At 45.9% G+C, this 56338-nt stretch overlaps 1 protein-coding gene across 1 annotated transcript; it reads right to left on the bottom strand.

Annotated features, from left to right (window-relative positions):
- Positions 1–244: 244 nt before the first annotated feature.
- Positions 245–33276, bottom strand: LOC144262483 (interferon-induced very large GTPase 1-like). The gene is made up of 3 exons (XM_077812299.1): positions 33232–33276; positions 18537–18622; positions 245–5784 (listed from the first exon to the last, which is right to left on the bottom strand). Exon 3 carries the CDS (start codon positions 5780–5782, stop codon positions 374–376), a length of 5409 nt encoding a protein of 1802 aa, XP_077668425.1. The 5' UTR covers positions 5783–5784; positions 18537–18622; positions 33232–33276; the 3' UTR covers positions 245–373.
- Between the last annotated feature and the right edge of the window lie 23062 nt (positions 33277–56338).

Consider the following 56338-nt stretch of genomic DNA (forward strand, 5'->3'; position numbering starts at 1 on the left):
GAAAATCTCCATATCAGCATTAAAATTGGGCTCCTCAACACAAGGGGCAGCAGGGGACACCTCAGTAACCCATTCATTCCACATCCTGATAAAGCTATCTCTAAGTTCCCTTTCACTCAATTCCTTATCTCTGAAATGTCGGGCCAACTCCTTGCTTTTTCTAAGCAAGTCTTCTTTATAAGTTGATTTCCTTTGGTCAAAACTACTTTGACAATTCTTTAGATTGATAAGTTCTTGACCCTTTTGACACAGTTTGTCAATCAGTTCTTGTCTGAAAAAGTTCATTTTTGTTTTAATATTTTTTTCCCATTGAATCAGTATGTTACAGTCCTTGTCTTCCCTAAAATACCTTTCAAGGTCCTTTTCAGTGGCATCATATTTTTCTTGAACTTTTTTTTCCAAGATCTACTTTATCTATTTTGGAGATTCTCCCATTCTGAATTTGGATGTTCAGCTTGTTCTGCAGATTAAGCACGAAACTTCTCAGTTCCCAGGTCCATTTGTTATAGTTGTTTTCCAGTCTGCTGTATACAACAATCTCCTGTGTATTTTTAAAGCTGAATACAAAATTCTCATTTAACAAAGCCTCCCACAGGTCCTGAGTGCGTGTTTTTAATTCTGACAGTTTTAGAAACCTATGTTCAGATTTTTCTTTGGCAGCCATGAGAATTTCCCTCTTTAGTTCCTGCACTCTTTGGCTGTAACTGGGGTTTGGAGCTGCCATCGGTGGGTCTCCTTCCCAGAGATGAGGAAAGTAATGAATGTGGGTGTTCACATCAAATTGGATAACGTCATTAAAGCAGGTAACATAATTGGACTCTTGCTGGGCTGCAGTAACTGCCATTTCATCTAATTTTTCCTGAAGGCGTCTTCGTCCTTCCATATTCTTTTCATTTGCAGTTATGTCTCCAACATTTTGATGCACAAACAAACAGCTTGGGGAGAGATTTACTTGTTTCATCCTCAGAAATGCCTGGACAGCGATCTGTAGGATATCTTGCATTTCAGAAGGGTTCTCTCCAAAAATATTGATCAAAGTTGTGTTGCCAAGACCAATGACAAAAGTGGCTAGCTCGTTATCATGGCTGAGTGCTGATCTGTTTTCTAGCTGTATTGCCCGCAGCCCTTCAGTGTCAATAACCACCATAAAGTCAAACTTCAGCTCTTTTCTGAGCTCATCATCCACCTTAACTAGTTGCATAAATGCTCCCCTCGTGCACCTCCCTGCACTGACATTAAACTGAAGTCCAAACATGGCATTTAGCAGTGTTGATTTTCCAGTGCTCTGGATGCCAAGTACAGAAAGAACAAACACCTTTTGGTCTCCTAATTTCTCAATTAACTTGTCAAAGATGGCTCCAACCCACTTCAATGGCACATAAGAAGTGTCACCATCCAGCAGCTCGATAGGATACCCTTCAACCATCAAATCAGCTACAATTTTTGGTAGTTCATGATAGCATTTATCCTGTTCAGGGTGTGCATCCAAAGCTTCATAAATCTGACCCACCTCTCTCAAAAGATGCTCGAGACCAAAAGTCGATTCATTTATTTTATGTGATAATTTTTCTAATTGTTTTTGCGAGTCATTATTTTTTCCCCTTTGGTTTTGTGACCATAAATCAGGGTATTTCTGGTGAAGCTCTGGAAGATGATCAGCAGGCAGATCAGCTATAAATACTTTCAGCCACTGTAAAAAGTACATTTTGGTTTTGTGGGAAGGTGAAGTCAGAGCTGAAAGCACAGACTTCATTAATTCATTCAGGGGGAATGCTCTCTGTAACTGATCCTGTCGCAGCACATGCTTTTCTGATTTTATTTGGCTTAGGCGTTGTTCAATGCCCATGTTCTGATTGTCCTGCAAACGGGTACGTTCTTTATCCTTTTTACACCACTTGTGCCACAACTCTCCTTGGAGAGGTAATAATTTGTCCTTAATATCTAAAATATTTGTCTGTTTCAGAACACCCATTACTTTTTGTGCCAGTTCTTTGCCTTCCATGCACTCTCTTTTGTCTTCGTCAACATGGAATCCATGCTTTTGAGCAATGTCTGCACATTTACCAAGACTACAAGGAATATTTGAAGTTTCTACAGCACATTTAATTGCAGTGGTCAGTTCCTCCATTAATTTTGCCTCATTCTGGTTCTTAACAGCTATTTTTACTCGCTTTTCATACTTATTAACTGTTATTCTCTCTTTGTCAATACAGAGAAAGATGATAGGTTTGGAGGATTTTAGAAGGTCTTGTAAAACCTTTGTGCCCGTTTCATTCCGATCAGTATCTGACAAGAGCACCACATTGACAGAAGCTATTTCCTGTAAAAATTTGATTTGTTGCTTATGTTCTCTTGCATCTCCGTGAAGATTAGTGAAGGCAATGCAATTGTCAAAACTATCATCATCTCTACCTGGACAATACCAGGCGATTTCTACAACACCTTCCATCAAGAGGCAGTTTTTACTACTGCTTTTACAGTGACGATGGAAAAAAATATTATGCCTTTGCTTACTCAACAGTGTATTTAAGAGCTGAGATTTAGAAAAAGAAGATGCACCAAATCTTATGAAGGACACCACTGGTAGATCTGCTTGATAAATCAATTTATCTGTACATTTCCTAATCCCAGTCCTGTTTTGAAGTTTCTTGTAACTCTGCCATTTCTTGTTAACTTGGGCAAAGGACCAAAGAGGGAATTCTATTTGTGAAGTGCAGGGATCTGGCACCAAAAGTGGAAGTGCAAATTGACATAAAGAAAGCTTTGTTGAAATATATTGCCTCATGAAATCATCTGCACAGTGAAAAATTGCCATCTGTATGTCCATGGGATGCACCTGATCCTCATTACTTTCAGCAGATTCATCAGATTCCTGCTCATCGTCATTAAAAATGTCATCTACATTATCTGTGGGTTCATTCACATCATCGCTGGTGGTCAGTGTATTGGCTATACCTTGTTTTGTTTTACAGTCATCGTTGCAAATCAAATATCTTACCCGATAGTCCATCATCAACAGCTTATCCAAAAAATAAAATGGCAGCTCACTTTCATTGCGGGGGTGCCTGGCATGTAAAGATGTTTCATGAATTTTCTGGATGTCTGCCATCCCCATTGTATTTGGATAGTAATTTTCAAGTTTAAGTCGCTGAATTAATTTTAGAAACCCTGAGTTTTGGGGAAATCCATATGTCTTAGTGTCTCTGGATTGCACTTCTTTGGATGTTGACATTGGTGAATTTACCTGCTTGATTTCTTGAAAAACATTTCCTAGATCTTTCTTTATATACTCCTTCAGCTGATCATCATTTGTGGCTTCAAAATTTCCATTTACAAGGGAATTCAAGTCTCTTTCCAGTGCCTTCCAGTCAGTGAGTGCCCTGTGCTTTGTAAGGACAAAAGTAACTTTCTGTGACAGCGAGTTGCCCATGTGATCTTTAATAAAAGTCAAACATTTCTTCTTCTCTTCAGGGGCTATAACTTTATATTTAGCTGCTACTGTCAGACATGTCAACAACAGGAAAGCCTGAGCTCTGGAAACATCCTGACCCCTAAGAGTCCAATATCTCTCATGTACCCTTTGCATTTCCTTTAACATGAAGTTAATTTCTGAGCACCCGAGGAGATTCTGAAAAGTGTGACTGTCCACATGATATCCTGCGCTGGCTGCGACTGAGAGTAATAACAGCTCAGGCTCTGTCTCAGCTCCCTGTCTCAGAGCCTGAAGTAATGAATGGAAGGATAAACTGAGAATCAGAGTAGCTTTTCTTTGTGCTTCATGCTCTGCTGCTGGAGAATTCATCGAGGCAGCGGTAGCTTCCCTGATGTCACTTTCCATTTGTTGTAAAACTTTAATGAAATCTGTAAGATCTAAGCTGCAGATCTGTCCTGCTTGTTCTTCTGCTGACTGGAAAATCCATTGCATAATGAAAGAAGATTTGGGGAAGTTCTTAACTGAATAGATATAAGGACCCAGAAGGCAGTGCAGCAAAGATTTGATGTACTTCTCATTTGGGGCAGATAAATCTTTGCACAGAGAAACTGTTTTTTCCAGGAAATCTTGAAGCACCTTATCTGATAGGCAAATGTTGATCCATACATTAGGGCTTCTTGTTTTTTCATTCAGCTTCTGTTTGAAGTTCATCAGTGTCACCAGCTGTTCTTCATCCCCAGTGACTTCCCAGGACTTCATGTCCTCTAAGAATGATCTGGCCTCATCCATTGCACTGGCTAACTCCTCCCCAACCAATGTACTTGCACTTAGCTTTGTTAGGGCTTCATAGGCCCTTGTGAGGCTGCTCCTCATTTGATAAACATCTTTAAAATCTTGTCTGTGATTGGACAGGATTATGTCCCACACTGGAATCAGCTGAGAGCCTCTGTCAATAACAGACCAGGTTTTGTTACTGGCCAGTAGCCCAGATTTCCATGCTGTGAATGAATCCACTCCAGGTGGGCCGCCTGTCTGGGTCACAAACAGCTGAATCTCTGTTTGCATTTGTTTTCTATCTGTGCCCTGAAATGAGGCTTCAGAACCTGATTTTGATGCAGTAACACCAGGTGCAACGCCCCAACTGAAGCCTCTACAGCTGCCCCCAACATAATTGCTGAGTTCATCAGATGTTCGTTTCTTCATCTCGTCCAGCTGCTCTGCCCGGAATCCCTCAGAAGACACTTTCCACCAGAATATCCCACCCAAGTGAAGGGGGCCCTGGTTTACATGAGACCCGAATCGGTTGAAGAATCTCCCGCCCCTGCTCTTCAGCATGTTGAGCTTTTCCGGCTCTGGGGTGTGACTCAAAAGCTGCTCGATCTCTTTTAACTCTTGCAGCGCTGCACTGGAAAGTCGAAGCTGATCCTTTGGGAAGTGGCATGAGGCCAGTGGGATGTAGCGGTACTTGGTGGTACAAATGTAGGTGTGTTCAGAGCGGGACCTGTGGTTTTTTTTGGATTCTTCAGATTTGCCATAATCAGAGCTGGTTTCAGCACTAAACCCCCAAAATCCACCTTTGGCTGCGGTGCTAATGTTGAAGCCTAGCTTCTCCATGGCCTTTGTGAATGTGGATTCTGCTTCAGCAGATGAAAACTCCTTCTTCTCAGACAATGGCCCTTGCTCTGGACCAAGGAGCTCAAACCCTTCTGGGATGTCTATGAGCTGCTCTCGCTTCTCCACCATCTCTACAAGCTTGTTGGTTTTGTAAATGCCCTGCAGGGCCAGCCCTCCTGATGCCCGTCTCAAAACTTTCTTGTCAGGGAGATTCTCACTCTGGGACACCGTCTCCTCTGGGAGGTCTAACTGTTTGTGCACATTCTCTATCACTTCCTTCAAAGGCTTCTCAGATGGTGCCCAATACTCTGGGGCTATGTCCATAACTCCCTGCAGCTCCTCCTCTTTCTTTCTTACAGCTTCCTCAGGGCGGCTCCTGCCTTTCTCCTGCATTTCTATTAGCTCCTTCCGCGCCGACTTAGCCCGCTCCTGCCTCTTCTTTAGCATCTCCAAGCGCTGCTCCTGCAGCTGTGTCATTGTTGCCTTGCTGTCTGTCTTAAGTAGTTCTTGGAGGGCCTGCTTTTCCCATGTGTGCTGTACGTCGCATTCTAACTTTCGGAAATCTTCATATCGCAGGTGTTTCAAGGCTTGGATAGAGGTAACTCCAAGTTTTTTGTGCAGTTTAGGCAGCCAGTACTCTGCACTCAGACCCGCTGCTTCCAGTCTCTTGGCTAGTTCATCCTTGGCAGCATCTCCCTGCCCTGAATTCTTGGGTTTTTCCTTTCCCGTAGACATGGCTGTGAAATGGAGTAGAAAAATAATATCACACTCCAATGAAGATGGCCCTCCCTTCCTCCCTCCGCCAGCTTCACTCCCGGCCTTATATAATATACAATGGGCTACACCAGTGGTATTCACAGTTATGTGATTCGGGAGCCACATTTGCAACCACCATTAACCAAAAGAGCCACATGACTTCTGTATGCCCTGCGCACCACCCCACCAAACACACGCATACAATAATATTAAATATATAACTATAAATATAACCAAATTTTCAAATACATTTTCAATAAAATGAAAACTAAGTTCAGCTAACTTATTTATTGCATGAGGGGTTCAGAATGCAGGAAGGGGCTCTAGGCTGGGGCAGAGGGTTGTGGTGTGGGAGGAGTGAGGGCTCCAACTGGGAGGGCTCTTGGGGATGAGGGTTTTGGGGTGCAGAAGGGGGCTCCAGGCTGAGGCCAAGGGGTTTGGAGTGCGGGAGGGGGCTCAGGGCTGGGGCAGGAGGTTGGGGTGCAGGGTCTGGGCAGGAGTTAGGGTGCAGGATGGGGCTCAGGGCTGGGGCAGGGGCTTGGGATGCAGCATGCTTACCTTGGGCAGCTCTCGTTTGGTGACGCAGCAGGGCTGAGACAGGCTCCCTGCCTGCTCTGGCCCCCCGCCATTCCTGGAAGCAGTCGGCGCATGGGGGGGGGGGCAGGTGGCTCCACGCACTGCCCTTGCCTTCAAGCACCACCCCCGCAGTTCCCATTGGCCGCAATTCCCAGCCGATGGGCTCTGCGGGGGCAGTGCCAACAAGCGAGGACAGTGCGCAGATGGAGCATCGGAGCTTCCCCTGATTGCCGTGCAGCTCCAGGCCAGCGGGAGGGTCGGCGGGGAACTAGGGTGACCAGATGTCCCAATTTTATAGGGACAGTCCCAATTCTTGGGTCTTTTTCTAATATAGGCTCCTATTACCCCCCACCCCATCCCAATTTTTCACACTTGCTATCTAGTCACCCTAGGAGAAACAGCAGCACGCGGATCCACCTCCCACGCCCTGCCAGCTGGATTAATGCAGGGACTTTAGTGGCTGTAGTCCTGGGTTAAGGGGGCCCCTGCAAAAAGATCTAGACTTTTGGCAGCCCGGAGAGCTTTTTGCTGGTCCCCCTTAGCCCAGGGCCCTGGCCTGCAGCCCCTAAAGCCCCTGCATTAATCCGGCCCTGCTCCCTCCAGGAGTGCCACGAACCAGCTGTTCGCAGTGCTCTCAGAGGGAGCCTTGAAGAGCCGCAGGCTATGCTTCAAATAGCCACATGTGGCTCGCAAGCCGCGGACTGAGTATCACTGAGCTACTCTGTGACACTTTGCCACAGCCAGGGTGGATAAAAAATTATGACTTAAAAATAAAATAAAAATAAGGATTTTTTTGTGTTTAATTTAAATATATTTTTCTTTTTAAAAATAAACCTACTTGAAACTATATTTGAAAGTATTACAATATATGTTAAGGCCTAAACTTACTGCAATATATTAAACAGAGTTTTAAATTAAATTATGTTAAACAGTACATTCGCTGCCTACAATGGCTGCAAATCATTATCTAAGCACCTGGAACCAGAGTTTGTTGAAGGGCTAAAGCAGCTTTTGACAGCGGTAGCTTCTTCTGCAGGTGCAGAAAATCATAGAATCAAGTTCTGTTTCTATCAAGGCTCAAAAGCAGGACCAAATCCTGCCTCTCTCCTCCTTGTCTCCTACCCCACTGCTGCCTTACTTCAGCAGGACACAGCCCTCAGGACCTCTCAGCAGGCACTGAATATCTTATAGGGTTGGGTCCACAATTGTTAAGGATTACATAAATTAGACTAGCACAAGCAAGCTCACCAGGTACACAAGTACAAACTGCTCCTAGGAGAAAATGGCTGCTTTAAAATGACATGGGTACCTAGCTGCCCCAAGCATGGATGGTGCGAGGAGCCTTCCCTCCCCGCTGGCTCCTGCAGGAAGGAGCCAGTCACAACTGCAGTCCTTGCACTCACTTGAAAATAATGACTGCACATGGAGCTAGCAATGCTCACAGCAGTAGGGGGTGGGGAGGGTAAGGGCCGTGGGCCCACACCTGCCAGCAAGACTCCTCAGCCATGAAGGAGAGCCCACACTGAACTCTCTAACAGAGCAGAGGAGCTGGGTTCCCACTGCCCAAGGAGGCGCTCTGGGAGGTGTTTCACAATGCCTCCCAGGGTTCCTACCGAGGTGACTTTGCTGTGCTTCACCCTCCAGCTCAGGCCAGTGCAATCACCAGACACTCCTTGGAAGCTTGAAATCTGCTTTGTTAACAAGATTTTATTTCCAGTGCACAGGCATTGTTCTGTTATAGAGCTGCTCATCAGCGCTGATCTACTGCCATCCAGGGCCAGATTTCCTAAATTTTTTAAAAAGGAAACTGAAAAACCAGAAGTTTCATCATGTGGCATCATACTGACAACCACAACATGATCAGCAGGGTTGAAACTTTAGATCCACCACACAGAATTCTGCCACTTGAGGTAAGTCTAAGCGAACCGGGTCAAACCTGGAGTTGCAGCTAGCAAGAGATGTTAAGAGTAACAAGAAGGGTTTCTTCAGGTATGATAGCAACAAGATGAAAGTCAAAGAAAGTGTGGTCCCCTTACTGAAAGAGGGAGGAACCTAGTGACAGAGGATGTGGAAAAAGCTAATGTACTCAATGCTTTTTTTGCCTCTGTCTTCACGAACAAGGTCAGCTTCCAAACTACTGCACTGGGCAGCACAGCATGGGGAGGAGGTGACCAGCCCTCTGTGGAGAAAGAAGTGGTTCGGGACTATTTAGAAAAGCTGGATGAGCACAAGTCCATGGGGCCGATGTGCTGCTTCCGAGAGCGCTAAAGGAGTTGGCAGATGTGATTGCAGAGCCATTGGCCATTATCTTTGAAAACTCATGGTGAATGGGAGAGGTCCTGGATGATTGGGAAAAGGCAAATATAGTGCCCATGTTTAAAAAAGGGAAGAAGGAGAATCCGGGGAACTACAGACCGGTCAACCTCACCTCAGTTCCTGGAAAAATCATGGAGCAGGTCCTCAAGGAATCAATTCTGAACCTCTTAGAGGAGAGGAAAGTGATCAGGAACAGTCAGCATGGATTCACCAAGGGCAAGTCATGCCTGACTAATCTAATTACCTTCTATGACGAGATAACTGGCTCTGTAGATGAGGGGAAAGCAGTGGACGTGTTGTTCCTTAACTTTAGCAAAGCTTTTGACACGGTCTCCCACAGTATTCTTGCCAGCAAGTTAAAGAAGTATGGGCAGGATGAATGGACTATAAGGTGGATAGAAAGTTGGCTAGATTGTCAGGTTCAATGGGTAGTGATCAATGGCTCCATGACTAGTTGGCAGCCGGTATCAAGTGGAGTGCCCCAAGGGTTGGTCCTGGGGCCAGTTTTGTTCAATATCTTCATTAATGATCTGGAGGAGGGTGTGGATTGCACCCTTCGCAAGTTTGCAGATGACACTAAATTGGGAGGAGAGGTAGATATGTTGGAGGGTAGGGGTAGGATACAGAGGGCCCTAGACAAATTAGAGGATTGGGCCAAAAGAAATCTGATGAGGTTCAACAAGGACAAGTGCAGAGTCCTGCACTTAGGACTGAAGAATCCCATGCACCGCTACAGACTAGGGACCAAATGGCTCGGCAGCAGTTCTGCAGAAAAGGACCTAGGGGTGACAGTGGACGAGAAGCTGGATATGAGTCAACAGTGTGCCGTTGTTGCCAAGAAGGCCAATGGCATTTGGGGCTGTATAAGTAGGGGCATTGCCAGCAGATCGAGGGACGTGATCGTTCCCCTCTATTCGACATTGGTGAGGCTGCATCTGGAGTACTGTGTCCAGTTTTGGGTCCCACACTACAAGAAGGACGTGGAAAAATTGGAAAGAGTCCATCGGAGGGCAACAAAAAGGATTAGAGGACTGGAACACATGACTTCTGAGGAGAGGCTGAGGGATCTGGGATTGTTTAGTCTGCGGAAGAGAAGAATGAGGGGGGATTTGATAGCTGCTTTCAACTACCTGAAAGGGGGTTCCAAAGAGGATGGATCTAGACTGTTCTCAGTGGTAGCAGATGACAGAACAAGGAGTAATGGTCTCAAGTTGCAGTGGGGGCGGTTTAGGTTGGATATTAGGAAAAACTTTTTCACTAGGAGGGTGGTGAAACACTGGAATGGGTTACCTAGGCAGGTGGTGGAATCTCCTTCCTTAGATATTTTTAAGCTCAGGTTTGACAAAGCCCTGGCTGGGATGATTGAGTTGGGGATTGGTCCTACTTTGAGCAGGGGGTGGGACTAGATGACCTCCTGAGGTCCCTTCCAACCCTGATATTCTATGATTCTAATCAACACTCTCAACTGATCCCCTTATATGTCCCTGTACTCACCGGGATGGGTTAAGCAGCACTTTCAAGCTCTCACCCTTATGTGCCCCTGGTCTCAATAGACTGGGCTGAGCAGCACTTTCAGCTGCCGTCCCCTTATCATAGAATCATATTTGGGGTCGGGAAGGAATTTTCCTCCAGGGCAGATTGGAAGAGGCCGTGGAGGTTTTTTGCCTTCCTCTGTAGCATGGGTCACTTGCTGTAGGGTTCTCTGCTCCTTGAAGTCTTTAAACCACAATTTGAGGACTTCAATAGCTCAGACATAGGTGAGAGGATTTTTGCAGGAGTGGTTGGGTGAGATTCTGTGGCCTGCATTGTGCAGGAGGTCAGACTAGATGATCATAATGGTCCCTTCTGACCTTAGTATCTATGAATCTATGAACTGAGTAACTGATAGCAGTAGCAGGTTGTTACCCAGTCTCATTGCCCACCAAGTCCTAGTCTCACCCCTCCAGATTCCTGAACTTGGGCCTGTCACCAACATCGCCCCCTTACATTGATCCGTCCCACTCTGGTCCTGCAGCTCCCACCCCCCTTTCCCTCCTGATCTGATCTTAAACCCAGCCCCCACCCAACATTTATCCCCCAACCTGCTTCTGAACCCAGCTCTCCCCATATGCCCCCCCCTCAACATCCTCTTGAACCTGGAGCCTCCCCCTATTTATCCCCTGACCTGATCATAAACCCAGCCCCACCCCAAAAACATTTCATTCCCCAACCTGCTCCTGAACTTAGGGTCCCCACAGCTCTGCCAACCTTCCTCTGTACCTGCCCCCTCAATTTATCCCCCAGTCTGCTCCTGACGTAGATGCCCCCCCCCCATATTTGTCTCCCCTGAGCTGCTCCTTAACCTGGACTCCCCCTCAGCCCTGCTGACCCACCCCGACCCCAGGCCTCCATCCTCAGCCTTGACAGCTGGCTTGTGGACACAAGACACTCCCCACCCCACCCCAAACCGTAGCTCTTTCAGCTACTGCTTGTTCTCCGCATTTAGCCCTGCCAGTCCCGCACCAAGATCTCCGGCACCTCACCCTTAGCCCTTGCAACCTGTCCCTGGTACCCCTTCCTGACATTTTAATCTCCCCAGACTGCTCCTGAACCCACCCCCCATCTGTTCCTGAACACTGCCTACCCCACACCCTACCCGCCTGCCAAGCATCTGCCTCCTTAACACCACCACTCCTGCTCCTGGGCCCAGGCCTGGCTTTGCTCCACTGAGCTCATGTGAGCACTGATTTCTACACTGAATTTGAACAGCTATTTTCTCACACCTGAACTGCAGAGGAAAGGCCCCGGGCTCCCTGCTTCGCCTCCCTGAACCCAGCAGAGAGCTCTGTAATGGATCAGCAAAGCAGAGGACAACAGCTCCCATCAGTGCCCTCCCCACGGCACATCCCCTTATTCCTGGCCAGGGAGGGGAAAGGTCCTAGCCTGGGAATTGTCCAGGCTCTCTTTGGAAGTGGCGGCTGCATGGTGAGCCAGAGACTGCAGAGAAACCAAAGCAGCAGCCACATGGCAAGCAGGGAGCTGGAGAGAAGCTGAATTCAGAGTGGAAGCCCAAGGACTCATATACCGAGCCACGTGTGGGATGGGCTGTGTGTGCTGGACATCACAGCTGGGTGCAGGGCTCTGTGGGACTTATGGGACAACAGTAAAGTTGCCAATTTTCTAATTCCAGAAAACTGAACACCCTTGACCCACCCTCTCCCCGGCCCCTTCCCAGAGGCCCTGCCCCCTGTCCCGTCCCTTCCGGAGGCCCTGACCTTGTTCACTCCATCCCTTCTCCCTCCTTCGCTCACCCTCGCTCATTTTCACTGCAAGGCCCAAACAGGCAACAGGAGAAGGCCAGGAGCTGCAACAGTCTGACTGTGGGAGATGCACACACCTGCCTACACACAGACTCTTTTTCCATGTGTAACCCACACACCTCCTGGCTGTGGGGTTCTGTCCCATCTAGTGGCACTGAGACCACTTAGAGAGAGAGAGAAAGAGAGCAAAGGAGTCTGCTCTACAGCCTCAGATAACAGCCTTTTAACTCGTGCAGTAGAGGCTCCGTGCGCTAGGCTCCAGAGGTCCCAGGTTTGATGCCACCCCCCGCCGTCTGTTGGTGTTACACATACACTTTGTCGGGGCCCTAGGAGGCAGGTGGTGCAGAAGTCACACAGGGCCCTGAGATGGGCAGTCTTGTGTCAGGGCTGGCCTTAGGGAAAATGGCACCCTGGGCGAACTTGCATTTTGGTGCCCCTGGCCCCCATGGGCGTGGCATGCCCTCACCCCAAGTGCCTCCCCACCCTCCCTTCACCCCTAACCCCTGCACTGTGCCCCCTTTGTCCCTAACCCCTGGCCCCTCCTGCACGCTAACTCCTACATTGTTCCCCCTTCACCCCAAATCCCTACACTCCCCTCCTGTGCCCCTAATCCCTGCACCCCCTTCACTCCCACCCCTGCACCTCCCTCGTGCGCCCTTAATCCCTGCGCTGTGCCCTCTTCACCCCAACCCCTACCCCCCTTCTGTGCCCCTAACCTCGGCATCCCCTTCCTGAACCCATATGGGGAAACTGACCTGCGTGCAGTGATGGAGCAGTTGGCATGGCTGCTCCCCTGACCCATCCCCGCGCACCCCTAAGGGGCTGTGAGGCGGGGGGAGGGGGCAAGGAGTGAGGTCATGGCTCCCTACATCCAGGTCATTTTCCCTGCTTGGGCTGCGTCAGGAGAGGGCAGGAGAGCAGCAGCTCCGGACACTGACCTCGCAACTCTGTCTCTTTAAGGAAGCGCTCAGGGTCGGTCAGGGGCCTGAGGGCTCATTCAGACACAAGCAGCTGCAATGCCAGCAGCTCCTTGCCCAGCACAGATTCCTCCTGTCCTGTCACCCCAGCTCAGTGGAAATCAGGCACACGGGCAGGGGGAAGGGGACACCCTTGTTGCCAAGAAGGCCAACGGCATATTGGGCTGTATTAGTAGGAGCGTTGCCAGCAGATGGAGGGAAGTGATTATTCCCCTCTATTCAGCACTGATGAGGCCACACTTGGAGCATTGCGTCCAGTTTTGGTCCCCCCACCACAGAAGGAATGTGGACAAATTGGAGAGAGTCCAGGGGAGGGCAACAAAAATGGTTAGGGGTCTGGGGCACATGACTTTGAGGAGAGGCTGAGGGAGCCGGGGTTATTTAGTCTGCAGAAGAGAAGAGTGAGGTGGGATTTGATAGCAGCCTTCAACTATGCGAGGGGGGTTCCAAAGAGGATGGATCTAGACTGTTCTCAGTGGTGGCAGACGACAGAACAAGGAGCAATGGTCTCAAGTTGCAGTGGGGGAGGTCTAGGTTGGATATTGGGAAACACTATTTCACTAGGAGGGTGGTGAAGCACTGGAATGGGTTCCCTAGGGAGGTGGTGGAATCTCCATCCTTAGAGGTTTTTAAGGCCTGGCTTGACAAAGCCCTGGCTGGGATGATTTAGTTGGGGTTGGTCCTGCTTTGAGTAGGGGATTGGACGAGATGACCTCCTGAGGTCTCTTCCAACCCTGATATTCTATGATTCTAATTCTCACTAAAATGCTTAGGTAAGAGGAAGTGAATTGGCACCTGGGCAAAAGAGCCAAAGGGAAGACTAGAAACTTTCAAAATTGAGAAAAAATTTCTCTTCTTTGTGAGGGTTGTGGTTCTCTCTCAGCTGGAGAGACAGAGAGCAGCAGGCATGCTGTAAAGCTTTGGCCAAGTATGAAAAATCATCACCATTTATACCTAGAAATTACTTATTTGGAACTACAGATATGTAAGTAGAACAGGAAATGTTTAGTTAGACACGATCAGGTTTATCTCTTTATTCTGGGCTTGTGAATTCCTCTGTGCTAAACACAGGAGCTTTTGTTTTCTTTGTAACCTTTAAGCTGGACCCCAAGGGAGGGGTGGCAAAGCCGAGGGGCCTCAGGGGAACTTCCAAGTGAGTTTTCCTGATTCTCAAGAGGCATTTTTTTCACGTGGGTGGTGGCAGCACTACGACCAAGGCCAGGGGGATCTGTAACCTTGGGAATTTAATACAAGCCTGGAGTGGCAAGGTATTTTTAAAGTCTTTTGAGGGCCCCCACCTTCTGCACTCAAAGTGCCAGAGTGGGAAATCAGCCTTGAGAGATGGCTACTTTTAAATCTGTTAGTGAATGTCCAGGGGGATTGAAGTGTTCTCCTACTGGTTTTTGTATGTTACCATTCCTGATGTCTGATTTTTGTCCATTTATTCTTTTACGTAGAGACTGTCCGGTTTGGCCAAGGTACATGGCAGAGGGGCATTGCTGGCACATGATGGCGTAGATCACATTAGAAGATGTGCAGGTGAATGAGCCCCTGATGGTGTGGTTGGGTCCTCTGATGGTGTCACGAGAGTAGCTATAGGGACAGAGTTGGCAATGGGGTTTGTTCTAGGGATTGGTTCCTGGGTTAGTGTTTCTGTGGTGTGGCGTGTGGTTGCTGGTGAGTATTTGCTTCAGGTTGGGGGGCTGTCTGTAGGCAAGGACTGGCCTGTCTCCCAAGGCCTGTGAGAGTGAGGGATAGGTTGTAGATCATTGAGGATGCATTGGAGAGGTTTTAGTTGGGGGCTGAAGGTGACGGCCAGTGGCGTTCTGTTATTTTCCTTTTTGGGCCTGTCCTGTAGTAGGTGACTTCTGGGTACCCATCTCGCTCTGTCAGTCTGTTTCCTCACTTCCCTAGATGTGTATTATAGTTTTAAGAATGCTTGATAAAGATCTCATAGGTGTTTGTCTCTGACTGGAGCTGATTGGAGCAAATGCGGTTGTAGATACTCACCAGCGACTACACCCCACACGACAGAAACACTAACCCAGGAACCAATTCCTGCAACAAACCCCATTGCCAACTCTGTCCCTATATCTACTTTAGCGACATCACCGGACTCCTCATTGCTCTCAGTTTCAAATACGGTGTAAGCCTGCCACAGCCTATTCTTAAAGGGATAGCTCCCATTAACCAAATACACATTATAAAAAATTAACTGTGAAACAAATATTAACACAGCATCCACCTCACATCGAGATACGTTGTTTTGGAATGTATAGTCACTACTACATTTACTCCAGGATCCTTACGGTTCCATAGTTGGGGTGAGCTCAGATTTGCCCTTAAAGTAGGGGTTCACCCTCTTTGCTATGTATGAAACATACAGTGTATGCCCTCCAAAGATATGCTACTTTTTGAGTTCAGAATAAATTTCTCTGAACATTTACAGCTAAATCTATTAATGTGTTCATGAGTTAAAATTCATTTTAAAATGTTTTTAACAAATTTAGCACAACTGCCAGAACAGGTATTTTGTCCCAAATTATCTTAAAAACAGAATAGTGCAGATCTTTCAAATTGACCATCTAGTTAAAAATAATTTGTGCATTGGTTACATCTGAAGGTTTTTTTTAGGATTAATGGTCATTTATTGCCACCATTCTTCACAGCAAAATTTTTCCTTTCAGCCATGGTTGAAGAAAGGGGTAATTCATCATGGAACTTTCAAAATGGCTGCCATCTCTTGTTTGCAATGGGACTGAAGCACTCTTGTTTGCAATGGGACTGAAGCCAAAAAGTTCTCAATCGTTTCTTGTAGGTTATGTTTTCTAGACTCTTAATCATTTTTGTTGCTCTGCTCTGGACTTTCTCCAATTTGTCCACATCTTTCCTGATATGTGGTGCTCAGACCTGCCATGAATACTCCAGTTGAGGCCTTGTCAATGAACCCCATCTTTCAGGTGGAATCGACAGCAACAAGGTTTGATCTCTATAGGGGGAGTTAAGCTCTGGAATAGGCTTGCAAGGGAGGTTGTGGTGTCGCTATCATTGGAAGCTTTTAAAAACAAGTTGGACAAACACCTGTCAGGGATGGTCTAGATTTACTTGGTCCTGACACAGCGCGTGGGGCTGAACTTGAGGACGTTGAGGTCCCTTCCAGCCTGACATTTCTATGATTAGCAGGGTTTGAACTGACAGTCTTCAGATTCACATTAAAAACCACTTCTACTTCAGTGATAGTGGTAACCAGCAGGGGGGAAATATGCTGTCACAATGTGGTCCAGCCCACACAGGGAGATATACAGGGGTAACCAGAGAGTGGTTCAAGTAGTGGGGAGAGAGTAGTGGAATGCTGGGTATCAGGATTCTTGGTCTCCATTCCTGGCTCTGGGAGCAGATTGTGAGCTAGTGGTTACAGACAGCAAATCCAGCTGTAGCCAAGCCCCTGTTTGAATCGGCTGTGGGGACTGAAGACCCGAGTAGTAAAATCACGAGCCTCTGCTGCTTCCGCTAACGAACCAGACCTCCCAACCTGGAAGTAGTAGCAAAGTCATAAACTTCAGTATGTGGGCTAGCTGCTAGAATATGACACCGGGTCACACGCTGTTAGTGTCAGGCATCTAAGGGTTATTTAGTATTTCACGCTTTGGGTATCTGAATGTTTCTATAAATTTCAACATCTTTTTAAATAAGGACTAGAGAATGTGACGGTGGGCTGTGGTACTGGCGGCCAGAACCAAGATAGTCAGAAAAGACCCCGGGTCCTTTCTCAGTAATGAAGCAGCAGCTAACAGAGCTGCAGGGGAAGAATGCAAAATCAAAAAGACAATGCACCTCTGGAGCCATATAAGCCCCCTTAATAGGGGGTTTACAGAAACTCTGTCAGCACAAGCAAACAGTGCCGCTTCACGGGAAAACTGATCTGGCTAACACGATTGTACGGCAAAAAAGGGGCAAAGGCTGCAATATGGAAGAAATGTGTATTCCCACGGAACATGCAGTGTGTACCATTAAAAGAGGTAAAAGAAGTAAACAAGACATGCTATTTAATTATAATTCTACAGAGGCTCCAAAGAGGAGTCAGAGTGGATTTGTGTTTTCTTTTTCAGATGTCCGTATGCTTTGAAAGAAACCAGCTCAGAACCAAGGAAGATCAGTGAATATAAGAAATGGAGACTAACTATTGAAAATCCTATCCAAAAGTTCGGTGCAACTGGGATATAAAATCTATATGGTGGTGTTTTGTAAACGGGAATAGAATAATTGTATTAAAACTAAGCAATTGTATAAAAACCCTCTGAAATGCCCTAAACTGGAAACCAATTGAAATAATCCGTTCAATCTACACAAGCAAAGGGATCTCATCTTTGAATTTCACTCCTCACAGTACTGTAGTTCCTGTGAAACAGGGGTCTAAAGGAAATGTGAGACACTAGAAAAAAATGTAATCATGTGCCCCTTTTTAAAAAACTCAAAGCAAACCTCAAATGATATTTTCCTCAGCACCTGGTATAGAGAAATCAAGCAGTGCACAAATGACAACGAACATTTACAAGGTGATACTCTAAATCAAAAGACATAATGCCATAGACCTTGTTCACCCAAGTTAGAATTGCAGTCCTGACATCATCTTACCAATGGCAGGGCTCAGAAGTGCTGATGGAGACAGACTGTAACGGGGTGGTGAGGAAATGGGCACCTTTTTCTTGCAGTGAAATGCTTGTGGGGGAGGGGAAGTAGTTATCCGTGCCCTGCCTCTCCTACAAATACCGCCATCCCTCAACATTCCCCCCAGGGCCGCACCACCAAGCTAAGTGGGTGAGCTCCTGTTCCCTCCACTGCATGCCAACTGGGGAAGGAACCCAGCACTCCTCTTCTTCCCCATGCTTCTGGGTAGCTCCTCTGCCATGCCTGACCTAAACCTGTTTGGCTGTAGCAGGCACAAGGTGTTTTATCCTGTAGGACTCATGTGCTCTGGTCCCACAGTGTTCTGTAGCCTCTGTAAGGGCAGAGTGTTAATGTGTGTGTTACTGGCACATTAAGACACCTCTCAGGGTTAAGGTGACAGCATTACAGCGGTAGCATTCACCTTCATTTTGTATTTCCTGGAGTTCAGAGGTTTAATTTTAGCCACTCTTCACATACTGGATGGGCACAAGGCAGCACTAGACAACCTGAGCTCTGTGTTAGCAAAGAGTTGGGCAGTTAATTGGTTTATGAAGCTTTGGATTTTCAAGGCCGTTTGCAGAGAAAAGCCCTAAAAAGTTACTTTTAAAAAAATTAAAGTGGAGATTCTCCTTTTGAGAGAATCAGGAACGTCTGCTCTTCCTGCCTTATAACACAGGAACAAGGGGACAATCAATGAATTTAAAAGATGGAGAAATTTACAGCTGAAAAGGGAATATTTTTTCACACAGTGTTAATTCAAATGTGGAACTTGCTACCACGGGAAATCATTGGGGCCAAGAATTTAACAAGCTTCAAAAATCAACTGGACAAGTTCATAGAAAAATATTCAGAGTTATCATAATTCATAACAAAGTTTGGAAGGAATATAAAGCTTACCTTGATAAGGAGAGAGATGAAGCTCAGGATATGTAACACTTCTGTGGTCGGTACTGCGACATACGGGACCGGAACTTGGCCGCTTACTGTTAAGATTGAAAAGAAGTGGGACACTGTTCAGATGAAGTGTCTCTGATTTTATTTGTGAGTCACATCCTTCCTTAGCTCCCCCAAATAACATTCTTGTTCTGGGCTTCAGCCTGCCCCTGGCTGAGATGGGTCTCCTCTTCATCTAGGGACCCCAGCAGGAACTTTCTACTCAGCGGGGTTCCCCAGCTCTGGCCAGTTCTGTCCCCAACTCCCTTCACCTCCGGCTCTGCACCAGCTCTCCCACCCAGCAGCTCCCAACTACTGCTCTCTTGGGGCGCAGGCAGCTCTCTGCAGGGAACTCCCACCAGTGCCCTGCTGCAGCTTCCTGATCTGCCCTCAACTGCTGCCAGGTGTCTTCTGTCATGTCCCATCAGGAGGCAACTAACTAGTCAGGTGACCTAGACCCATTCCCTTTTAAAGGGGCCAGTCACCCTGGGACAGGGTCCTACAGACAACAGCCCCCTTCGGTGCCCAACCCTGAATTATCCTGAGAGCAGCAGGTCTGTCCTGTGTACCGAATGAGGCAGGAGTCCTGCTGGAAAACAGTACGTGATCACGTAAAAGCAGACTGTGTCATAAAGCAAAAGAGGCTGAATTTAGGCTGCAACCTTAATTCTGGCATTTCCTAACTTTTCAGTGGTTGACTCTGCAACCTTAATACTGTTCTTTTAGCAGAGGCTTTCTATCTGTAATCTCCTACTCAATTGAAAAACAGCAATTCTATCATGTGGAATCATAGTGGCATCTACATGGTTCATCAGCAGGGTTGGAACCTTTAGATCCATCGAACAGACCCCTGCCCATGAGCGAACTGAAAACGGAGAGCAACAGCAGGTCCTCACCTACTCTGTGGGCCAGCCCTAGAAGGGAACAAAACACACATTTCACCAGTGGGTTCCCCAGGTTATTTGCTGACAGCAGAGCAGTGGTGAGTCTCAGGAATCATGGGTTCCAGTCCAGGCTCTGGAGGGGCGTGTGTCTACAGAATCAGATTCTTCTTCCATCCCCCCACAAGCTTGACCCCTTTTGTCCTGTCCCCTCCAGCCTGTACTTGTCCCGGTTCTGTCTCTTCACCAACCCTGGCTCCTTGTGCCATTCTCCTCACCTACCCAGTCCCAGTCTCCATGCCTCACATTTGTCATCCTAGTCTCTTTGCCCAGCCAGTCCTCGTGTTCTCATCCTCATTCTTGGCTGCTCAGCCAATTGGTTTCTCTCCTTCAAATCCCCCATTCTTCTGTTGTTCCCCCCTTCCATCATTCCTTCCCCGACACTGGCTTCCAGTTACAGTCTCCTCATCCGGTCTCATTCTGCCCCCTTCTCTGTGGATCCTTGTTCCAGTTTCCTACCTCCCCAGCTCACGTCCCAACCTCATTGCCCAGCTATTACTCGTTCACTGTCCACATCCTGGCTCCTCTTCAGATCTGTCTCCATTCCTCCTCTGGTTCTCTATCCCCCTCCTCTTGACCAGCCGGTCCCAGTCCCTCCTACTCCCCCAGCTCTCAGTCCCTGTCTCCCAGCCCATTTAGTCCTAGTCTACTCCACAACAGGAGTTTCATTCTCCTTGGCTATCCAGTCCCAGTCTCCCCATTCCACCCAACTCCCAGTCCCCAGTTCTCTGCAGCCTTCAGTCCCAGTCCCCATCACTCAAGCTCATTTCTCAACCTACTCCCCCCACATCCCTGTTCCAGTTTTTGTCTTGTCTACATTTGATTCAGGCCACTTCCTCCTCCAGCCTGCCTTTGCACCAGCTGGGGAGCCTTGAGACCCCAGGAGAAAGAGGCCCCTTGCACTCAGTTTCTGTGCCCAGCCCTGGCCGAACCTGGAGGATCCAGGAGCAGCAATTTCAGGAAAACTCCTGCTTGGCCCCTGCAGCCCCAGGCTGGGTCATGCTTAGTGCAGATGGTATCTGGGGATAATTTAACTGCAAAGCTCCAGCGAGTCTCTACGGAGAACTAAGATTTTTCAAAGGCTTCTGACTTGACCAAATTTGGGAGAAATTTCACAGGGGTGGCAAGAAGCGCATCATTGATGCCAGGCTGGACCCCCTGACACAATTCAAGTTCTTACTCCCAAGCCTGGGGCCACGAGAGCTTCTCAAGGAAAAAGCTGGACAGTGTTTTAACAAGGGCAACACAAAGTATTTTCCCCAAACCTGTTCTTGGCAGTGGTGAAGTGCTTTCGCTGAAACTTTCCAAACCTGAACCCAGCACTGACACCAGCGTGGAAAGTTTCAGCCCAAACTGTGAAAGTTTAGCAAAGTGAAAAGCAACGGACAACAGGGCTCTTTCAATGGAAATGTTAGGCACCTTAGCTATAGGCATCCCACCTGTGCTATCTGTAAGACTAGATTGTATCGTCTAATCTCCTTAGTCCTACCAGCAGGCTCTTGAGTATGGTCTCCCCGTCCCCTTGGAATCTGCCTTCCTCTTCTAACACCAGAGTCTTCCCACCATTAGCATCCTGACCTACAACCTGCTGCTGGACCCAAATGTCCCCTCAAATGTCTGCCTGATCTGATCTGATGTTCTCAAAATCCAAAACAGAACCGTACCTCTCCAAAGTTTTCCAGCTCTCTGCGTTGCTCTGTCCTTGTTCCACTCTTTTGTCACTCACAGAGCAGTGACTCTGCAAGGCTGTTTATACAGCAAAGGCTCAGCTTTGGTAGTTAACCAATAACTCGCCCCTGATTTCCTGTAAATCACAATATGAACAGAAAGGGTAATAAATACCATCACTGGCTGGGCAAAGTTCTGACTGAGGTGTCAGGTACCATAACGCCCTATAGAAGTAAGACAAAACTCAGACTGGCTGGGATGTGGCAGTATGGGATAGACTCTTAGTGGGATTTTCCTGGTTAAAATCAAAGGGGAAAAGTTAGTAATTTAGGCCCAGGTCCACAACCGTATTTAGGCTCTTAACTTCCATTGGTTTAGGAGCCTAAATCCCATTGAGGGTCTGGGCCTTGCCATCTAAAGAAGACATTTTTTATAATGTTTTGTAACAGGGAAACCCGATTGATTGGCAATGGAAATATTCTATTGCTTCTTGCTTCTTTTCGTGCTGCTCCCTAGGCACTGAGCAACCTCCCAATCCTGGTCAGAGAATATAAATGTAAGCTTTCTACAACAATTCATCTAACAGGAGAAGGATAAAAAACTGTCAATTCAACCCTCAAAGTGCTGTAACTTCCCTGAAGGAAATGTCAGACACAAGAAAAAACGTAGCCATGTGGAGTTTTTTAAAAATGGCCCTAGCAAAGCTCAAATGATATTTCCCTCCCAAGCTGCTAATAAAATTAACAATTGCATTTAAAAATGATGTTTTAACCCAAAAGACACATAATGTCAGACCTAATAATGAGCCGTGATCATTATTTATTATTTATTATTGTCATAGTACCTAGGAGCCCAGGACCAGAACCCATGGTGCTGGGTGCTGTACAAATAACTCTGTATCTTTCGCAGGGGTCCTGGCTCTGCAATAGTGCCCCAATTTCCACCCCTTCCGGGGTCCGTAAGAATCATTTTTGGATGTGTGCATTTATGGCACTGTCAGCCAGTTTTTGTGACAATTTTTTTTAATCTATTTAATTTGTTCTTATGAGAATTTCATATTTTAGAGGAGAAAGTTCTGTTGTGCATTTACTACTAATCCAGACTGTTGCACAATTTGTTGATTCTTCGGCCCAGCTGTACACCCAATGAGAGAGCAGCATATTCAGCTGCTGCCTCTGATAGCTGTATGCAGCAGCAGGGGGTGTCAGAGAGATTCCTCTGCCTGCAGACATTTGGTGGTGTGTGGGGATGTGCAGGGTGTGGGGACCTGGAGGGGGTGCAGAGACAGGGATCGGTAGGGGTTACAGATTTCCTCCAACCCCTGCACTCAGAGCTGCTTTGTGCTTTACCCTCCAGTTAGTTCTTAGCCTCCCCTTCCCACCTGATCCCAGAAGTTCACACCTCCCATTCCCAAAGCCTCTTTTACCTTCCCCTCCCCAGACCTGGTTGGGAATTGTTCCCTGCATTCCCCTGCCCTGGGGCCCTTCTCCTTCTACAGCCTATATACACTAAGACTATGGAAGAGCTATCTCTCCTAATGAAAATGGAACAATTCCTAGAGGGTGTCCCTGAAGAGATACAAAGATACATCCTAGATGGGAAGCCCAAAACCCTAACGGAGAGAGATCGGAGCTAGGTGGGTGGAAGTGACGGAGAGGACCAGAACTAGCAGCAGGTTGGGGGGATACCAGAAGGGATGCCCAGAGATGGCATACCACCACTGGGGGCAACTCAAGGGCCTACCTCGCGGGCAGGAGCCCTCTCCACCACAAGGGAAACCCCAGATGCTCTCTCATCCCACAACTCCATTCTCCAGCAACCTACTTCACTCTAGCGACAAGCCAGCTGGGCGATGTTCTAAATGTAACAAGGTGGGGCATGTGAAGGCCAACTGCTTCAAGACCACCAGCAGAGTGCAGTTCATTGCACCAAGGTCTCAGGCCCAGATGCCCCTCAGATACCCCCAGAGCGAAGGGAGATCATGACTGTGGGCAGGAAGAAGGTTATCCCATGGAGAGACACTGGAGCACAGGTGTCAGCTATCCGTCGGTCCTAGTGGACCCCAAACTCATGAACCCAGAGGTCCAAGTAACAGTTCAATCCTTCAAGGTGGATTCTTTTGACCTGCCCAAAGGCGCCGACTCCATGGGTGCTCCGGGGCTCAGCACCCACCAGCAGACCTGCCAATCAGCTCCCCCCCCCCAGCACCTCCCACCTGCCGCAAAGGGGAGACATGGGGCGGGAAGGGGCAGGGGTGGGGATTTGGGGGAAGGCGTGGATTGAGGACAGGGCCTGGAGTGGAGCAGAGCGGAGGTCGAGCGTCCCCCTGGCAAATCAGAAAGTCGGCACCTCAGCCTAATCTGATTGGTAATGATGTATTTTTGAGTTGTGGTGCACCCTAACCCACTGCCCTACCCCGGAGCCTGGTCACCTCAGGTGTAGCTTTATGAAATGCCCAAAAAAAGAACCCTCAGTGACAAGCCCACATTCGAACGGAGGGTTTGGATCCCAGAGAGCTGGATGAAGTGTCACCCAGAACTGGACGAGATGTTCTGGATAAGCTGGGTGCAAAAGTTCTCGGAGGGAATCCCCAACTCTAACTAAACCCCACCCAAAGAATTAAAAAGAAATGGGGCACGAATGACATTTGCAGCCCTTCACTGTGCTGGTACGTTCTGCCCTGTTCCCACAGGGCTGGTCTTGTTAGCTCCTCGGGGCAGGGATGGTCTTCTACTCTTTTGTTCAATGGCTGGCACACTAGGTTCCTTTTCTCAGCTGGCCCTCAGGCCAGGGGACCAGCTAGACACTTTCACAAGGCTCTTTGCTCTTTGTGAGGGGAGCTGCTGTGGCAAGAGATGCTGACCTCCTGCTCTGCCCAACTGCTTTCGTGGGGTAAAGGGATTTGGGAACGTGCTCAGCCCTGTCCTGCTAGGCACAAGAATGAAAAAATCATGAGAGAGATCCCAAAAATTCATGTGATGGGTCCAAAAATCATGACTGTTTAAAAAGATCAGCTGGTGGGGTTTTCTTTGTTGTGGTTTTTGGCCTGTCTTCTGACTTTTGAACTTCCCCTGTCCACTCCGAAAGTGTGGGTGACAATTCGTCCTGCCGACTGCTGTAAATTGAAAGCAATTTTGTCCCCTGCCGAAGAAGGTGTTGCTAGCAGACCCACCTGAGATCTTGGCCCCATTGTGGTAGGCACGGTACAAACACATAGTAAGAGATTGACCCTACCCTACCCTGAAGAGCTACAGTCCAGTGCAAAGAATAGCAATGGGTTTGTGAATGGCAGCTGGACCTGGGACTCACCAAACTTATGTATAAGGGCTATCAAACATCCATTAAGTGGAAGCCCTTTATAATTCCTGCTGAGCTGAGCTGGATTCAGACTGACAGCCTCCATAACCATTAATGTGACACCTGTGAGAATGGGACTTGCTTTCTGGAAAGAGAAGTTTAGTAAATGAAGTTCTGACCATGTTGATGCTCAGACAAGCAGGATTTTCTCCCACTCTCTGATAGGGTGACCAGACAGCAAGTGAAAAATCGGGATGGGGTGTGGGGGGTAATAGGAGCCTATATAAGAAAAAGACCCAAAAATTGGGACTGTCCCTATAGTATCGGGACATCTGGTCACCGTACTCTCTGAACACATCAGCAAAATCTTCACATGTTGCTCTCACTTTCAAATATGGTGTAAACCTGCCACACCCTGTTCTTAAAGGGAAAACTTCCATTAACCAAACGCAAATTATAAAAAATTAACTGTGAAACAATACGAACACTACATCCACCCTCACTTCCAGATGCATTGTTTTGCGGTACAGAGGCACCACTTACAATTACTCCAGGATTTTTACAGTTTCATAGTTAGGGCTGAGTTCAGATTTGCACTTAAAGCAGGGATTCCTTCACTTGGTTATGTATGAAACATACAGTGTGTGCTCTCCAAAGCTATGCCTGAACTTGTTGAGTTCAGAATGAATTTTTCTGAAAATGTACAAGTAAATTGAATAACGTGTTCATGAGTTAAAATTCATTCTCAAATGGTTTTTTAAATAAATTTAGCACAGGTGCCGGAACATTTATTTTGTCCCAAATGATCTTCTTAACAGAATAGTGCAGACCTTTCAAACTGACAATATAGTTAAAAATCATTTGAGCATTAATTACATCTGAAGGTTTGGGGGTGGGGGGCGGGTTAAGGATTAATGGTCTTTTTTTTTTTAACCATTCTTCACAGTAAAGTTTTCCCCTTCAGCCGTGGTTGAAGAATGATGATGTACTACAGATAGTTCCATGGCAAACTGACCCCTTTCAAAATGGCCGCCATCTCTTATTCTCAGAGGAACGGAAGCCAAGCAGTTCTCAGAGAACATAGTCGTGTTGACAGCATATGTGGCCAGGTCACCATCTTCCTGAGAACAGTTTGGCATTCAGTCTCATTCACTCTCAGACGCTTTGGTTTCATGTTTAATTTTCACATCGGAAATTTTAATCTGGGAATTTCCTTGTTTTTTAAAAATCATGTAACAATTTAACAGAAAGAACATTATAGCGATGTTTTAATGATCCCCAAAGAAGCATTACAGATCCAGAAAATTCAGAGGTAAGGTTAAACTTAAAAGAAATCCAAACATGTCAAGCCATGGAAATGCACAGTTACCACACGCACAGGCTCCCTCTCGAGCGAAGGTACAGAGTACCGAGCAGTAATTTAGGTTTAAATATTTTACAGACTTATTGTAATTATCCCCAAACCTAATATACTAAACATGCATAATTAAAATACAACTTAAAAGGAACCCAAACTTATTGCAGTAAGGACATGCACAGTGAGGGCACCCAACAAGGTCCCTTCTGTCCTTTAGTGACACCATGAAATAACCGTGTGGCTGCAATTCAGGTATTTCCATGTGTGTGGGCCCAGACGAGATAAAACTGATTGGTAAAGACTTTTTTTTTCATTATTTTTCTCTCCATGTGTCCCTACAAGGCAAATATAAGGTGATTTGGGCATTTCCATAACCCAATTTGTTTGGATTTCTTTTGGATTTTCCTGGGTTTATAATGGGGATAATTATAACATCCCTGTACTGTACACTCAACCTTAAATCCCCTTTAATGGAGTCCCGTGGCACTTTAGAGACTAACAAATTTATTTGGGCATAAGCTTTCGTGGGCTAGAACCAACTTTGTCAGATGTGGATTCCAGGATTCATGGTAATTTTGGCCATTTTTCATAACTGAAAATTTATCTGTTGGCAGAGGCTGAAGCATAAAAGTGTCTCTGGAGAAAGTCATGAAGAACTGACCGCTTTCTATCAAAGCCCTGAGACGAAGTATAGCAACAAACACTAAAAGCTTAGCCCAAGCTACTTCCTGATAAACCTGGTCCCAGGACTTTCCCAGCCATACATCCTGTTCCCCTCCACTCCCCCCTCACTGGGTCTCAGAGCCCAGACTGCAGCTCAAGTGGGAATGTCTACTCTGCTATTTTTAGTCCCATGTGCAAGCCAGGGCAAAATGGCTGCCATCTCTTGTTGTCCTCAGTGGAACTGAGGTTACTGGTTGCACAAATTTAAGATGCCCTCTTTTAAAATGATCAACACCATCCACTGTTTCCAAGGGTCATGAAGCCAAGTTTGCCCTCAGAGAAGATGGTAGCTTCCTATGCTGTGAAGAGGAATGAGGCTCAGGTGAATGGCAGCAGTGGCTTTCTTTGCTTAGGAAAGCCTGTGGCCTCAGTCTAATTAAGAACTGGTGGCCGATATTTTGAAAGAGGGCAGTTCTTTGTGGAATGAAGATTATTCCCCAGCCCCTGCTGAAGGAGAAAATGTCACTTATGAAATATAATAGCAAAAAATGACCATGAATCTAAAATAAAATCTTCAGCAATAACATACATAATATTTCAGTAAGTTTTAACTACATGGGAAGTTTAAAGAATCAATATTATTTGGTTACTGAGAACATTAGGGACAAATGTGTCTGCCATACCGTGGTAACGTCTTTAAAGGACTCACTTTAAAATTTACTTTAATTGAGATTAATTGTTTTACTTGCATATGCTCATAAAAGTCATTCTATGCTCAGAGTCAACGCTATGAGTTTGGGGCGTATATGATGTATTTTTTCATACATTAAAAAAGGATGAATCCCTGCTTTAAGTGCAAAACTCACTTCAATTCTGGAGCTGCAACCGATGCCCCCAGAAGAAGCAGGAGTTCTCAACTCCCGTGTGCCTAACTATTGTCAGTTAAAATTCAGGATCATTTGGAATCCCAAAGAAGGGGGAAAACTCTTTATGCATTTAATTTTAATAGCGCAAAAGTGGCCTATTTCTGAGATGTTATCAAAGTGTGTGTGACATTTGGAGTTTGTGGAGACTGTGACTGATTTTGTCACAGGATCCCAACAGAATGGTAGGAAAATAGTAAAATTTTAAGAAGGAGAATTTTAAAATGTTTCCTCTGTACCCATTTGTCAATGTTTTTCTAAAAATATTACATGGAAAATTAATTTGGTCTATGAAGAATCACAGGGCCAAGTTTGGAGACAGAATTCAATCATTTAAGTGTGAACCAGACAGATTTTCATGCAAATCCCAACACAGCCCTAACCGTGGAGACACTACTGATGTCCCCGTTGCTGTCATTTGTATTTCAGTGGTCGGGGCAGCTGGTCCTTAGGGAACAATGGGGCTAAGTCCCACCAATATCAGCTCAGGGGTACAGTGTGGTTGGGGTACCCCCTGCTGCCACTGGGGAGCGCCTGGTGGACTCTGGAGCTGTTCCAGCCTCTGGAGCAGCGGCGTCCAATAGAAATTCGATGCTAGCCACCCTTGTGGTTTTGAATTTTTCTTATTAGCCACATTATAAAAAAGCCACATGCATTAGCCACAATTCAATAGCCTATTAGCCACATGTGGCTAGTGGCGAACGGACTGGACACTGCTGCTCTGGAGGCTGCAGGACACCTCTGTGAATGAAGAACCAGGCACAGAAAAAGGAATTCAAGCTTCTGTGGGGCTATTTCAGATCACAGACCCACTCCTCCCCGGTTCCTGCTTTCCCAGAGCCAGCAGAAGTAGGGGGTTTCTGAGCTTGGTGGTGGTGGGTGTCAGGTGGGCAGAGGAAGAGTTCTGCACTTGGGGGTTGGTTTTCTATGCCTGGAGGGTGGGTGGGTTGTAGTTTGTCTGGAAGAGTTGGGTGTGAGATGGCTCAGAGCTGAGGGGTGGGTGTGAACTGTGGTGAGATTGGGTAGCCAAAGAGGGACTCTCAGCCTGTGCCAGACGGTTCTTGCCAGACAGGATGCTATCAAACTAAGTTTCCTTTTACATCTTCTAGGCATTTCCCTTTCTCTGGAGGTGATAGGCATTATCAGGACAGGACTGTATTCCTAACAGCCCAATAGCACCTTCTTTCAACGTGACTAGGATGTGACCGGTCGCTTCCCAGCTTATGGCTGCCTCTCTTGCTTAGCCAGAGATCTCAGCCTAAAGAACAGGGCCTCCAACTGTCACAGTAAGAGAAGGCCCTTACACCGGCAGACAGTGATTTTGATTCTTTATTTTATACCTCTAGAACTAGCCAAGTTCTAAGAATACACCTACATTCTTAGAGGCTGGGTCTTTACAGACAGGCCTGAATATCTATATCCTAACACTCCACCCCTTTTTTTTCTTTTTCTTTTGGGATCCTCCTGCCCAGGTATCCCTGGAGAAGCAGAGGACATATGGCGACACACTTCCTGATAGGGCCAGGCATCAAGGGGGAAGGTGTCGATATTCCATTTGTCCCACTGCCCCGTGTGTAGTATAGTGCCCTGCACCTTCTCTCGTACGGGCATACCACACCTATTCCAATTAGTGTTCCAGACTTCCCATTAGAGTGGGCCCGAGAAGGTTGGGTCCGGGTTGTCTAGTACACTGCAGGGTTTGGAGGGCTTATTACTTATAGGTTGTCTCCATATGCAACGTAACACAAGTACAGTTAACAATACAAAATCCACAGCAACACCGAGTCCTGACCACTGCAGTATGGTCCAATATCCAAGACACCCCCAAAACACTGCCTCTCCTCCTTCGATGGGTCATGATCTGATGTGTCCAGTTGCTGGCAGTTGCAACAAGCTGCCCCTGCAGGTTTTGCTGGCTTTTGTCCTTATCATAAGTCCATTGAATGTTCACAGAGAAATGGGATATTGTCCAAACTAGCTTGACCACTTGGTATGGAATCAGGCAATAGGCCCTGGTTTGATTATTCACAGCAATAAGATTCACAGATCCATTTGTGCACCAAAGTCCAGATAGCAGCATATAGATGGGTGTAGTTTGGTTATGGGCTGGTGTAATTGTGCCCCCAGTAATATGTACATTCCCAGCAAAATACCTTATACACAATACACCCAATTGTCCACCCTTGCATAGGCCATTGATCCTGCTCCTCCATAGTCATAGGAGAAGGAAAAATCAGTCCCCGGAAAAATCATGGAGCAGGTCCTCAAGGAATCAATCCTGAAGCACTTACATGAGAGGAAAGTGATCAGGAACAGTCAACATGGATTCACCAAGGGAAGGTCATGCCTGACTAATCTAATCGCCTTCTATGATGAGATTACTGGTTCTGTGGATGAAGGGAAAGCAGTGGATGTATTGTTTCTTGACTTTAGCAAAGCTTTTGACACGGTCTCCCACAGTATTCTTGTCAGCAAGTTAAAGAAGTATGGGCTGGATGAATGCATTATAAGGTGAGTAGAAAGTTGGCTAGATTGTCGGGCTCAATGGGTAGTGATCAATGGCTCCATGTCTAGTTGGCAGCCGGTGTCAAGTGGAGTGCCTCTGGGGTTGGTCCTGGGGCCGGTTTTGTTCAATATCTTCATCAATGATCTGGAGGATGGTGTGGATTGCACTCTCAGCAAATTTGCGGATGATACTAAACTAGGAGGAGTGGTAGATACGCTGGAGGGCAGGGATAGGATACAGAGGGACCTAGACAAATTGGAGGATTGGGCCAAAAGAAATCTGATGAGGTTCAGTAAGGATAAGTGCAGAGTCCTGCACTTAGGACAGAAGAACCCAATGCACAGCTACAGACTAGGGACCGAATGGCTAGGCAGCAGTTCTGCGGAAAAGGACCTAGGGGTGACAGTGTACGAGAAGCTGGATATGAGTCAACAGTGTGCCCTTGTTGCCAAGAAGGCCAATGGCATTTTCAGATGTATAAGTAGGGGCATAGCCAGCAGATCGAGGGACATGATCATCCCCCTCTATTCGACATTGGTGAGGCTTCATCTGGAGTACTGTGTCCAGTTTTGGGCCCCACACTACAAGAAGGATGTGGATAAATTGGAGAAAGTCCAGCGAAGGGCAACAAAAATGATTAGGGTTCTGGAACACATGACTTATGAGGAGAGGCTGAGGGAACTGGGATTGTTTAGTCTGCAGAAGAGAAGAATGAGGGGGGATTTGATAGCTGCTTTCAACTACCTGAGAGGTGGTTCCAGAGAGGATGGTTCTAGACTATTCTCAGTGGTAGAAGAGGACAGGACAAGGAGTAATGGTCTCAAGTTGCAGTGGGGAAGGTGTAGGTTGGATATTAGGAAAAACTTTTTTCACTAGGAGGGTGGTGAAACACTGGAATGCGTTACCTAGGGAGGTGGTAGAATCTCCTTCCTTAGAAGTTTTTAAGGTCAGGCTTGACAAAGCCCTGGCTGGGATGATTTAATTGGGGATTGGTCCTGCTTTGAGCAGGGGTTGGACTAGATGACCTCCTGAGGTCCCTTCCAACCCTGATATTCTATGTTTCTAAGGGCACATCCAAACATCTTCTGTTGATTTACACTATTTTACACACCCCTCCATTGATTCCCAGTGAGCTCCTCCCCTTCTCATTATTTCCATAGGGCTTATGGGGACCACCTTAGTTGCCATTCCATTTCCAGGTACCATGGTAGCTATTACACAGGTGCTGGCCTCCTAGCTGAGCATTTTGCATTCCCATAAACATCCCCCCCCCCCAGGTTAGCCTTTTGAAGCCATCCCCCACCCACATCATGAGATTTTCTGTTCATTGAAACACAACAATGCTAGCAACAAGACAAACACCACAGACAAACAGAAAACACAGGTCCATGGTATTGTGGGTTATTTTGCCCACTGGCGCCAGCTTGCTTGTAGAATGTCTGAAAAACAAAAGAAACCATTTCCACCCCCCTGGTGGGGACAGACTATTGCTTAATAATAATACCACTTTCTTTTACAAATTTCCTTGCTAATTGCAGGAAAAACAGAAGAATTACCTCCAGGCTGTCCTTATTTTGTTCTATAGTCAGGCTAGTGAATTACACCACTCACTGGTCATTTACAAAATTCATGAGGTGGTGTACCTCACTTTCCCCTCTTGTACAACAGACCATGTTTGCAATAGTTTCTCTGCTGTACCAAGCTTTAAGTTTATTCTCAGGTAATAGCTGAGACACAGCTTCAGATTTTAGCACTGTACACACACACAAAATTCTTTTTTGCCTAACATCCCTTGCACTGTGATTACTCTTTTTTACACAACTGTACCCTGATTACACTTCCATCTTGTACAACGAGACACAACCAGGAGCAGCCAAGTTAAGTTCCAATAGAAACCCCTTACATCCTTTAGTGATTTTGATTACATTACCCAAGTCAAATAATTTTGATCAGATTCTCTCTCCTCCTGCTGCCTGCAGTAGTCCCTTATAGACCATTTCTGTGGGAAAAGGGCCCATTTTCCCTCAGAATAGCTGTAAAGGCTTCTGGGGACAGAAGCATAGTGGTGGGAGTAGCCACTCTACCTGACCCCCTTGGATAATTTAAGTACCAAGCTTCCATCCAATGTGACTGCACAGAGTTGCACATACAGTTACATTTATATAACTGGGTTTGATCATTAAACAAAAACTTCCTTCTTGTAACACCACAACTGTTACCTTTTATCATTTCCACAACTCCCAAAGGTTTACTTTCCTGCAAACCCTGTAGTATCAATTTTTGCAAAAGCTATTTGTAACTTTTCACTCACTTCTTTAAATCACTTACTCCTACATTTAGTTCTTTAAGGGAGTGTAATTTGTCTGTAAGAGCTTAGCCACCAAGTACAATTATTGCCACACAGCTGCCTTAACCTGTGCTGTCTTTACCCTGAGACTGTTCAAAGAGGCAGTAAAACATTTGTCTCCATGGATGCCCATGGATCTTTTACTTCCAAAATTCCAGTGGAGTACAGCAGACCTCCCTCATACTTTGTCCAAAATAACCAAAAACATCTCACATAAGTATCCAAAGTACCCTCCATTAAAACTTCAGAAAAACAAAAGTGTGGAAAGGCAGGGGGAAAGAGATGGAAAGAAACCAATTAAGCCTGCCAGGTCAGTTTAAAGTATAGGCTACCAGCAGCAAATTAAGTAAACCGAGAAAAAGAAGAAGAAAAGGACATAGTTAGCTCTGAGCCAAGAGTAGGCTCCTTCCCCTTCTTTCTCTCCACTCCCCCAGGACCAAACCCCAGCTCTAGTCTCTAAAGGTAGTCTGTTAACTCTGCTTTTGACTTGAAACCCTGTTCTGCCAAATCATCTTTCACTACCCCTAACTAATTTACAACCCTTCAGCAGCCCTTGCTGAAGCAGCACCAAACTTGAAAGATTCCTGGCAGCTTCCCATAATGCTGCCCTTACTTCAAACCTCTCACAAACGGACTGAAGTGCCTCCTTTCCCTGGAAGGCATTCAGTCCCCATGGGCAAGGACCTTCTTCCACTACCCATATACCAAGGAGGGTGGGCTCCTCAGCCACCCCCAATCCCTCTGGGTCCACTAACACTTCCTCCATCTCCTTTTTAATCTCATCCCAGGTTGACCCCAGAACCTGATATGGGCCCTGGTTCTTCCTTATCCATTTATCCAAAAAATCCTTTACCCTGGCTTGCCAGAACCCGCAACTACCATCACGAGAGTTCGCGAGACCCCCTCCAAGCAGCTGCACGGACTGTTGGGGAGAGGGACTTACAGGCTGCCACTCACCTATACGATGCGATGCATCCGAGTCACGGCACCAAGATGTTAGGGGGCTCATTCCTTCACCCACTTACTTCCCTGGTCCTTCTCGCACGAACAGAGAGCAACAATACCCAAAGTCCAAAGATACAAACAATTCAATGTTTATTGGGGTGAACTTCCAGTAAGCATGATTCCATTTTCCTTCCTTAGTGTCCCCCTTCCCAGCTCTGACACCACAGAGCCTTACCTGTGGCCTTGTTCCCATTCCCCACTCTTAGCAAAACATGATTCCCATTTCCCCACCCCCATTCCCTGTTCCCATTACCCACACCCACACCCTCCCCCTCACTTCCTGATTGACTGCAGACTATATAGTAAAACTTGAGTTCTGCTTAGCTATACCTTAATCAATCATTTTCCTGAAATTCAACTAACCAATCCTAACATATTGTAACATAATTATGTAACCAGTTATATCCCACCACCTTCATTAGTTTACACCCAGCAGACAGAAACAATCACAGAACCAGACAGAGATTATGCAGACAAACAATGGCAAAGTGGGAACTATAATGACAAAACAATACAGAAGTGAGGATTTCACATCCCAGCTATTGATAAGTGAGTTCTTGCCAGACAGGATGCTATCAAACTAAGTTTCCTTTTACATCTTCTAGGCACTTCCCTTTCTCTGGAAGTGACAGGCACTATCAGGACAGGATTGTATCCTAACAGCCCAATAGCACCTTATTTCAATGTGACTAGTTTGGGATGTGAGGAGGTGACTGGTCGCTTCCCAGCTTATGGCTGCGTCTGCTGCTTAGCCAAAGGCCTTAGACTAAGCACAGGGCCTCAGACTGTCACAGGGGGAGAAGGCCCTTACACCGGCAGACAGTGATTTTGATTCTTTCTTTTATACCTCTAGAACTAGCCAAGTGAGAAGAATACACCTACATTCTTAGAGTCTAGGCCTTTACAGACAGGCCTGAATATCTATATCCTAACATCTATCTGTATTTGACTTTGTGTGTGTGTGCCTACCACCCCCACACCCTGCCCCAGCCATGCTGAGAGCTGACAAAACTAGGCTTCAATCCCACTTCCTGGGATAGCTGCCTGGGGAGAGGAGTTCCAAATAACTGCCCCTTTCCTCCCCCCAGGTAGAAGGGGGGGGGGTGGCCTGACTCCATTGCTTGTGCCCAGGACAGTGGGTCGGAGGCTCCTGAAGGGGAGTGGGGCTCTCCCGTGAGTCACCAGAGTAGGCGTCCTGTCCTAGAGGTGAGCATTTCTTAGAAGAGCCTTGTGCTTTCTCCTGGCCCAGGAATAACCAGCTCTGGAGTATTCTGTCCCTGAATCTGTGATCTGCAGGAAAGTGGGGTTTGCTGCCTGCTTGAATGGCAAACCAGCAAAAACCATGGCCAATGGGAGCTGCGTGGGGGCAGTGCCTCCGGGCGAGAGCAGCGCGCGGAGCCCCGTGGCCCTTCCCAGCTCTGACGCCGCAGAGCCTTACTGCGTCCCTGTTCCCTATTCCCTATTCCCGTTCACCCCCTTAGCAAACATGATTCCGACTTCCCTTCTCCCCACTTCCTGTTTGACCCCAGTAATATTCTCAGCTATTCCTTAACCAATCATTTTACTGAAATTTAACATATTTAACGAACCAATCCTAACATATTGTAATAATTGTTATACCTCTATAACAAGCTAAGTGATAAAAATACACCTAAGTTCTTAAAGTATAGACCTTTACAGACAGGCCTGAATATCTATAGCCTAACAATACAGCAAAGTTTCAGTTTCAGTTTTGCTAGCTTGCCAATAACTTCCCCTGGTTTCTTGTAAATCACAGTGTTTTTAGAAAGGGTGAAAAATGTAATCTGTTGGCAAAGCAAAGTTCTGACGGGAGTGTCAGGTCAGGCATGTAAATACTAGGCAAAGGGAGACCTGGCAGGGTCTGGGACAGATTCTTAGCAGGACTTTCCTGTTTAAAATTGAATGGGAAAAAGGTTGTAACTTAACATCACAGAAACACTTATGTTTCATAACATGTTCTAATAGTGAGAGCCTATTGAGCAGCTCGGTAAATATTCTGTTTCTCCTTGACTCTAAGCATGGAACAGCCTCCTTATCCTGGACTACCAAGCCGCTCCCTGTTTTCATTTAAATCCTGCATCGGGACCCACATCTACCAGGGTGCTCAGAATACGTGGCGCAGTAATATCTGCTAGCCTCTTCATTTTTTTTAATATTAAAAACGAGCAACAACTTAAATGACCCATTCAGACATGCACGTGCCAAAGTGGGATCGCATGGCTGTAACATGTGTCCTTCCTCACCCCAGCCTCTCCCTGCTGTTCATCACCCTCACTGGTGGTGTCTTCTCGAAATCCTGTCCTCCCTTGGTTTTGTGAGTCTGTCCTCTCTTGGTTCTCCTCCTACCTTTGGAATTACTTCTTCAGTTTGTCCTTTGGAGAAACAGCCTTATTCCACCCACCCCAGCCAGCTTTCTGCAGGGGTTCCACAGAACTCTGTCTTAGGTCCCCTTCTCTTCTCTCTCCACGCACTATCTCTGGGTAATCTCCTCTGCAAACACAAATTCCACTACTATCTCCATGCTTATGACTCACAGATCTACCTCCCAACTCCAGAGCGGTCTCCTTCCATCCAAACAAAATTTTGGCCTGTCCCTCAGGCATCTTGTGATGTCTAGCCATCAGCTGAATCTCAATATGGCTAAAACAGAGCTCTTTCTTGTGACAACAGGAGACTGCTTTGCATTTGGTTCTTCTCGTGGTGTGGCATTTTGAGAGTCTGTTCCAACATCCATTAGTCACGTAGGGTTGCCAGGTGTCTGTTTTTTTACCAGAACGTCCAGTCGAAAAGGGACTTTGGTGGCTCTGGTCAGTACCACCAACCAGGCCATTAGAAGTCTGGTCGGCAGTGCTGCGGGTCTAAGGCAGCAGGCTAGTCCCTACCTGTCCTGGCACCAGGCTTTGCCCCGGAAGTAGCTGCCAGGTCGAGCTCTTAGGCGAGAGGGTCATGGGGGTCCACGCGCTGACCCTGCCCTGAGCCCCAGCTCCGCACTCCCATTGACTGGGAACCATGGATAATGGGAGCTGGGGGGGCGGTGCCTGTGGGTGCGAGCAGCGTACGGAGCCCCATGGCCCCCACACCATGCCTAGGAGCTGGACCTGGAAGCTGCTTCCGGGTTGCAGCGCGGAGCCAGGACATGCAGGGAGTCTGCCTTAGCCCCACTGTGCCGCTGACCAGGAGCCACCCGAGGTAAGCCTGCGCCCCAACCCCGAGCCCCAACCCCCTGCCACAGCCCTGAGCCCCCCCAAAAGCAGAGCCCCCTCCTGTACCCCAAACCGCTCATCCCCGCTTATCACCCATGTCACTGAACACATGGCAAAGAAATCTTAAAGGAGAGAGGAGCAAAGAGGGTTTTAAAATTTTAGAAAAAATCAGGTTATTTTGAAATAAATGAAAGAAAAGCAAAAGGGTTATTAAATAAAACGGGTAAAAATAAAGGTAGGTGAATGAAGAAAGAGGAAAATTCAAGATTCTTTTGTTAGGCTGAGAGAGAGAAATTAAAGAAAAGGAAAATTAATGAAAATAAAGATGTCTTTGTTAGGTAAGTTTAGTGAGCACATGGTAGAGAGATTTTAAAGGAGAGAAAAGAGAAAAGAGAGGGAGCACATGGTAGAGACAGGAACAAGGAGGGTTTTAAAATTTTAGAAAAAAATAAGGGTTCTTTTGAAATAAAGTTTGAAAAATAAGCAGCAAGAGAGCCTGTGTCACTGAACACACAGTCGTGAAAGGAGCAATGAGGATTTTAAAAAGTTTATTTAGACAAAAAGAAGGGTTAATTTGAAATAAAAATAGAGAGAAATTAAAGAAAGAGGATTTTAAAGAAATTAAAAAATAGAAATAAGATTGTTTCAAAGGTTTATTAAAGAAACGAGTACAAAATAAAGAATCTTTTGTTAGTCTGGGGGAGAAATTAAAAAGGGTTATTTTGAAATAAATTAAATAAAAGCAAAAGAGTTATTAAATAAAAGAGGAAATATAAAGGTAGGTTAATAAATAAAGAGAGGAAAATTAAAGCATAGAAAGAGAAATTAAAAAGGGTTATTTTTGAATTAAAGATTTCTTTGTTAGGTTGACAGAAACTTTAATAAGCACATGACAAAGAGAGGAGAAAAGACAGCATATGGCAGAGAAAGCGAGAGAGAGGAGCAGATTACCGAGCAGCTGCCTGCAGTGAAATGCTACCAATTCCAGGGGCTGTGAGCCCTGGGGGCACGCCAGCACCCCCCGCCCATAGCTGTCCCCCACCCCTGCTCATCAGCTGCCGCCGCCACCCAACAGCTGACAAGGGGCAGCACCACTGCCAAACAGCTTTTGGTGGCTTGGGGAGGGGTTTGGGGGGTGTGGAGAGCAGCAGCTAGGCAGGGGCCTCAGGGAGAGGGCGGGGTGGGGCGTCGGGGCAAAGTGTGGGTTGAGCACCTCTGGGGAAAAGGAAGAGCCGGGGCCTGTACGCGCCGGACCAATCAAAAGCTCTTCTACAGCTACATCCTAGAATGTGTCGTCCTGTACCAGTCATACCATACCAAGAGTTTAAAACAAGAGCTCCCTCCCTTCTAACTGTCTGAAGATGTAAGAGGAACACTGACCCTGAAGAAACAATCCCTTTTCTTAATTCTTTTGCTAAGAGTGAAAAAACAGCACTGGTCATTTTTGAATGAGCTGTAACATAACAAGTCCTTTTGAAAGGTTGTTTTGTAGGCAGTGGGAGCTATTCGGGGCAGCAAGGTTTTTGTTTTGTTTTTTAATGCTGGTGAAAGAGTTAATGCTTTTTTTAAACCAGAGATAAGGAGTCTGTTTTTCCCCACCACACCCACTTTTTTCTTTCCTAACTTTGTAAACGCTGTTAAAGTTTTAACAAATGCCCCAATCTTTAAAGTTTTGCCTAAAGGTTTTAGTATTTATACATAACATGAACACCACTGAATGTATATCCCCTCATTTACAATAAAAGTTATGTCAAACTGATGTAAGCAGAGTCAGGATGAGCTCCACCCTGACATTTGATGGTGAGGTGTGGCAAGTTGTGGAAAAGAACTTCAGGGGCCGATCTTATTTGCATAGGCACACCCACCCCTCCTAGCATGAGCCCATAGCTGCCCAAATGGTCACTTTGGCTGCTGTGGGATCCCCAGTGTCTCTGTTATTGGGGCAGGAAGAATAAATTGTTATTACCCTGATTATGGAAATCAAGGACAGTGGAACTGTACTTGGCCTTTTGTTATGATGGAGGGACTCGCCATCAACTTAGTAGCACTCGCTAGGCAAGGGTCATGGGTTCCAAAACTCTGTGAATTGAGAGAGGCTGGGGATAGGTATTAATACTTGGTGGTATAGGCTGGTAAGGGTTTTGCATGCTAATTGCACTTCCTTCTCTCTCCACTGTGGAATATCAGAGCTAATTTTGATTCTATTAGGAGTCTAGTTACAGGCTGCTGAGCTGAATTCACTTTGGGCTAATGGTGCACCAGCACTGAGGCTCCCCTACTACAAGCTGAAATCACAAAAGAGCTAAACTTACTAAGAGCTGAAATCACTGAGTGTTGTGTTAAGCAGCGGGGGAGCCTGAAGATATATGGTGAAGCAGTTTGCGGGACAGCAAGCGGAGCGGCTGGTGGAGCAGAGTAGTTTGCGGGATGGCGAGCGGAGTGGCTTGTGGAGCAGAGCAGTTTGTGGGACGGTGAGCACAGCGGCTGGTAGAGCACAGCAGTTGGATGCCTAGAGCAGCCCATGGAGTTACTGGCAGAGCGGAGCCCCATGGAGAGGTGGGGCCATCAGCTTTGGACCACGTAAGGTGCCTCTTAACCCCGCCTTCCCCCCCCAATCTCCACCCAGGTGGGGAGGTAAAACTCTGCAGATAAACTTTTGAATTCTGAGGCTGCCCTGACCAGGGACAGAGACTTTTGGGTCGTTGGACTTTTGGGACTTTGGGTGATTTTGGGTTGCGGAACTCAAGAATCAAAGGGAAAGGACATGCCCCAATTTGCTTGGGGTGGGATTTTGCTCATGGGTTGTGTTATGAATCCTGTTGGTGATGTTTCTCCAACATAATGCCACATGGTTTCTCTCTGTTATTAAAAGGCTTTTGCTACACTCAGACTATGTGCTTGCGAGAGGGGAAGTATTGCCTCTTGGAGGTGCCCAGCGGGGGTGGTATATATTTGTCCCAGGTCACTGGGTGGGGGCTCGAGCCGGTTTTGCGTCGTGTTATTGGAATGGAACCCCTAGATCCTGAACCCGGCCCTTGTTGCTGCCAACTCTGGCAGGCAGAAGGGTTACACTTACTTATTTTGTTTACTGGAAATTGAATTTAGCTGTCCTTTTAATGTAAGCTTTGTAAAGGGAAGAATGTCATATCCCCAGCATTTAAAATAAAAGTTTAAAAGGACTGAAAACTGCATGATAGGAATAAAGCTTTATTAGCAGGTTTTGTACTGGCTGACACGAAGAAAGCAGCTTCTACAAAAAAAAAGAGAGAGAGGCTACTTGTTTAAATTTAAAAGGAAAACCTTATATTTTACAGCAAGAGTCCCCCAACCCCTGCTGTCTGAAGATGTAAAATAAACATTGACCCTAAAGAAACAAACCCTTTTCTTAATTATTTTGCTAACATTGAACTAAAGATGCATCTTTTAACAAAGGATGTTCTACCCTCATAAAAAATGCACCAGCTTTCTTTTTAAAGTTTTGCCTAAAGGCATTAGATTTATACAAAACACACACAAAAGAAAAACTAGCTAATGTAAAAGAGTTAGCACTTTTTTTTTTTCCACCAGAGATAAGGAGGCTGGTTTCCTTCACCACACACACTCTTTTCTTTCCTAATTTTTTTTAAATCTAAACCAAGGACAAACAAACTTTTAAAACATTAATTAAAGGGAAGAGGCATGTAGATTTCTTTATTTAATTTTGTATCAGGAGTGAAATTACATTGAAAGACACTTGTGTAAGTTATATTAAACTTCCTTATTTTGTTTACCGGAAATTGACTTTAGCTGTAAGCTTTGTAAAGGGAGAATGTCATAGAATTGTAAGCAGAGACAGGGTGGGCTCCACCCTGACATCTGGTGGTGAGGTGTGGCAAGTTGTGGAAAAGAACTTCAGGGGCTGATCTCATTTGCATAGGCACACCCACCCCGCCTAGAATGAGGCCATAACTGCCCAAATGGTCACTTTGGCTGCTGTGGGATCCCCAGTGTCTCTGTTATTGGGGCGGGAAGAATAAATTGTTAGTACCCTGATTATGGGAACTGTGCTTGGAACTGTACTTGGCCTTTTTGTTATGATGGAGGACTCACCATCAACTGAGTAGCACTCGCTAGGCAAGGGACATGGGTTCCAAAACTCTGTGAATTGAGAGAGACTTGAGACAGGTATTAGTGCCTGGTGGTGTAGGCCCCTTTGTGAGGGCCTGAAGCACCAATTGCACCTCTGTCTCTCTCCACTGTGGAATGTCAGAGCTAATTTTGGGTCTATTAAGAGTTTTGTTACAGGTACTGTGCTGAATTCACTTCAGCCTTATGGTGCACCAGCACTAAGGCTCCCACTACTATGAGCTGAAATCACTGAGCACTGTGTCAAGTAGTGGGGAGCCGGAAGATCTAGTGTGCAGCGGAGCTGTTCGTGAGACGGCGAGCTGAGCGGAGCCGGTCGTGAGACAGCGGTGTGTTCGTGAGACGGCGAGCTGAGCGGAGCCGGTCGTGAGACAGCGGTGTGTTCGTGAGACGGCGAGCTGAGCGGAGCCGGTCGTGAGACAGCGGTGTGTTTGTGAGATGGCGAGCGGAGCTGGTCGTGAGTCAGCGGTGTGTTCGTGAGACGGCGGTGTGTTCGTGAGACGGCGAGCTGAGCGGAGCCGGTCGTGAGACGGCGAGCTGTGCAGAGCGGAGCCGGTCGTGGTGGAGCGGAGCAGAGCCCTGTGGGGCAGTCAGCTTCAGGACACGTAAGGTGCCCCTTACCTCTTTCCCCCCCCCCGCCCCCAGGCACATTCCGGCCAGACTGGGGAGTAACACTCTGCAGATGAACTTTTGAACTCCGGGGCTGGACTTTTTTGGACTTTGGGTGATTTGTGGATTGCTGGACTCAAGAGACGTTTGGGTTCTGGGACTCAAGGGCCTAAGGGAAAGGATGTGGCCCAATTTTTCTGGGGTGGGTCGGTGTTCATGGTTTGGTTAATGAACACTAGTTGTGGTGTTTCCCCAATTTAATGCTGATGTTGTTTACCTCATGTTATTAAAGATTCTCTACTACACCGAGACGCCGTGCTTGCGAGAGGGGAAGTATTGCCTCCTTGAGGCGCCCAGGGGGTGTGTAAGATTTTCCCAGGTCACTGGGTGGGGGCTCGAGCCAGTTTTGCATTTGCTTTAATGAGAGGGAACCCCTGTGTACTGAACCCGGCCCTTGCTGCTATCAACTTGGCCTGGCAGAAGGGTTACAGAATCATAGAATATCAGAGTTGGAAGGGACCTCAGGAGGTCATCTAGTCCAACCCCCTGCTCAAAGCAGGACTGAACCCCGACTAAATCATCCCAGCCAGGGCTTTGTCAAACCTGACCTTAAAAACTTCTAGGGAAGGAGATTCCACCACCTCCCTAGGTAACGCATTCCAGTGTTTCACCACCCTCCTAGTGAAAAAGTTTTTCCTAATATCCAACCTAAATCCCCCCCACTGCAACTTGAGACCATTACTCCTTGCTCTGTCATCTGCTACTACTGAGAACAATCTAGAGCCATCGTCTTTGGAACCCCCTTTCAGGTAGTTGAAAGCAGCTATCAAATCCCCCCTCATTCTTCTCTTCTGCAGACTAAACAATCCCAGTTCCCTCAGCCTCTCCTCATAAGTCATGTGTTCCAGTCCCCTAATCATTTTTGTTGCCCTCCGCTGGACACTTTCCAATTTTTCCACATCCTTCTTGTAGTGTGGGGCCCAAAACTGGACACAGTACTCCAGATGAGGCCTCACCAATGTCGAATAGAGGGGAATGATCACGTCCCTCGACCTGCTGGCAATGCCCCTACTTATACATCCCAAAATGCCATTGGTCTTCTTGGCAACAAGGGCACACTGTTGACTCATATCCAACTTCTCATCCACTGTAACCCCTAGGTCCTTTTCTGCAGAACTGCTGCCGAGCCATTCGGTCCCTAGTCTGTAGCGGTGCATGTCATATCCCCAGCATTCAGAATAAATGTTTAAAAGGCTTGAATAACTGCATGATCGGAATAAAGCTTTATTAGCAGGTTGTTATGCTGGACGGCACTAAGAAAGCAGCTTATACCAAAAAAAAAGGCTACTTTTTTAAAATTTAAAAGGAAAACCATATATTTTACAAGAGCTCTCCCCCCCCATTGTCTGAAGATGTCAGATAAACACCCTATCCTTTTAAAAACAGTGTTTTACAGTACCAAAACAACAATTGAGTATACTATGAAAACTGTCAATTGAGGGGAGTTTACATACGTGTTTCAGTAAATCACTTAGCATGCAGTGAGGCCTATTTGAAGCAGCATGTTTTTTTAAAAGCTGTTAACATTTGCAGCGAAAGCACAGGCTTAAAATTAAATAAAGTGATTAAGAGTGATACTATCACAAATTTTTAAAATAATGGAAGCATGTTTTGACATTTGAAAAAGATGCTAACTTTACTCAAATTCCATAAGCAAACAATTATCATCTCTGCGACACAAAGATTTTAGTCCAAATGACTTACCTAATAAGATCAACCCCTGTTTACAGGAATGTAAACTGTGAAGAAATAAGTTCCTGGTGTTACGAATTACACTCGTAGGTCACGTAAAAGTTCGCTCTGAGGCTGAGGTGCATTAACCAGACAAGTAAAATGCAGAGTATTTCTCAATGAGACAAGTTTAATTACGCTTAAGTGTGGTACCCCCTCGCTAGCCGGGGGGGGGAACCCCAAAATGCCGATTTACCCTTTCTTATATACACTGACTCATCATGACCCGTCCTCGTGCCCAATCCTTTACATCTAGTCATGTTACAGATCGTTATCTTCCACTAACGGTGTGTCGCCTTCATACTCATGTTCAGATCCTGCTTAGTGCATACCACAAGCACAGGATGTATCTACAATAACATGTTTTTCTCCACCGCCTCAAAAGGTCAAATTACGACCACAACAGCCTTGTTACAAAGTTCACCTTACATACAGACTATTATGCATCAAGTATCGAATCACATGCTGAGACCCATTAACTTTTCCTTAACGCTGGGGAATAGGAATATTTACAAAACCCTCATGTAAAGAAGGGTTTTACAAAAGTCAGACAAAACATAAAGACATTATAGCTTTCTAAACAGTTAGATTTCAGAGTGGCAGCCGTGTTAGTCTGTATTCGCAAAAAGAAAAGGAGTACTTGTGGCACCTTAGAGACTAACCAATTTATCTGAGCATAAGCTTTCGTGAGCTACAGCTCACTTCATCGGATGCATTCAGTGGAAAATACAGATGTTTGTTTTCATACACACAAATCATGAAAAAATGGGTGTTTATCACTACAAAAGGTTTTCTCTCCCCCCACCCCACTCTCCTGCTGGTAATAGCTTATGTAAAGTGATCACTCTCCTTACAATGTGTATGATAATCAAGGTGGGCCATTTCCAGCACAAATCCAGGTTTTCTCCCCCCCGCCCCCCCAACAAACCCACTCTCCTGTTGATAATAGCTTATCTAAAGTGACCACTCTCCTTACAATGTGTATGATAATCAAGGTGGGCCATTTCCAGCACAAAATCCAGGGTTTAACAAGAACGTCTGAGGGGGGTGGGGGGTTAGGAAAACAAGGGGAAATAGGTTACCTTGCATAATGACTTAGGCACTCCCAGTCAAGCCTAAGTTAATTGTATCCAATTTGCAAATGAATTCCAATTCAACAGTCTCTCACTGGAGTCTGGATTTGAAGTTTTCCTGTTGTAATATCGCAACTTTCATGTCTGTAATCTCGTGACCAGAGAGATTGAAGTGTTCTCTGACTGGTTTATGAATGTTATAATTCTTGACATCTGATTTGTGTCCATTTAATCTTTTACGTAGAGACTGTCCAGTTTGACCAATGTACATGGCAGAGGGGCATTGCTGGCACATGATGGCATATATCACATTGGTGGATGTGCAGGTGAACGAGCCTCTGATAGTGTGGCTGATGTGATTAGGCCCTGTGATGGTGTCCCCTGAATAGATATGTGGGCACAGTTGGCAACGGGCTTTGTTGCAAGGATAGGTTCCTGGGTTAGTGGTTCTGTTGTGTGGTATGTGGTTGCTGGTAAGTATTCACTTCAGGTTGGGGGGCTGTCTGTAGGCAAAATTCATTTGCAAATTGGATACAATTAACTTAGGCTTGAATAGAGACTGGGAGTGGCTAAGTCATTATGCAAGGTAACCTATTTCCCCTTGTTTTCCTAACCACCCCCCCCCCCTTCCTCAGACGTTCTTGTTAAACCCTGGATTTGTGCTGGAAATGGCCCACCTTGATTATCATACACATTGTAAGGAGAGTGACCACTTTACATAAGCTATTACCAGCAGGAGAGTGGGGTGGGGGAGAGAAAATCTTCTGTAGTGATAAACACCCATTTTTTCATGATTTGTGTGTATAAAAACAAACATCTTCCGTATTTTCCACAGTATGCATCCGATGAAGTGAGCTGTAGCGCACGAAAGCTCATGCTCAAATAAATTGGTTAGTCTCTAAGGTGCCCCAAGTCCTCCTAAACAGTTAGAGGGGGTCTTTAAAATATAGTGTGTGTTTGTTTGTTTGTTTTTGACAGTTTTGCCTAAATGAATTGCCCAGAATGCGAAAAGATAACCAAACAAAAAACGCTGTACCTGAAAACTGTCAAGAAAGCTTTAAACATCCAGGGTATAGTTAAACCCCTCCTCACACGTGATGGGTTTTACAATAGAAAAGAATTAAAAAGACAAAAGCCACAGAGAACATGACATGGGGATAAGAGAGCTGTCCTGAGTTTTAGGGAAATATTGATAACTGATTGAAATCTCTTTTAGTGAAACAGTTTTGTAGGCAGCCATTCTTTGTTAGTTGTTATGCTTTAGCACGGGCAAGCGTTTGCCATTCAGAAACACTTTCTCACTTTATGAGGTATTATCTCCCCCCATCCAATGGACTATCAGAAGTAATGAAGAAGATTAACAAAACCATTGCGGGATTATATACTTGGAGATGCTATGCAGCAGTGCCTGCTAAGCAGCGATTACAGTTTTGTTTATTATTACCTTGTCTAGGGACCCTAGAATTTTTTGTTTGTTTTTATTTTATAACACTTTTATACAAACTGTAACCCTAGATGTTTTACAGCATTAAATAGTATGAACTGGTAGATGAGAGACCTGAGACATTGCTGAAATCAGAAGTGTCATGATCACTAAAGTCCTAATGCAGCGGGCCTGGGGGGAAATGAAAAAGTGCAGCTGAAGCGGAAGATGGTATGATTTCAGAGGGGTTCTGGGGCTGCTTTGCAATGGCCCAGATGCCCCAACAGCCTATATCCCTCATGAACAAGCACCCGGGGGCCCTTGTTAGTGGAACAGGCCATCCATATACCTCTTGTTGTTGTTGATAACCCGTAACCTAACTACAAGTATACTATGGGTGCAACCGTCTTCCCTTTTGACATCCACCCACTGCCATCCCGACCCCCCCTTGAGCTCCATAAAAACATGCTTCACACCATCATTTTCAACTGACATTTTATTTAAAACACGCATCTTTATTTTATTTTTAAAACACACCCTGCTTTGTTCCCAAACCACGCTCTAACTTTTAGGGTTTTTTCTCAGCAGGATTTTGTAATTTGTTGAATGAAGAAGACATTCAGCATTTCTCTGTTGGTTTGATTATTTCATCTAATGCTCTATCTTGGTCCTCTGCCTCTGTCACCTTGTCCACCAGCTCTGCCCTTGGAGCTAAATGTTCCTGGGTTAAACAGAGGCACTGTAGTGCATATCCCAACATGGTGAGGATATTTAAAACACTCTCCATACACAAATTACCACTAATTTTCTTTAATTTTACAGTTCACCTCATCTACAGACCAGTTGGCACAGTCGTGACTGCTCTGACCGGGGGCATCTATGGCGCACCCAGGGCAATCTTCAATTTGCTTCTCTCTCAGGCAGTGCTTGAAGATTCTGTGCACTGCAACTCCTACAATTGCACGCATCCCGGTTTTATGGTTATGAATTTGCACAGGCTCAATACCATATTGCTTCCTCAATGTTAGATAGCACAGGTCTGTAGAATAAGCATCCCCCTCTCTTTCGGCATCCTGTGGAGCATCTGCTTTTGGCTATACTTCATGTGAACAAAAGGAAAAGGAGGACTTTGTGGCACCTTAGAGACTAACCAATTTATTTGAGCATGAGCTGTCGTGAGCTACATGGTCAAATAAATTGGTTAGTCTCTAAGGTGCCACAAGTCCTCCTTTTCTTTTTGCAAATACAGACTAACACGGCTGCTACTCTGAAACCGTTCATGTGAACACTGTCCAACTTCTTTTCAATCTTGACAGTGAGGGGCCATGTTCCAGTCCCATCTGTCAAAATACTGGCCACCGAAGTGTTATTTATCCTCAGCTTCATCTCTCTACTTACCAAGGTAAGCTTGATATTGCTTCCAAAATGTGTTATAAATTATGATAACTGTTTTATTTGTGCTGACCTGTATGTAATATGTTATGGATAAGCGATGGAGAACATTATTTTTGTTATATGGAGGTACAAGATAAAAATTCTCTGAAAACTCCCAAAGATCTAATTTCACCTTATTATCAGGCGCAAGGCCATTTTGACATCTACATGTACATAGCGTGCGGGAGCTGCATTGTTATGGCAGCAAGAGACTTCTACTGCGTCCCCAATAGCAGTAGCCGATGTGACAGGTGCATTAAAAAGAGCCACTAGCATAAGAGCCGACCGGATGTACACTTTCAAAAGCTACCTGAGGCGTCGACATGGATCTATACTGACCTGGATTTAACACCTGTTCTGAGACTATAAAGGTTCCAAACTCCCAGATATGTGTGAGCCTAAAATAAAATCAGATCTTCCGTCCCAATCAATTGTGAGAGTGTTAACAGTAAGTGTGACCTTGTACATGCCAAGTGGAAACTAAAGCAGTAAAGGTTAAACTCCACACCCCTTCCTGTACCTACATAGGTAATATGACTTGTTACAATAAAAACAAAGATACCTGTGAGTCAGGAAATGTTAACTCATTTTGTTCAAATGACAATAGCAGATGTCTTGTTTTTTGCTACAGTACCACCAAGGTGAATGTTAGTCCAGAGGACTCAGGCATTTTGGAAAATAAGAGGCCTATTTGGGGCTCATAGAAGGCAATCTGTCAAAGCCTCTTTTAGGTTATGTGGGCCCGGTAGTTGTAAAAGAAAATGCAGAACGTATGGTGTTAGTAGGGCCTACATACTCACTGAAGCGAGTTTCCCTGTCACTGCAGTTAAACATCAGTAAAACAGAAAGTAGGTGCATGCCCTTCATAGGACCTCTGTTAGAAGGATGGCAAGCGTGGATTAAATCCATCCTCGCTGAGGGTGCAAAGGCCAAAAGAGATCTAACTGCATCCATACTTGGAGTGCTGGTAGAGGTCTAGGTGTTTTAAACACCATTGATATGGATATATTGCCAGAAAAGTTAAGTGGCATGGGACATGATGTGTCCACGCTAAAGTCAGCCTTTAACGGACTCATTTAAGCAATTTAGCAATCTAGAGTATGAAATTGTAAAAACCTATAACCGTCTCTTAGTGGGTCGTAACTGAGAATGCCAAATTCAGGACAAATTGCTGAGAAATAGGGCAAACAACACAAAGCTGGTGGCTATTCTTTTATAAGATATACCTGTGACGGGTTGGGTCACAGAGACCCCCTTAGGAACGGCCACCTGATGTGCTGTGGCTATTTCTGAGCCCATTTTTCCTGCCAGCTTGGGACTTCAGAACCTGCCTGGTTGAGCCAGACATGCTAGCCTGCTGCAAACACAGACCCAGGTCTGAACCACGTCCCCCAAAAGCTGCAGACTTAACTGAAAACAGCTTAGAAAGTGTTCCTGTCTCCAACACCCAGATACCCAGTTCCCAATGGGATCCAAACCCCAAATAAATCCGTTTTACTCTGTATAAAGCTTATACAGGGTAAACTCATAAATTGTTCGCCCTCTATAACACTGATAGAGAGAGATGCACAGCTGTTTGCTCCCCCAGGTATTAATTATGTGCTCTAGGTCAATTAATAAGCATAACGTGATTTTATTAAATATAAAAAGTAGGATTTAAGTGGTTCCAAGTAATAACAGACAGAATGAAGTAAGTTACCAAGCAAAATAAAATAAAACACGCAAGTCTAAGCCTAATACAGTAGGAAACTAAATGCTGGTAAATCTCACCTTCAGAGATGTTCCAATAAGTTTCTTTTACAGACTAGACTTCCTCCTAGTCTGGGTCGAGCAATCACTCTCACCCATGCAATTACTGTCCTTTGTTCCAGTTTCTTTCAGGCATTTCTTTGGGGTGGAGAGACTACCTTCTGAGACAGCTAAAGACAAAATGGAGGGGTTTCCAGGGCCTTTTATATTCTTTCTCTTGTGCAACATCACAGCCACAAGACGTGGTCTCTAGCCACCTGGGCAAGTCACATGTCTATGAATGATTCAGCTTTTTGCAGGCCAATGCCATTGTTTACATGTTAGTTTGAATGTTCCCAGGAAAGCTCAGATGTGGATTGGCGTCTCCCAAAGTCCATTGTTATTTAAGTACTCCCAATTACTTGAATAACCCCTTCACACTATGTTGACCAAATCTGTCTCATGTGCTTCCTACAGCAAACACTTTAAATATAAGCACAGAGCCAATGCTCATAACTTCAGATATAAAAATGATACATGCATACAAATAAGATGAATATATTCAGTAGATCATAACTTTGCAAAGATATGTTACATGGCATATCTAGCATAAAACATATTCCACTTATATCATATTTACACTCATAAGCATATTTCTATAAAGCATTATGGGGTGCAACGTCACAATACCAAACCAGCCACAAAAGTAAACTCCTGTTTCACCAGACTGAATAACAAGAAAACATAAAGGCAGTTTCCTCAGGCATTCCAGTTCTTATATCACGACCAAAAACACTGGATTCAGAGAGGAGTCATTCTTTACAACTGGTCTCATCAAATAATAGGTTCTTCTAATCCCAAAGGACCAGCCACATGCCCAGGTCAATATATAACTTAGATCTTACCCAAAAATCACACTGGTGCCAATCCTTTAGTATCTAAAATCTAAAGGTTTATTCATAAAAAGAGAAAAAGAAAGGTGAGACTTAAAATTGGTTAAAGGAAGCAAGTACATCCAGTAATGGCAAAGTTCTAGGTTTCGGCTTGTAGCAGTGATGGAATAAACTGATGTCTTAAGTAAAGTCTCTGGAGTACAACCACAGCTTGGATGGGTTCTTCAGTCCATTGTTCAGAGCTTCAGTTTGTAGCAAAATTCCTCCAGAGGTAAGAAGCAGGATTGAAGACAAAGTGGAGGTGTTTCCAGGGCCTTTTATAGCTTTTGCCATGTGAAGGGCATCCCATTGTTCTTACTGTGGAAAATTACGGCAACAAGATGGAGTTTGGAGTCACATGGACGAGTCTCATGTTCATGCCCAATTTCCGTCAGTCATTGCAGGAAACCATTACCTACACTCCAGATAACACGTTTACACGACCGTCCACTCAGTGTAGATGGGCGTCTCCCATGCTCCATTGTCAACCAAGTATTTCTTGATGAGCCTTTTAATTCACACAGTCCCTGCAAGATGTGCTGGATGTTACCTTAGAATCATAGAATATCAGGGTTGGAAGGGACCTCAGGAGGTCATCTAGTCCAACCCCCTGCTCAAAGTAGGACTAATCCCAACTAAATCATCCCAGTCAGGGCTTTGTCAAGCCTGACCTTAAAAACCTCTAAGGAAGGAGATTCCACCACCTCCCTAGGTAACCCATTCCAGTGCTTCACCACCCTCCTAGTGAAAAAGTTTTTCCTAATATCCAACCTAAACCTCCCACACTGCAACTTGAGACCATTACTCCTTGTTCTGTCATCAGCTACCACTGAGAACAGCCGAGCTCCATCCTCTTTGGAAGCCTCTTTCAGGTAGTTGAAAGCAGCTATCAAATCCCCCCTCATTCTTCTCTTCCGCAGACTAAATAATCCCAGTTCCCTCAGCCTCTCCTCATAAGTCATGTGCTCTAGCCCCCTAATCATTTTTGTTGCCCTCCACTGGACTCTTTCCAATTTTTCCACATCCTTCTTGTAGTGTGGGGCCCAAAACTGGACACAGTACTCCAGATGAGGCCTCACCAATGCCAAATAGAGGGGAATGATCACGTCCCTTGATTTGCTGGCAATGCTCCTACTTATACAGCCCAAAATGCTGTTAGCCTTCTTGGCAACAAGGGCACACTGTTGACTCATATCCAGCTTCTCGTCCACTGTAACCCCTAGGTCCTTTTCTGTAGAACTGCTGCCTAGCCATTTGGTCCCTAGTCTGTAGCAGTGTATGAGATTCTTTCATCCTAAGTGCAGGACTCTGCACTTGTCCTTGTTGAACCTCATCAGATTTCTTTTGGCCCAATCCTCTAATTTGTCTAGGTCCCTCTGTATCCTATCCCTACCCTCCAGCGTATCTACCACTCCTCCCAGTTTAGTGTCATCTGCAAACTTGCTGAGGGTGCAATCCACGCCATCCTCCAGATCATGAAGATATTGAACAAAACCGGCCCCAGGACCGTCCCTTAGGGCACTCCACTTGATACCGGCTGCCAGCTAGACATGGAGTCATTGATCACTACCCGTTGAGCCCGACGATCCACCCAGCTTTCTATCCACCTTATCGTCCATTCATCCAGCCCATACTTCTTTAACTTGCTGGCAAGAATACTGGGGGAGACCGTGTCAAAAGCTTTGCTAAAGTCAAGGATTAGCACGTCCGCTGCTTTCCCCTCATCCACAGAGCCAGTTATCTCATCATAGAAGGCAATTAGGTTAGTTAGGCATGATTTGCCTTTGGTGAATCTATGCTGACTGTTCCTGATCACTTGCCTCTCAATTTCTTCAAAATTGATTCCTTGAGGACCTGCTCCATGATTTTTCCAGGGACTGAGGTGAGGCTGACTGGCCTGTAGTTCCCAGGATCCTCCTCCTTCCCTTTTTTAAAGATGGGCACTACATTGGCCTTTTTCCAGCCATCCGGGACCTCACCCGATCGCCTCGAGTTTTCAAAGATAATGGCCAATGGCTCTGCAATCACATCCGCCAACTCCTTTAGCACCCTCGGATGCATTAGATCCGGCCCCATGGACTTGTGCTTGTCCAGCTTTTCTAAATAGTCCTTAACCTGTTCTTTTACCACAGAGGGCTGGTCACCTCCTCCCCATGCTGTGCTGCCCAGTGCAGTAGTCTGGGAGCTGACCTTGTTTGTGAAGACAGAGGCAAAAAAAGCATTGAGTACATTAGCTTTTTCCACATCCCCTGTCACTAGGTGCCTCCCTCATTCAGTAAGGGGAACACACTTTCCTTGACCACCTTCTTGTTGCTAACATACCTGTAGAAACCCTTCTTGTTACTCTTAACATCCCTTGCTAACTGCAACTCCAAGTGTGTTTTGGACTTCCTGATTACACCGCTGCATGCCCGAGCAATATTTTTATACTCCTCCCTGGTCATTTGTCCCATCTTCCACTTCTTGTAAGCTTCTTTTTTGTGTTTAAGATCAGCAAGGATTTCACTGTTAAGCCAAGCTGGTCGCCTGCCATATTTACTATTCTTTCTACACATTGGGATTGTTTGTTCCTGCAACCTCAATAAGGATTCTTTAAAATACAGCCAGCTCTCCTGGACGCCTTTCCCTCTCATGTTATTCTCCCAGGGGATCCTGCCCATCAGTTCCCTGAGTGAGTCAAAGTCTGCTTTTCTAAAGTCCAGGGTCCGTATTCTGCTGCTCTCCTTTCTTCCCTGTGTCAGGATCCTGAACTCGACCATCTCATGGTCACTGCCTCCCAGGTTCCCATCCACTTTTGCTTCCCCTACTAATTCTTCCCTGTTTGTGAGCAGCAGGTGAAGAAGAGCTCTGCTCCTAGTTGCTTCTGTGACGTTGCACCCTTGTAGCCAGACAGCCAGCCCCCCCCCCCCCCCCCCCAGACCAGCATTGCTGGAAACACAGGAGGAAGCCGGAACTGGGCACTTAACATATATTCCAGCACAGCCTTTGAAGCTGTGAAAGCACAGGTGTGCCTCTGGGGGCAGATACAACGATTAAGCTCACAGCAGGCAGAGGCCCTGTGACAGACATGGCTTTTAGCCCCTACTAACTAGCGTGATGCACACACACCAACATCCTAGTTGGGAAAATATTTACCCTGATAAAAGAAATGTCCAGTAGTCAACACTTATTGTTTCTCTCCCTTGCAAGTGTAAACTACTCTTGCGAAAGCTGGCGTCACCCAGACAGACCAGCCTCAATTTGGCATAAGAAAGGAGAAAGAGAATAAAGGAGTACAGAGGTATAAGTAGGGGACCTACAGCACCATGATTTTTGAGTGCTTTTCACTATCTATCTGCTGGTCAGATAAGTGACAGCCTCCCAAGGCTTCTGCAGCTAAGAGGGTCCCTACGCCTTGTCCCTTATTCGTCTTTCCGCGGAATTGAGTGACCGATCCTGGCTTGGCACCGCTGGAATCGAGAGATGCAAGGAGGGTAAGAAGCACCCACACCTGATCTCCTATCTTTAGTGTACACATATTTTGAAATAGAGCTCTATACTTTGTTTTCTTTCTTTGGGATTGTGGCTTCAGTTTTGTAACTTGTTTGTGTGTGTAACATCTCTACATTTAAATAAGTAGTCACTAGCAATTTTGTAACCACATGATTAGAATCTAGCTTAATAAATTTTGGTAACCATTTATGCATAAGCCTGACTTGTTTTCTCTGGTTTACTGTAAAGCAGCCGACACAATGAAAGAACCTCAGCCATTTTGGCTCTAAAACCTGGCCATGAGGTGAGAGTACTAAGAGCCTAGCGTTGAGTTGTGCCGCCTCCACGGGGCAAACTCTTGGGGCACCTGTCAGTCAATCCTGGCTGCCCGCTGCAAAGGAGCTCTGAGCTCTAGCAGTTAAAGTTACGGGTGTGGAGAGGCTCTTAGTGCTGCCATTGGGGCACCTGTCAGTCAGTATTGACTGCCCGCTGCGAAGGAGCTCTGAGCTCTAGCAGTTAAAGTCACGGGTGGTTAGGACCTTGGGGCATCTGTCAGCCTAGCCCGGGCTGCCCACCGCGAAGGGACAGTGCGTCCTAGCGGTTAAAGTCACGGATTGTATAAACGGGCATAGCTGGCACCTCACCAAACATCCTTGGCCGTCGGCTAACAGAAATTGGCGTCACGAACAGGATTGTGATATAGGCTGCACTACAGTAACACAATGAAACCAGTCATGATAAACACCACAGAATTCCCTGAGCTAGAGAAAAGTTTGACCCAAGAGGGATGGGGAAATCCTCTGTGGAGCAAAGAACTGCTGGAGAAATATTGGGGAAAACCAGCAGAGATCTGGCAGCATTTCTGTAACTGGAGAACTGCCTGCAAGATGAAGAAAGGGAAAGGAAAAGGTGCTTGTATATGGCTGCTTACTAACATTTGGCAAGCTGCCTGTAAGGATTATCATAGTCTGGCAATAGAATTTAATAGGCTACAACAGGAAAGGGACACACTGCACAAGGAATGCCAGAATTTAGATACCAGAGTAAGAACACTGAATAGGGATATGGAACATCTTCAGAAAAGATTACTTCCCTTAATTGAGAAAGAAGGGATAGAACGAAGGGAAAAACTGGAGACTAAAACACGCAGTATCAACCGGGCTAAAGTTGAGACTGCTCTCTGGCTAGACCCTGAGGAATGGGATGGAGACATTTGGGATTCAGCAGATGAGTCCCCCTCCTCTGAGGAGGAAGGTCCCTCTGTAAAATTAAGACCAGCTATCACACATCACAAATCAGAAGAACATGAGGAAAATTTGAGTGGGGCAGAGCTGGATGAAGAAGGGGATGACAATTATCCATCCACCTCTTCAAAAACAAAGAAGGGAGGTAAAAAGGGAAAAGGGAGTAAAGCTCCAACACACTTTACCAAAATTACCACCCGCCAATATACTCCCTTGGAGTTAAAAACAATCCAGGGAGATTTTGCTAAAAAGCCTGAGGAAGGTATAATAGAGTGGCTGGTCCGCCTCTGGGACACTGGGGGTGGATATATACGCCTGACAGCCCAAGAAACTGAGCGCCTTAACTTAGGTGCAGGAATATTCCTGGAACATTCAGAGGGGAACACCCCTAAAACACTTTGGTCTCTGGCTTGTCGATGGGCAAGGGGAATTTACCCAGCAGACCGAGATGAACCCACAGTAATGCACTGGACCAACATAGATGAGGTAAAAACAGCTCTATTAACTGTGGCTGTTATTAGCATGCTTGGCCAAAACCCTCAAGAGTTAGCCTATGAAAGCCCATGGGAGGGTCAGGTAGATGTAGATGATCTCAGACCCCTGCTTAAGGGAGTTCCAAGTAACCACAGGGCTATGGCACTGTCCCTTAGATCAGAAGCTGCAGCACATAACAGTACCTTTCGGGCACTGCTAAACCTTCTGGTGTCATACTTTAGAGAATTCGGAGACATCAGAGCACTGACAGGCAAAGCTAAGATACGTTCCCTTCAGGGAAACAAGGGGGCACCATCTAAAGGACATAAAAACAAGCGAGAGCCAACCCAAGAGGAAAAGGAGCTTAGAGCCAAGTTGTGGAGACAATGTCTGGCTTTAGGTTATCCCAGAGATGTGATAAATGGACTGCCCACAGAGCGGCTAAAATTATTCACCACCTTTAAAAGAGCTGACTGGGAGACAACTAATGCTACTCCCAGTGCACCTCTGCAGCTCTCTCCTCTTTCCCCACCTGCAGACACCCGGTATACTCCATTGCTGCGGCAACTGCAAGAGTTACCAGAGCAGGGAAACTAGCTTGCGGGGGTCAGTCTCCTCTCCTAATAAACCAGCTTAAATCCAAAGAGGAGAAAACAACAGCAAAAGACCCCCGGATACATGTAACTGTAAATGACAAACACATTATTCCTTTCTTAATGGACACAGGGGCTCAAAGGTCCATGATTAAGCGAGAAAGTTTTCAGGGCTCGCCACCTACTGGCCGAAAGCAGGTACTTGTTACAGGAGTAAATGGCAGTACCATAACTTACCCATTAGTTAAGATAAAACTGGATATCCCCTTGCAACCCCACCATCAGCCCCGAAAATATGAGGTGATTTTGGGCAATGCCAACATACTGGGCATGGACGTTTTAAGAGGAAAGAAGGGAAGGATTAATGGGGAAAGATGGGCTTTTGGAGTCAGTTCTGTTCCTCATGCCACCCACCTGGAAGAGGAAAGCCCTCCCCACTATTGTGTAAACTTACTTAGCAGCGCGCCTGCTCTCCCGCCCTCAACAGTAACAAACATAAAGCAGTATAATGTCCCAGCTGAGGCCATAAGCCCTGTTACTGACCTGATCAAAGATTTGGAACAGCGAGGAATTTTAATTCGTACCCACTCTCGCTTTAATTCCCCTGTGTGGCCCATCAAGAAACCAAATGGCAAATGGAGACTCACTATAGATTATAGAAAGCTAAACAGTAACACTGGACCATTAACTGCAGCAGTCCCTAGCATAACAGATATTGTAAACACCATACAAACCTGGGATAAACCCTGGCTAGCAGTATTAGATGTAAAGGACATGTTCTTCATGGTCCCTTTGCAACCAGCTGACCAGGAAAGATTTGCTTTTACTTGGAAAGGTGTACAATACACTTTTACCCGAATGCCACAAGGGTTTAAACACTCACCCACTATTTGCCATGGGGCACTGGCTAAAGGTCCTAGATGACCTTATATTGCCAC

The sequence above is a fragment of the Eretmochelys imbricata genome, chromosome 3, assembly GCF_965152235.1.
Source record: "Eretmochelys imbricata isolate rEreImb1 chromosome 3, rEreImb1.hap1, whole genome shotgun sequence".
NCBI lineage: Eukaryota > Metazoa > Chordata > Testudines > Cheloniidae > Eretmochelys > Eretmochelys imbricata.

Excerpts from the sequence above, each read along its gene's own strand:
- LOC144262483 (XM_077812299.1), bottom strand. The coding sequence starts at position 5,782 with ATGTCTACGGGAAAGGAAAAACCCAAGAATTCAGGGCAGGGAGATGCT.